At 48.4% G+C, this 65125-nt stretch overlaps 5 protein-coding genes across 5 annotated transcripts in view; all 5 read left to right on the top strand.

The window, feature by feature from the left end:
• LOC137756792 (uncharacterized protein CXorf49 homolog) overlaps positions 1-3529 on the top strand; it is a 3659-nt gene extending 130 nt beyond the window's left edge. The window contains exons 1-5 of the mRNA XM_068533320.1: positions 1-1127; positions 1839-1995; positions 2525-2601; positions 2855-2900; positions 3489-3529. The exon at positions 1-1127 is cut by the window's left edge and continues 130 nt beyond it. Of these exons, the coding sequence (XP_068389421.1) occupies positions 1-1127; positions 1839-1995; positions 2525-2601; positions 2855-2900; positions 3489-3529 (1448 nt within the window). The remainder of the gene's footprint in view (positions 1128-1838; positions 1996-2524; positions 2602-2854; positions 2901-3488) is intronic.
• A 12341-nt stretch (positions 3530-15870) lies between these two features.
• LOC137756794 (uncharacterized protein CXorf49 homolog) lies at positions 15871-19536 on the top strand. Its single transcript, XM_068533323.1, has 5 exons — positions 15871-17130; positions 17846-18002; positions 18532-18608; positions 18862-18907; positions 19496-19536. Exons 1-5 carry the CDS (start codon positions 15871-15873, stop codon positions 19534-19536), a joined length of 1581 nt encoding a protein of 526 aa, XP_068389424.1.
• Positions 19537-31875: 12339 nt separating this feature from the next.
• LOC137756500 (uncharacterized protein CXorf49 homolog) lies at positions 31876-35526 on the top strand. Its single transcript, XM_068532742.1, has 5 exons — positions 31876-33132; positions 33836-33992; positions 34522-34598; positions 34852-34897; positions 35486-35526. The coding sequence occupies exons 1-5, from the start codon at positions 31876-31878 to the stop codon at positions 35524-35526; spliced, it is 1578 nt and encodes a 525-aa protein (XP_068388843.1).
• Positions 35527-47876: 12350 nt separating this feature from the next.
• LOC137756789 (uncharacterized protein CXorf49 homolog) lies at positions 47877-51552 on the top strand. Its single transcript, XM_068533318.1, has 5 exons — positions 47877-49136; positions 49862-50018; positions 50548-50624; positions 50878-50923; positions 51512-51552. Exons 1-5 carry the CDS (start codon positions 47877-47879, stop codon positions 51550-51552), a joined length of 1581 nt encoding a protein of 526 aa, XP_068389419.1.
• Positions 51553-63890: 12338 nt separating this feature from the next.
• LOC137756791 (uncharacterized protein CXorf49 homolog) overlaps positions 63891-65125 on the top strand; it is a 3643-nt gene continuing 2408 nt past the window's right edge. The window contains exon 1 of the mRNA XM_068533319.1: positions 63891-65125. This exon is cut by the window's right edge and continues 22 nt beyond it. Within this exon, the coding sequence (XP_068389420.1) occupies positions 63891-65125 (1235 nt within the window).

Here is a 65125-nt window from a genome sequence, read left to right as displayed (position 1 = left end):
GGGAGCCGCGGAGCGGCGAGGGCGGGGGCGGCTTCCCGGACCCCGAGGGCTTCCAGTCGGAGCGGGAGATGCTGGAAGCGGGAGGGCCGGTGCCGTGCGGCCCCGAAGGCCGACCTGGCTCCCCGGCTGACGACACGAGGGACCTCGTGCACCTGGACGAGGAGTCTGCGGCGGCCATCTTGCTGCAGCTGGCCGGGTGGGACGTGCTGGGCGTCCGCAGACACCCGTCCCTGGAGAGCTGCGCCGCCTTCGAAGTGTCCGCCGTGTGGGCCGGCCTCGAGGCGGGTCCCGGCGGTCGAGGAGCGCCCGACCAGAGCTGTGGGGAAGCGCCGCCGGCTCCGGCCCGCCCTCTCCACCTCGGTGGGCCCGAAGCGGGCCGGGCCTGGGGGAACCCTAAGAGAGGCCCTAAGCGTAGGTTGAACGTGGCTGCGGATCGCCAGCGGCTCCCCGAGGAAGGCCTGGCCTGGCTGCTGTCCGACCCCGAGTCCTCAGATGAGTTCAGTGAGACACAGCTGATGACGGTGAGCACTTACCCCAGAGGAGGAGGCCAGGCCGAGCCCAGCACACCCGAGGATCCCGGGGACACTCCCAGACACTCGAATTTCCAAGTCAGGGAGAATTTCCTTCACGTGCCAGGCTCTTCCCTGTCCTCGGCTCCGCGAGGACTCACTTCGGTTGTGGAAACGCAGGACGTGGGAGAGCAGGGCATCTCTTCCCCTAAGAAAATGCGGAGCGTGCTCTGGGGGAAGGGGGGCAGCAGGTCCAGCTACCCGGGAGCTGCTGCTGCTGCTGCTGCTGCAGGTGGCCTGCCGCGGGTCACTCCTAGGAAGAAGGGGGCCCAGGAGAAGAAATCCCTCAGGGGAGCCTCCAAACTTGCCCTGGGGACAACCTTCCCTTCCGGGGGAGAGCGAATCTCGGCAACTGCCCTGGAACCGGCCACCTTGCCCCCAATCTCTGGTATTCCGCTGCTTGGGAGATCCAAGAGGTATACCTTGGTCCCTTTGGGAACCGAACAGTCCAAGCACACCGGCGCTGGGAAGAAATCCGTGGCCAGGCGGGCAAGGGAGTCTGAGGCGGTGGCGGGAGAAGATAAGGACCCAAATAGAGACCCAGCCGCAAAGGGCCAAGTGAGTAGGCCATGCTCCTCCTCTCTCCCCACTCTTCCCCCACCCCCGCTCCAACCGCCCCCAGGACACACGTCTTCACCCATGCTGCCTCTGTCCATCCCTCAGGGGTCGTCATTGGGTGCCCCTCGGTCACTGGGTCATTAGGATGCCAGATCGGGCTCCTTTTACTAGGGACAAACATTAAGGTAGCACTTCGGGTGTGCTGGGCCCGGTTCTCCACCCTTGGCCTGTTTCCAGCCTCCTCTGCGAGACTGGGGCTGGGACGGAAGGGAGGGCTGGTAGCTGAATTGGGTCGGGGGATCCCTTAAAAGCTTCCCCGAAAAGCCTCAGTATTTAGACTCACCAGCTTCCTGAATCCTACTTCCTAGCTGTTCCCCAGACCTTCCTTGCAGGGGACCTGGGCTTTCTCAGTGCCCCACTGTTGTCCCTAGATCAGCTCTGCCTGCTGGCCTGGGGCTGACTGAGGGAGAAAGTGCTAATGAGATCAGCCTTTCAATTCCCTTCCCAATTCCCTGCCTCACCCCGGCCCCGAATCACACAACTCACTCTCTCTCTCTCTCTCTCTCTCTCTCTCTCTCTCTCTCTCTCTCTCTCTCTGTCTCACAGACACACACACATACACACACACACACACACACACACACACACACACACAGACACACACACAGACACACATCCTTAGTCCAAATCGGTGAGAAATTCTTGTTTCAGCTGCCAGGTTACAGGCCAGGCACATCTTTTCCACGCATGCATCGTGGAAAAGCCAGCAGTGGCGACCTCAACACCAGAGGCCCCCAAGATCCAGGAAACTCAGAGCCCTTGGCCCTGAACCCAGGAGAAGTCATGCCCAGGGGGCCTGTCCCCTCAGGTGAGTGTCGTGGGTTTGATATGAGGGGAGGGGAGAGGGGTTGAGGACAGAAACCTCTGGCTCTGTCTCTGCTGGGGGCACAGCCTTGCTCCCAGGCAGCTTCTCCCACAGGAGACGGGGTGCTGGCAGGGCTGGCCTTGAGCCGCCACATCCTCTGTGTGGGGTTTGTGCGGCCGGGGTGATCGGTGGCAGTGCCCCAAACAGCTCCTCCAGGTGTAGACTTGCAGGGGAACAGCCTTTTCTGTTAAGTCCTGTTCGCCCACATTGCTCTCCCACGTGCTGGCTGTGGCTGCAGCTCTGGGAGGGTCGAATCCAGAGCCACAGTCTTTGGGGACCGCGGTGGCGAAATGGCTGCCCCCGGGGAACAGGGGAGGCAGGCCCAGAGAGAAGGTTCGGGCTGCTGGGCAGAGCAGGGGCGGCTTGTTGCCAGCGGAGGGTGGTGCTGCCTCACCTCACGTTAGACCCCGCTTGGCCCTTTCCACCTCACTGGGAGCCTGGGAAGCTGGATTGTGTGTCCTTTCCCTCTCAGGTGACCGGGAGCCACTTGACCATCCCCCAAGACCGGAAAGGCAGCAGCAGCCACTGGGAACGCCGGGCTGTCCTTGGGTAATGCTTCCTCTGGCTCCTGGAAATGCAGGCCCAAACTCGAGGGCGGGATCTGGGTCCAAGTTCAACTGACATGTGTGGGGCCCCCATCGCGTACCCCACGGAGGGAGCCCACCTCCTTTCCACTGAGGAGCCCTTGCCAGTCTAGCCACCCGGCTTTGGGATGGAGGGCCCTGGAGAGAGGAGAAGGTGGAGGAGAGAGGAGGCCAGAGTATACTGATCATTTCTCTTCCTCCTGTGTCTGCTGGCCTAGTGTCTCGTGCTACAGAGAGAAATAGACGACCTTAAGGAGCAACTTGGTATGAGGAACCAGGGACAGAGAGCGGTGTCTTAGTGCGGAACCCAGGTGGGCACCTGGGGTGGGGGTGGGCTGCAGGTGCAGTCGGCCTCGCAGGGACCAACATCCCTGTGGGGAGGAGAACCTAGCAGGCCTGGCCCTGGAGCCGGCTGTGCATGTACAGCTGGGCGTGTGTACAAGTAGCAAAGTACTGTCTGGACTGCATGCACACTTTGCCAACCAGACCAGTCCTAGGGAATCTCCTTCTGATAGGACTTTTAGAGATGCCTCGTTGATTTTTTCCTTGAACTGCTGCTTGGTGTGGCTTCTAAGGTTCTTGTTGGATTGTTTGTTTGTTTGTTTGTGTGACGAGTTCTGACTGGTTGTGGCACGGCCCACAGCATGAGAGCTGCTGGCACATTTTGTTTCCCTTTAGGAACCGGTTCCACATTCAATTTGGGTGGTGGGGAGTGATCAGGCCCAGAGCTCTTTGCATCGGGTCTGGAGGGGGTTTCAGGTTGCAGGGCTAGGCGGTTCCTCACGGGGATAGGGGGACGGGCTTCTATATCCCTCTGTCTGGAGCGCCTGCTAATGCCTGTCCCTGTTGCAGCCGCCATGCAGTACCTGGCTGACAAGTTCCAGACCCTTTGAAGTGAGTGTTACACACACCGTACCCCTTCCCACAGTCCTGGCTGTTGAGCAGGGCTGGGGGCTGGCCCTGGCTTGAGGCTCTTCCCTGACTCCGCTGTTTCACAGGTTGAGCCCAGCGTCTTCCTGCAAGAGGAGCAGCTGGTACCTTTGGGGCCCGGGAGCTGTGGCCAAGCTCGTTCCCTCCTGTTCTGCCTCAGCTAGGGCTTCCTCTCCCCCTTGTTTTGCCCCCGCCCCGCCCCAGTTTCACAGCAGTTTCCAATTAAAGTACCTCTCATATTCTGTGTTCTGTGTTCTGCCTTCTCTCTGGAGGGGTAGGGGTAGGGGTAGGGGGCCGGGGCGGGGCGCTGCTCCACGTCAGAGCCTTTTCCAGAACAGTATCTCTGGCATCCTGTGGTGGGGACTCTGGGCCAGCCTCTGCTACCATCCCTGCAGTCAAGCCAGCGGAGTGTCCCAGGTCTGGGTCCTGTGTGTGCTCTGCCAGGCCACATTGGCACGTCCTCCCTTTCCCCCGAAGGCCCTCTTCTAGTTCTCTCCAAACCCCCCCCCCCTCCTTTGGGGTCTGGCGGTTCCCATTCATCTCTGCCATTCCCCCTCCCCATCAGCAGGAACTCATGACCCCCTTCCAGAGCTCCAATCTGGAAGCTTTCACATCCTCCCTGCCCTAGCCAGCTGACCACCCTCCTCCAGCCTGGTCGTCTCTATACCCTTGAGTGGAAATTGGCCCGTCAGGTTCTATGGCAAGTGTGGTTAGTAGGTCTGTGTTCTTGCATGGTCCCCGTCAAATACTCTTCCACCCGCCCCATGACACAGATTTTCCTGGAAATGATATTTCCGTGTCCCAGCTCAATCTCCCAGACTGCCTCTTTAGGACACACGAGATTGAGTCTGAACTCCATGTTCGATTTCCCCCTCACTGGAGGTTGGGGAGCACTTCCTTCCCTCAGCCGGGACCCAGGGCTGTACCAGCCTGAGACTCAGAGGGACAGATTTGTGTTTGAGTGAGGCGAGGGTGGTTCTGCCTGACACCCTTCCCGAAAGACCGGTGTTTTACTACACAAAAGGGGGTATGATGGTAGATAGGACATTCCAGGTTGGTGACTGTGTGTCCCTGTGTGTGAATAAAAGTAATCAGGGACAATCTCCCTTGAGGGAGAAAGGTGTGATTCAGGGCGTAAAGGGAGTAGAGGCTGGTCCAGGTTCTGTAAGGCATTGAATGAGCAAAAGCAAGGGTCGGATCTGTTTTGTTCAAGGGTTGTTGTTAAATTCCCAAAACATAGGAGGGGGATGATGCAGAAGTCACCAAACCCCACGACAGGGTGTCGGGATGCTCAAAATGTTGGATTCGCTGGAGGAGGCTCTCGATCCTACTCTGTGATCCTATGATGTCTGACAACTACTGTGGGTGTGGATGGAATGAGATTGGGAAGGGTGGCTCCTCAGAGTAGCTCATCTTAGAATCAGGGGACCCATATATGAGACCACCCAACATGAGCTACCTGGGACGGGGGCAGGATGGGCGCAGTGAGGATGGGAAGTAAGGAGTGACTGCACCTGGACAATGGGGAGCACTTGGGTCCACCCTTCCCCCATATTCTCACCCTGACTCGCTTCCAGAGTTCATGGCATGAGCTCAGGTGGACAGACCACATGTGGGATGGGACAGTCACAGACCTCAGGGTCAGAAAAGAACGTTCGTGGGACTTAATCCTTCCACTCAAACCCCTCCCTGGAGAAGGTGGGCTTGACTGCTTAGTTTACAGCTTTGACCCTGAGCCTGATCCACTGGTTATTGCTTGGCGGTGTAGCACATCTCGCTGCTGTCTGCGTAACTAAGTTTGGCAGAGACCTTCCAGCTGAGGTTTCTGCTCACCGAGACGTGCAGGCAACTTGTGCCCGGGGAGAAGTCCAGCACCAGCACCAGCACCGCCTGTCGGCAGAGGGGGTCTCGGGGCTGTGGTCACCAGTGTGAGGAAATAGAGAAGCTTGTTGAAAGGGAGGTGACATGGGAGGGCGTGACCTCAACCCTTGGTGATGCATTTTCCCTGCCTCCCTTCCCTCCACTGAGCACACAATCTCTCTGTTCCGTGTTCTGACCAACTACCACAGAAAAATGTTGCTGGGAACATGTATATCACAGGCTGTGGCTTGGCCCTGAGCTCTCCAGTTCCAGAGGGAAATAGTGGCAGGTCATACATCTGGCCCCCGTGTGTAGGAGGAGGTCAGAACCCCACCCTCATTCAGTTCACCCCATTTGCCTTTCCCCTCAAGCCCCTTCTCCAGCCTGGGAGACAGTGGCGGCTGGCCTGGAGAGCCCTAGACCCCATCCTGCCTGCTTCTGCTCCCTGCCCAATTACTGGGAAGATGCCCCCTCCCCACCCCACCCGCTCCGCACCAGCACCAGCCCAACCACAGGCCAACTGCTCTCTCTGACTCTTGGGGGGAACTGATACAAACAAAGAAGGTAGGTGTAGGTGAGCTCTGGAGAGGGAGCTGGGTGTGGTGGGCAGAGTAATCATGCCCAAAGATGTCCAAATCCTAATCCCTGCTCTGGGACTCTCCAGAGTCCTTGCTTTGAGCCCAAGATCTTAAAACTGGAAGGAAAAATAAAAGCTATTTCCTCTACGTTCCGGCAAGTCCGCTGCCTGGTACTTCTTCCGGAGACACGCTGGTACCTGTAGTGTACAAGAACACATGCACAAGGGTGTTGGTGATGGGAAAAACTGGGAACACTCCAAATTCCCATCAGTAAGGAAATGGATGAATGCAACGTGGCTTAGCATCCAGTAGCATAAAGCGTGGCAGTCCAAAGGAATGCATCAGGCCATTCTCACAGCTTTCGAAAGCATCCGCCTGACTTCAAGCTGCAAGTTGCAGAACGATGGCATCGGATCCACATTAGTCAATGTTTTTAAATCCCAAATTAATCCTATCTAATGTTTGATAACCTTTGGGTGTATGTTTCAAGGTCTGAAAGACGGTTTTCACTAGATGTTAAAATGGTGGGATAGCTCCTAACAGGACCCAATAGGTTTATGGAACAAATTTATGGCCTTGGATCTCCCCAGATTGGTTAGGATGGTGTACAATTGGTTTCCTTTAGGCTCAATGTCACCTACAGGTAGCCTTGAAAACAGCTGCTGTCATTCTGCTTTCCATGTTGGCATGTTGGGTTCAATCGGTTTTCCAATGGTATGATTATTTGGCTGCAATATTTATTCCTTCACTTGGAATAGAAGATATCATTACTCATATAGAGGCTTTAACAAAATTCACCCAGCAATCCTTAAATGATAGTAACCAAGCCATGTGTTTGCTCAGTTCAGAAATTTCCATGATGAGAAAAGCAGTCCTACAGAATTGCATGGCCCTCAATATTCTAACACCTCTCAAGGGGGAGCTTACGCTATAATACATAGTGAATGTTGTGTTTTTATACCTGATGAGTCTTGTAATGCAACCCCCCCTTATGGTGCGTCTGAAAAATCAGATTTCCACTCTGAATGATCCTCTTCCCAGTTTAAGGGAAATGCTAGGAAAATGGTTTGGTTCAAGAGGATATTGGCTTAAATCTTTACTAATGATATTGTTCCTCCTATTGCCAACTTTGATTACAGTTTGTGTAACTTATAAAGTTTTAGTTTCTTGTTTTTTGCACTGTGTATCACCTGCTCCTACTAAGATAATGATATCTAAACAACTGGGAACTATTGATCACATCTATAGTTCTCTATAAAATAATGGACATGCACAATGCACATGCAAGGTAAAATTGGTGCAAGTCCTATTGGACAACTTGGAATTGACCCTTATTCCTTGCCAGACATCTTACTAGTACCACCCCCTAAAAGGAAAGAAAGAACCGGGCTATTAGGACCCAGCATCGAGGGACATGATGGACCCAAGGCAGGTAAAGAACAACCCTAACATTTAGGGACCAAATACTTGATCACCTAATGCTTTCTATTGAAAGATTAATGATCAAAAGTGGAATTAATGAAATAAAATTATTTTCAGGCAGGACAAGAAAAATTTTAAACATAAAATTCTCTCTGCCCATTTGAGCCACTACCCCCTCCCCTTTAGTGTGATTTGTGCATCACATTATACATTAACTAGATCCCCTTAAAAGATACAGGAATGCCCACACGCCAAAAAAAAAAAGAAAAAAAAAAAAAAAAAGAAAGAAAGGAAGAAAAGAAATTTCCTCCTGGAACCAGCAAGGCAACTCCTTAAGAGTAACTTTCCTTTCTCAATCCTGTAATGGGTCATTAATACCCACTACTCGCCTTGTTGGACTATGTAAACTATTAATATGCTACTTTGTCTCAAAAACTTATATAACGGTTTTACCTCCAATGGGTGGAACAGTCCTCAGAGTTTTCTGAAGATTGTCTCCTATGTTATAGTCCTCAGGTTGGCTCAAAGAAAAATGTCCATTTTTCTTAGATTGACTATTGATTAATTTTTTTGGACAACACAATGAAACCAAAAGATAACACATCACAAACCTTAGGCAGACTGACCAAGAAAAAAAAAAGAGATTCCTAAGGAATCACTAAAATCAGGACTGAAAAAGGAGACATCACCATTGAGCCTATTGAATTTTAAAAATTATAAGAAAATAGTATGAAAAAATTTATACCAACAAATTAGACACATATATGCAATGAAAAAATTTGTAGAGAGACACAAACTTCAAAACAGACTCAATAATAGACAGTCAATTAAATTAATAATTAAAAATCTTCCCACAATGATGCTCCTGTCCAGATGGCATCACTGCTGAATGCTATCAAACATTTCAGATGGAAATAATAGCAACACTCCAGAAATTCTTCCAGAAAACAGAAGAGGAATGAACACTTTCAAAATAGCTCTAGTAGGCCAATATTACTGTAGTGTGAGCCTCTGACAGTTTTTTTTTTTTTTAATTGTAATGCAAGTGCCTGACATTAAGCTTCTGATTGCTGAGGCACCACTTCAAAGACAGCTATATCAAAAAGAACAAATTGCCAGCTACACGACTAGGTAAAGAGCCAGGCCACCACACCCCTGAAGTTTCCTTTGTTTTAGAGATCTCTGATTGACTTAGATAACTGACCCTTTGGCTGCCTGTTTTTCCCTTCTTGTACTTTAATTCCCATTCTGTTTTAAATTCATCAATAAAGAGTGAATCTGAGAAACCCTAGGCCCCTCACTCTTGACCCCGATAAAAACATAACCCCAGGTCCCAGCTCTCTTTCTCCACCCACAACCTTTCTGTGTGGTCCAAGGCATGCCATGTACCCTCCAGGACTTGTGAGTAATAAACTTCCTCCTTTCAAAGTTTCCTAAAGGTTATTGCTGAGGTGCATCTTGCAATTATAATAAGAACCACAAGGGCTAGTTCAACCACAACATTGGTTCTGAAAGGGGAAATATCTGTGGGGGCTCGCCTTGGAGTCCAGGTGAGTGCCTCCAGGTATTTCTAGCTGACAGTATCACTATCGATTGGCTGAGACCAGCACAATTACCCTGATGCCCAAAACACACAAAGACATCCAAAATAAAGAAAATTGCATACCAATCTTTCTCATGAATATAGATGAAATAACCCTCAAGAAAATATTAACAAACTGAATTCAGAAACATATAAAAAGGATTATATACCATAACCAAGTGGGATTTATTCTAGAAATACAAGGTTGGTTTAACATCTAAAAATCAGTTTATGTAATACACTATTTTAAAAGAAGAAAGCACTGAAACATTATCATATTAACTGACACAGAAACAGCATGTGACAAAATTCGACCACCTTTCATGATAAAAACAATAAAAAACTAGGAATAGAAAGAAATTTCTTCAGCATGATAAAGAATATCTATGAAAAACCTACAGCTAACATCATATTTAGTAGTGAAAGACTGCATACTTTTCCCCTAAAGTCAGCAACAAAGACATGCTCACTACTTTTATTCATTATTGCACTGGAAGTTTGAGCCAGTTCAAACAGGGAAGAAGAAGACCTAAAAGTCATCCAGATAGGAAATAAAAAAGGAAATTTTTTTATTCTCAGATGACATGATTTCATATGCAGAAAATCCTAAGGAATCCACAAGAATGGTTCTAATGGTAGAACTAATAAGGAAGTTCAACAGATCACAGAATACAAGATTAATACATAAAACAAATTTTATTGCTATATACATGTAGCAAATAATCCAAAAATGAAATTAAGGAACACTTAATTCTAGTTACAATAGCATCAAAAAGAATAAAATGCTTAGGCATATATTTAACAAACCAAATGTAATACTTATGCACTGAGAAACACAAATTGATGTTTGTTGAGAGAAATTCAAGATGATCTAAATAAATGGAAAGGCATTGCATGTTCATGGTTGTAAGACTCACTATTTATATGGTAATTCTCCCCAAATTGATATATAGGTTCAATTCAATCTCTATCGAAATTTCAGCAGGCTTTCTTTGTAAAAATTCACAGGCTGATCCAAAAATTCATATGGAAATGAAAAACAAAACAAAACAAAACAAAACAGAATATCCAAAACTACTTTGAAAAAGAACAAACCTGGAAGACGTCCACTTTCTGATTTCAAAACTATAAACTATTACTATAATACTACTATAGTATACTATACTACTATAGTATTAGTAGTATTATAGTAGTAATAGTTTACTATAATAGTAAACTACTTCCTATAAAAATACAGATAATCAAGTTAGTGTAGTACTGGCATAGAGATAGATCAATGGAACAGAATTGAGAGTTCAGAAATAACGAACTCTCCTTATATTTATGGTCAATGATTTTCAATTCAATGGGGAAAGGATAGTCTTTTCAACACGTGGTGCTGGTACAACTGGATATCATGCAAAAATACGAACTTAGAACCTTACTTCACAGCACACACAAAACTTAATGCAAAACGGATCAGAGACTTAAAAGTAAAACCTACAACTATAAATCTGTTAAAAGAAACCCTAGGAGAAAAATCTTTGTAAACATGAGTTAGGCAATGATTTCTTAGATATAACACCAAAAGCATGATCCATAAAAGAAAAACTTGATAAATTGGACTTCATCAAAATTTAAAACATTTATGCTTCAGAAGGCACTATTCAGAAAATGAAAAGACAAGGTACAGACTGGGAGAAAATATTTGAAAGTCACAGATCTAACAAAGAACTTGTATCCAGAATAAAGAATAAGAATAATAAATAAATAAGAAAATGACCCCATTAAAAAATTGGGTAAAAGATTTGTATAGACATTTCACCAAAGAAGGTACAGAAGTGGTTAATAAGCATATGAAAGGATGTTCAGAACCACTGGTCAGTAGGGAAATATAAATCAAAACCATAATGAGATACCATGTTGCAAAAACAATAGGATGGCTATAATCCAAAATACAGATAATAACAAATATTTGGATTTGGAGAAATTTGAATCCTCATACACTTCTGGTGATAATGTAAAATAGTTGAATCTCTTTGGAAAATATTCTGGTATTTTCTTAAAAAGTTAAACATAGAGTTACCATATGATCCAGAATGTCCATTCCTAGGGATCTACCTAAGAGAACTGAAAACATATGTTCACAAAAAAACTCATGAACTCAAGATGTATATGAATATTCGTAACAGCATTTAGTTTGGGAATATTATCCATAATATTCCCAAACTAAACATAACCCAAATGCCCATAAACATAAACTGAAGAATGTATAAATAAAATGTGGTATAGCCATACCATGGAATATTATTTGGCAATAAAAATAACTGAAGTACTGATACATGCTACAACATGAGCGAACCTCAAAAACATTATACTAAGTGAAAGAAGCCAGACAAAACGTACTATATATTGCGTGATTCCATTTATACAAAATTTCCTAACTAGGCAAATCATAGAGACAGAAAGTAGTTTATTACTTGCCTATAGGGCTGGGGTGGGTTGGGGGGTAGGGGGTGATGGCTAAGGGATACAGGGCATCTTCTTGGGCTAACAAAAATATCCTAAAATTGATTGTGATAGATGCACAACTGGGAATATATGAAAAGCCACTGAATAAGGCATTTTGTTTTTTAATTTATTTTTATTGCAAAAACACATAATATGAAACCGACCTTATCAACAAATTTTTTAGTGTACAATGTTGTCAACTATATGAACATTGTAGTAATCAGATCTCCAGAATTCTTCATCTTGCATGACTGCAAATCTATACTCATTGAACAACAACTCCCCATTTCCCCCTCCCCCAAGCCCTGGGCAACCAGGATTCTACTTCCTGCTTCTAAGAGTTTGACTACTTTAGATACCGCATATAAGTGGAAACATGCAGTATTTGTCCTTTGTGAGTGGCTTACTTCACTTAGTATAATATCCTCAAAGTTCATCCATACTACAGCATATAGCAAGATTTCCTTCTTTTTAAAGGCTGAATAATATTCTGTTATATGTATACATTATATATACTACCTTTTATCCATTCACCTGTTGATAGATATTTAGGTTGTTTTCATCTCTTGGCTATTGTGAATAATGGTGCAATGAACATGGGAGTGCAATAATCTATGCAAGACCCTGATTTCAATTAGTTTGTAATGTAAATGTAAATATACGGAAGTGGGAATGCTGGATCATATGGGAGTTCTATTTTTATTTTTTTAGGAACTTCCATACTGTTTTCCATGGTGGGTGCACCATTTTACACTCCCCCCAGCAATGCACAAGGGATTCATTTTCTTCACTTCCTTGCCAACACTTGCTATTTTAAGTTTTTGTTTTTTGTTTTTTTTTTTTAATACTGGCCATCTTAACAGTTTTGAGGTGATAACTCATTGTGGTTTTGAATTGCATTTCTCTGATGACTAGTGATGTTGAGCATTTTTCATATACCTGTAGGCCATTTATGTGTCTTCTTTGGAGAAATATCTAATCAATTCCTTTGCCCATTTTTAAATTGTGTTGTCTGTTTCTTTGTTTTTGAAAGCATAAGCCACAGACTGGGAAACAATATTTGCAAAGCACGCATGGTAAAGAACTTGTATCCGAAAGAGATAAAGAACATTCGATATTCAGTAATAAGAAATCAAACAACCCAATAAATAATGAGCAAAAAAGAAATCGAACTGACGTTGTGCTTACTGGATGGCCAGTAAGCTATTGAGAAGATGTTTGACCTCATTAGTCATTAGGGAAATAACTAAAGCCACAATGAAATACCACAACATAGCTATAAGCATGGCTGAAATAAAAACAAAATACAGACAATACCAAGTGCTAGAGAGACTGAGGAACAGCTAGAACTCCCCTGCATTGTTGGTGAGAATGCAAAAAATGGTACAGACGCTCTGGAAACAGTTAAAAATACACTAACGATTCAATCCAGCAAGTTAACTCCTAGATATTTACCCAAGAGAAATGAAAACTTACATTCGCAAAAAATCTGTATGCAAATGTTTATAGCAGTTTTCTTAGATGCTTGGGTGACTGCACACTGGCGCTGGACACAGACATGTCTAGGACTACTGGCCACAGGTTCTGAGCTGACATTGATCCCGGAAGCCCAAAGTGTCATGATGGGGCCCTGTTAGAGTGGGGCTTATGAGGTTCTGGCAGTAAAAGGAGTTGGGGATAGATATCAGTTCACGGTGAGCTGACTGGGTCCCTGGACCAACATAGGGGTCATTTCTCCAGTCCCCAAGCTGATAATTCTAAGTGATACACTTGGCAGTTGGAGCAATGACCTGCACGTTGGGTCATTGGTCTGTGGAGTAAGAGCTATCACCTTGGGAAGGCCAAGAGGAACCTCTGACACTGGCTCCCACCCCAGGCCAAGAGAGTAAGTCAAAACCAGTATTGGATCCTGGTGAGTGTAGGGGGGTAGAGCAGAGATTAGTGACATCATTGGAGACGTATGGGATGCAGGGGAAGAGCAGGTAGGAGAGCCACAGGGACGAAGAGAGTGGAGAAGGTGAGAAGAAGTTCTGGGAGTCTCTCTATGGGGGAGGGAGGAAGGGAGTGGAAATGGTGAGAGGGAAGACGGAGGCTTCCACTGGATCCACTGGTAATGTTTCATAGGATGCTGGTGGATGCAGGGGATTTTGCTATATCCTTCCTTATTCATTTTAACATATTTGAAATAGCACACCATGACTTAAAAAGTCACCGGGAGAAGTGGAAGAGGGCGGTATCCACAAACAGGCAGGCACCATCGGGGGCAGGCTCGAGGAGGAGGATTGCAGATTTACAGTGCACCCAATCTCCCCTGCTCTGTAACTTCTCCAGCATGGCCAGCTTCTCAGGTGCAGACCCAGAAAACTGGGCCTTTGAGTTCCACAGACAAGAGGGGTTCAGACATCCCAGGACTCTCCAGGAGGTCAGCCAGAGCAGGATGCAGGAGAGAGAGGTGACTGAAGGCAGAGGAGAATGAAAGGGAAAGAGCAGAAGGAAGGTATGGGAGGAATGGAGGGGTGTCAGAGTAGGAGTTGGGTGGCAGACAAGGGAAATTCTAACATCCATGGGCCATATAGAAACCAAGAGAGGGACCACTCCCCAGACATCAGTACTGCTCAGCTCAGGGAAGCTGAGAACTGACAGTTCCAAGAAAAATTGAGAGACACCTGGCTATCCACACCCACCGCCATCACAACTGGTAGGCCTTGGTTGTGCGTCCTTCAAAACTTTAAAACATACTTGTACATATACTTGAATGAATTCTCATATATTACATAGGGTTGACTGGTGTGTGTGTGTGTGCCCACGCACGCAAGTGCTTTAATTTACAAATGTGAATCCAAAGCCATCGTTCTGCAACTTACAGTTTGAAGTCAGGCGGATGCTTTCGAAAGCTGTGAGAATGGCCTGATGCATTCCTTTGGACTGCCACGCTTTATGCTACTGGATGCTAAGCCACGTTGCATTCATCCATTTCCTTACTGATGGGAATTTGGAGTGTTCCCAGTTTTTCCCATCACCAACACCCTTGTGCCTGTGTTCTTGCACACTACAGGTACCAGCGTGTCTCCGGAAGAAGTACCAGGCAGCGGACTTGCTGGAACATAGAGGAAATAGCTTTTATTTTTCCTTCCAGTTTTAAGATCTTGGGCTCAAAGCAAGGACTCTGGAGTCAGATTGATTGGTTTCAATCCTGCCCGCTGATCCCCACGAGCCGAATGACCTTGGGCCAGTGGCTGAACCTCTCAGTGCCTGTTTCCTCACCGGTAAGAGGCCAGTAATAGTTGGTACTATAGTTCTAGGCGTGTCACGCGGATGCATTACTATTTATGCCCAGCGCTTAGAAGAGTGCCAGGCACAGAGTCCGTGCTGGCACTAAGTTGCTTTCAATGGGTTCTGCCAGATTACCTCCCAAATGGATCTCTTGCACCACCGCCACAGGGGTTTGCTCCTAACCTCTCCCACCCTCGGAATGGTTAAGCTCTTTGAAGGTTGTCAACCTAGTGTGTGAAACCCGATTCGTGGTTTTAGCTCACATCTCCAGGATCAGCGGTGGGGAGCATCTCTTGGGGTGTAACTGGCCACTGCGATTTCCTCTTCTTTGAATTTGCCGCAGAGCGGGGGAAGGGCTGAGGGAGCGAGGCCAACCCCAGTCGTCTGTCCGCCAAACCCGCCTGCCAGTAACGTTTGCTGAGCCACATTTGATGGAGCAGTTGAGACAGAGACCTTACAGAACGAAAATACGATCCCTTTGCTCTCTGGCCGACCCCTGATCACTGACTGCGGGACTCCTGTGCCCATTCTCCTGTTGGGTCGTAAGGCTTGCGGTGGAAGGGAGGCTGGCAAATGCTTTCGGCGCGTGCTAGGCGTCCAGCGCCTCCATCTTGACGTTTCATCCTCACCACCCGTGGAGCCCAGCGCCCTCACTCCCCGACCCCCTGTGTAGATGGGAGACGGAGGCTCGGAGCTGTGACTCTAACTGGAAAGGGGAGGCGGGACAGGAGGAGGCGGGCCGAGAGGCTTGACAGAGGGAGGCACTCCCACCATCCCCTTCGCCAGCCCACTGCCCGGACCGCCCACAGGCTTGGGGGCAAACCAGAGGCCCTCGACCCCATTGGTTAGGCCTCGAGGCGGCAGGCGAACAAGGCGCCCGCTGGTTGGCGGGGCCCGGACCAATGAGGAGGCCGCGGCGCGGGTGTGGGAGGCGCGCTGGAAGCCGCGCGTCGTCTCGTCTGAGGCGAGCTCGTGCGGCGCGTGAGGGGGCTGCCGCTGCCCTCTGAGCGCCGCCCGCCTCACCCGCGGTGACCGCGACCGCGACCGCGACTCGGGCCATCGACCGTCGCCCCGGTTCCGGCGCCGCCAGGGTCGCGACATGAGCTCCCCCGATGAGGCGTCTGTGTGGGTGTGGGGAACGGGTTTCGGCCCAGAGGGCGGGGAGCGGGCCGGCGTCGGCCCGGCCGGCCCCGCAGTCCCGTGGGGACCCGACCCAGGCCCCGAGCCCGGGGAGCCGCGGAGCGGCGAGGGCGGGGGCGGCTTCCCGGACCCCGAGGGCTTCCAGTCGGAGCGGGAGATGCTGGAAGCGGGAGGGCCGGTGCCGTGCGGCCCCGAAGGCCGACCTGGCTCCCCGGCTGACGACACGAGGGACCTCGTGCACCTGGACGAGGAGTCTGCGGCGGCCATCTTGCTGCAGCTGGCCGGGTGGGACGTGCTGGGCGTCCGCAGACACCCGTCCCTGGAGAGCTGCGCCGCCTTCGAAGTGTCCGCCGTGTGGGCCGGCCTCGAGGCGGGTCCCGGCGGTCGAGGAGCGCCCGACCAGAGCTGTGGGGAAGCGCCGCCGGCTCCGGCCCGCCCTCTCCACCTCGGTGGGCCCGAAGCGGGCCGGGCCTGGGGGAACCCTAAGAGAGGCCCTAAGCGTAGGTTGAACGTGGCTGCGGATCGCCAGCGGCTCCCCGAGGAAGGCCTGGCCTGGCTGCTGTCCGACCCCGAGTCCTCAGATGAGTTCAGTGAGACACAGCTGATGACGGTGAGCACTTACCCCAGAGGAGGAGGCCAGGCCGAGCCCAGCACACCCGAGGATCCCGGGGACACTCCCAGACACTCGAATTTCCAAGTCAGGGAGAATTTCCTTCACGTGCCAGGCTCTTCCCTGTCCTCGGCTCCGCGAGGACTCACTTCGGTTGTGGAAACGCAGGACGTGGGAGAGCAGGGCATCTCTTCCCCTAAGAAAATGCGGAGCGTGCTCTGGGGGAAGGGGGGCAGCAGGTCCAGCTACCCGGGAGCTGCTGCTGCTGCTGCTGCTGCTGCAGGTGGCCTGCCGCGGGTCACTCCTAGGAAGAAGGGGGCCCAGGAGAAGAAATCCCTCAGGGGAGCCTCCAAACTTGCCCTGGGGACAACCTTCCCTTCCGGGGGAGAGCGAATCTCGGCAACTGCCCTGGAACCGGCCACCTTGCCCCCAATCTCTGGTATTCCGCTGCTTGGGAGAGCCAAGAGGTATACCTTGGTCCCTTTGGGAACCGAACAGTCCAAGCACACCGGCGCTGGGAAGAAATCCGTGGCCAGGCGGGCAAGGGAGTCTGAGGCGGTGGCGGGAGAAGATAAGGACCCAAATAGAGACCCAGCCGCAAAGGGCCAAGTGAGTAGGCCATGCTCCTCCTCTCTCCCCACTCTTCCCCCACCCCCGCTCCAACCGCCCCCAGGACACACGTCTTCACCCATGCTGCCTCTGTCCATCCCTCAGGGGTCGTCATTGGGTGCCCCTCGGTCACTGGGTCATTAGGATGCCAGATCGGGCTCCTTTTACTAGGGACAAACATTAAGGTAGCACTTCGGGTGTGCTGGGCCCGGTTCTCCACCCTTGGCCTGTTTCCAGCCTCCTCTGCGAGACTGGGGCTGGGACGGAAGGGAGGGCTGGTAGCTGAATTGGGTCGGGGGATCCCTTAAAAGCTTCCCCGAAAAGCCTCAGTATTTAGACTCACCAGCTTCCTGAATCCTACTTCCTAGCTGTTCCCCAGACCTTCCTTGCAGGGGACCTGGGCTTTCTCAGTGCCCCACTGTTGTCCCTAGATCAGCTCTGCCTGCTGGCCTGGGGCTGACTGAGGGAGAAAGTGCTAATGAGATCAGCCTTTCAATTCCCTTCCCAATTCCCTGCCTCACCCCGGCCCCGAATCACACAACTCACTCTCTCTCTCTCTCTCTCTCTCTCTCTCTCTCTCTCTCTCTCTCTCTCTCTCTCTGTCTCACAGACACACACACATACACACACACACACACACACACACACACACACACACAGACACACACACAGACACACATCCTTAGTCCAAATCGGTGAGAAATTCTTGTTTCAGCTGCCAGGTTACAGGCCAGGCACATCTTTTCCACGCATGCATCGTGGAAAAGCCAGCAGTGGCGACCTCAACACCAGAGGCCCCCAAGATCCAGGAAACTCAGAGCCCTTGGCCCTGAACCCAGGAGAAGTCATGCCCAGGGGGCCTGTCCCCTCAGGTGAGTGTCGTGGGTTTGATATGAGGGGAGGGGAGAGGGGTTGAGGACAGAAACCTCTGGCTCTGTCTCTGCTGGGGGCACAGCCTTGCTCCCAGGCAGCTTCTCCCACAGGAGACGGGGTGCTGGCAGGGCTGGCCTTGAGCCGCCACATCCTCTGTGTGGGGTTTGTGCGGCCGGGGTGATCGGTGGCAGTGCCCCAAACAGCTCCTCCAGGTGTAGACTTGCAGGGGAACAGCCTTTTCTGTTAAGTCCTGTTCGCCCACATTGCTCTCCCACGTGCTGGCTGTGGCTGCAGCTCTGGGAGGGTCGAATCCAGAGCCACAGTCTTTGGGGACCGCGGTGGCGAAATGGCTGCCCCCGGGGAACAGGGGAGGCAGGCCCAGAGAGAAGGTTCGGGCTGCTGGGCAGAGCAGGGGCGGCTTGTTGCCAGCGGAGGGTGGTGCTGCCTCACCTCACGTTAGACCCCGCTTGGCCCTTTCCACCTCACTGGGAGCCTGGGAAGCTGGATTGTGTGTCCTTTCCCTCTCAGGTGACCGGGAGCCACTTGACCATCCCCCAAGACCGGAAAGGCAGCAGCAGCCACTGGGAACGCCGGGCTGTCCTTGGGTAATGCTTCCTCTGGCTCCTGGAAATGCAGGCCCAAACTCGAGGGCGGGATCTGGGTCCAAGTTCAACTGACATGTGTGGGGCCCCCATCGCGTACCCCACGGAGGGAGCCCACCTCCTTTCCACTGAGGAGCCCTTGCCAGTCTAGCCACCCGGCTTTGGGATGGAGGGCCCTGGAGAGAGGAGAAGGTGGAGGAGAGAGGAGGCCAGAGTATACTGATCATTTCTCTTCCTCCTGTGTCTGCTGGCCTAGTGTCTCGTGCTACAGAGAGAAATAGACGACCTTAAGGAGCAACTTGGTATGAGGAACCAGGGACAGAGAGCGGTGTCTTAGTGCGGAACCCAGGTGGGCACCTGGGGTGGGGGTGGGCTGCAGGTGCAGTCGGCCTCGCAGGGACCAACATCCCTGTGGGGAGGAGAACCTAGCAGGCCTGGCCCTGGAGCCGGCTGTGCATGTACAGCTGGGCGTGTGTACAAGTAGCAAAGTACTGTCTGGACTGCATGCACACTTTGCCAACCAGACCAGTCCTAGGGAATCTCCTTCTGATAGGACTTTTAGAGATGCCTCGTTGATTTTTTCCTTGAACTGCTGCTTGGTGTGGCTTCTAAGGTTCTTGTTGGATTGTTTGTTTGTTTGTTTGTGTGACGAGTTCTGACTGGTTGTGGCACGGCCCACAGCATGAGAGCTGCTGGCACATTTTGTTTCCCTTTAGGAACCGGTTCCACATTCAATTTGGGTGGTGGGGAGTGATCAGGCCCAGAGCTCTTTGCATCGGGTCTGGAGGGGGTTTCAGGTTGCAGGGCTAGGCGGTTCCTCACGGGGATAGGGGGACGGGCTTCTATATCCCTCTGTCTGGAGCGCCTGCTAATGCCTGTCCCTGTTGCAGCCGCCATGCAGTACCTGGCTGACAAGTTCCAGACCCTTTGAAGTGAGTGTTACACACACCGTACCCCTTCCCACAGTCCTGGCTGTTGAGCAGGGCTGGGGGCTGGCCCTGGCTTGAGGCTCTTCCCTGACTCCGCTGTTTCACAGGTTGAGCCCAGCGTCTTCCTGCAAGAGGAGCAGCTGGTACCTTTGGGGCCCGGGAGCTGTGGCCAAGCTCGTTCCCTCCTGTTCTGCCTCAGCTAGGGCTTCCTCTCCCCCTTGTTTTGCCCCCGCCCCGCCCCAGTTTCACAGCAGTTTCCAATTAAAGTACCTCTCATATTCTGTGTTCTGTGTTCTGCCTTCTCTCTGGAGGGGTAGGGGTAGGGGTAGGGGGCCGGGGCGGGGCGCTGCTCCACGTCAGAGCCTTTTCCAGAACAGTATCTCTGGCATCCTGTGGTGGGGACTCTGGGCCAGCCTCTGCTACCATCCCTGCAGTCAAGCCAGCGGAGTGTCCCAGGTCTGGGTCCTGTGTGTGCTCTGCCAGGCCACATTGGCACGTCCTCCCTTTCCCCCGAAGGCCCTCTTCTAGTTCTCTCCAAACCCCCCCCCCCCTCCTTTGGGGTCTGGCGGTTCCCATTCATCTCTGCCATTCCCCCTCCCCATCAGCAGGAACTCATGACCCCCTTCCAGAGCTCCAATCTGGAAGCTTTCACATCCTCCCTGCCCTAGCCAGCTGACCACCCTCCTCCAGCCTGGTCGTCTCTATACCCTTGAGTGGAAATTGGCCCGTCAGGTTCTATGGCAAGTGTGGTTAGTAGGTCTGTGTTCTTGCATGGTCCCCGTCAAATACTCTTCCACCCGCCCCATGACACAGATTTTCCTGGAAATGATATTTCCGTGTCCCAGCTCAATCTCCCAGACTGCCTCTTTAGGACACACGAGATTGAGTCTGAACTCCATGTTCGATTTCCCCCTCACTGGAGGTTGGGGAGCACTTCCTTCCCTCAGCCGGGACCCAGGGCTGTACCAGCCTGAGACTCAGAGGGACAGATTTGTGTTTGAGTGAGGCGAGGGTGGTTCTGCCTGACACCCTTCCCGAAAGACCGGTGTTTTACTACACAAAAGGGGGTATGATGGTAGATAGGACATTCCAGGTTGGTGACTGTGTGTCCCTGTGTGTGAATAAAAGTAATCAGGGACAATCTCCCTTGAGGGAGAAAGGTGTGATTCAGGGCGTAAAGGGAGTAGAGGCTGGTCCAGGTTCTGTAAGGCATTGAATGAGCAAAAGCAAGGGTCGGATCTGTTTTGTTCAAGGGTTGTTGTTAAATTCCCAAAACATAGGAGGGGGATGATGCAGAAGTCACCAAACCCCACGACAGGGTGTCGGGATGCTCAAAATGTTGGATTCGCTGGAGGAGGCTCTCGATCCTACTCTGTGATCCTATGATGTCTGACAACTACTGTGGGTGTGGATGGAATGAGATTGGGAAGGGTGGCTCCTCAGAGTAGCTCATCTTAGAATCAGGGGACCCATATATGAGACCACCCAACATGAGCTACCTGGGACGGGGGCAGGATGGGCGCAGTGAGGATGGGAAGTAAGGAGTGACTGCACCTGGACAATGGGGAGCACTTGGGTCCACCCTTCCCCCATATTCTCACCCTGACTCGCTTCCAGAGTTCATGGCATGAGCTCAGGTGGACAGACCACATGTGGGATGGGACAGTCACAGACCTCAGGGTCAGAAAAGAACGTTCGTGGGACTTAATCCTTCCACTCAAACCCCTCCCTGGAGAAGGTGGGCTTGACTGCTTAGTTTACAGCTTTGACCCTGAGCCTGATCCACTGGTTATTGCTTGGCGGTGTAGCACATCTCGCTGCTGTCTGCGTAACTAAGTTTGGCAGAGACCTTCCAGCTGAGGTTTCTGCTCACCGAGACGTGCAGGCAACTTGTGCCCGGGGAGAAGTCCAGCACCAGCACCAGCACCGCCTGTCGGCAGAGGGGGTCTCGGGGCTGTGGTCACCAGTGTGAGGAAATAGAGAAGCTTGTTGAAAGGGAGGTGACATGGGAGGGCGTGACCTCAACCCTTGGTGATGCATTTTCCCTGCCTCCCTTCCCTCCACTGAGCACACAATCTCTCTGTTCCGTGTTCTGACCAACTACCACAGAAAAATGTTGCTGGGAACATGTATATCACAGGCTGTGGCTTGGCCCTGAGCTCTCCAGTTCCAGAGGGAAATAGTGGCAGGTCATACATCTGGCCCCCGTGTGTAGGAGGAGGTCAGAACCCCACCCTCATTCAGTTCACCCCATTTGCCTTTCCCCTCAAGCCCCTTCTCCAGCCTGGGAGACAGTGGCGGCTGGCCTGGAGAGCCCTAGACCCCATCCTGCCTGCTTCTGCTCCCTGCCCAATTACTGGGAAGATGCCCCCTCCCCACCCCACCCGCTCCGCACCAGCACCAGCCCAACCACAGGCCAACTGCTCTCTCTGACTCTTGGGGGGAACTGATACAAACAAAGAAGGTAGGTGTAGGTGAGCTCTGGAGAGGGAGCTGGGTGTGGTGGGCAGAGTAATCATGCCCAAAGATGTCCAAATCCTAATCCCTGCTCTGGGACTCTCCAGAGTCCTTGCTTTGAGCCCAAGATCTTAAAACTGGAAGGAAAAATAAAAGCTATTTCCTCTACGTTCCGGCAAGTCCGCTGCCTGGTACTTCTTCCGGAGACACGCTGGTACCTGTAGTGTACAAGAACACATGCACAAGGGTGTTGGTGATGGGAAAAACTGGGAACACTCCAAATTCCCATCAGTAAGGAAATGGATGAATGCAACGTGGCTTAGCATCCAGTAGCATAAAGCGTGGCAGTCCAAAGGAATGCATCAGGCCATTCTCACAGCTTTCGAAAGCATCCGCCTGACTTCAAGCTGCAAGTTGCAGAACGATGGCATCGGATCCACATTAGTCAATGTTTTTAAATCCCAAATTAATCCTATCTAATGTTTGATAACCTTTGGGTGTATGTTTCAAGGTCTGAAAGACGGTTTTCACTAGATGTTAAAATGGTGGGATAGCTCCTAACAGGACCCAATAGGTTTATGGAACAAATTTATGGCCTTGGATCTCCCCAGATTGGTTAGGATGGTGTACAATTGGTTTCCTTTAGGCTCAATGTCACCTACAGGTAGCCTTGAAAACAGCTGCTGTCATTCTGCTTTCCATGTTGGCATGTTGGGTTCAATCGGTTTTCCAATGGTATGATTATTTGGCTGCAATATTTATTCCTTCACTTGGAATAGAAGATATCATTACTCATATAGAGGCTTTAACAAAATTCACCCAGCAATCCTTAAATGATAGTAACCAAGCCATGTGTTTGCTCAGTTCAGAAATTTCCATGATGAGAAAAGCAGTCCTACAGAATTGCATGGCCCTCAATATTCTAACACCTCTCAAGGGGGAGCTTACGCTATAATACATAGTGAATGTTGTGTTTTTATACCTGATGAGTCTTGTAATGCAACCCCCCCTTATGGTGCGTCTGAAAAATCAGATTTCCACTCTGAATGATCCTCTTCCCAGTTTAAGGGAAATGCTAGGAAAATGGTTTGGTTCAAGAGGATATTGGCTTAAATCTTTACTAATGATATTGTTCCTCCTATTGCCAACTTTGATTACAGTTTGTGTAACTTATAAAGTTTTAGTTTCTTGTTTTTTGCACTGTGTATCACCTGCTCCTACTAAGATAATGATATCTAAACAACTGGGAACTATTGATCACATCTATAGTTCTCTATAAAATAATGGACATGCACAATGCACATGCAAGGTAAAATTGGTGCAAGTCCTATTGGACAACTTGGAATTGACCGTTATTCCTTGCCAGACATCTTACTAGTACCACCCCCTAAAAGGAAAGAAAGAACCGGGCTATTAGGACCCAGCATCGAGGGACATGATGGACCCAAGGCAGGTAAAGAACAACCCTAACATTTAGGGACCAAATACTTGATCACCTAATGCTTTCTATTGAAAGATTAATGATCAAAAGTGGAATTAATGAAATAAAATTATTTTCAGGCAGGACAAGAAAAATTTTAAACATAAAATTCTCTCTGCCCATTTGAGCCACTACCCCCTCCCCTTTAGTGTGATTTGTGCATCACATTATACATTAACTAGATCCCCTTAAAAGATACAGGAATGCCCACACGCCAAAAAAAAAAAGAAAAAAAAAAAAAAAAAGAAAGAAAGGAAGAAAAGAAATTTCCTCCTGGAACCAGCAAGGCAACTCCTTAAGAGTAACTTTCCTTTCTCAATCCTGTAATGGGTCATTAATACCCACTACTCGCCTTGTTGGACTATGTAAACTATTAATATGCTACTTTGTCTCAAAAACTTATATAACGGTTTTACCTCCAATGGGTGGAACAGTCCTCAGAGTTTTCTGAAGATTGTCTCCTATGTTATAGTCCTCAGGTTGGCTCAAAGAAAAATGTCCATTTTTCTTAGATTGACTATTGATTAATTTTTTTGGACAACACAATGAAACCAAAAGATAACACATCACAAACCTTAGGCAGACTGACCAAGAAAAAAAAAAGAGATTCCTAAGGAATCACTAAAATCAGGACTGAAAAAGGAGACATCACCATTGAGCCTATTGAATTTTAAAAATTATAAGAAAATAGTATGAAAAAATTTATACCAACAAATTAGACACATATATGCAATGAAAAAATTTGTAGAGAGACACAAACTTCAAAACAGACTCAATAATAGACAGTCAATTAAATTAATAATTAAAAATCTTCCCACAATGATGCTCCTGTCCAGATGGCATCACTGCTGAATGCTATCAAACATTTCAGATGGAAATAATAGCAACACTCCAGAAATTCTTCCAGAAAACAGAAGAGGAATGAACACTTTCAAAATAGCTCTAGTAGGCCAATATTACTGTAGTGTGAGCCTCTGACAGTTTTTTTTTTTTTAATTGTAATGCAAGTGCCTGACATTAAGCTTCTGATTGCTGAGGCACCACTTCAAAGACAGCTATATCAAAAAGAACAAATTGCCAGCTACACGACTAGGTAAAGAGCCAGGCCACCACACCCCTGAAGTTTCCTTTGTTTTAGAGATCTCTGATTGACTTAGATAACTGACCCTTTGGCTGCCTGTTTTTCCCTTCTTGTACTTTAATTCCCATTCTGTTTTAAATTCATCAATAAAGAGTGAATCTGAGAAACCCTAGGCCCCTCACTCTTGACCCCGATAAAAACATAACCCCAGGTCCCAGCTCTCTTTCTCCACCCACAACCTTTCTGTGTGGTCCAAGGCATGCCATGTACCCTCCAGGACTTGTGAGTAATAAACTTCCTCCTTTCAAAGTTTCCTAAAGGTTATTGCTGAGGTGCATCTTGCAATTATAATAAGAACCACAAGGGCTAGTTCAACCACAACATTGGTTCTGAAAGGGGAAATATCTGTGGGGGCTCGCCTTGGAGTCCAGGTGAGTGCCTCCAGGTATTTCTAGCTGACAGTATCACTATCGATTGGCTGAGACCAGCACAATTACCCTGATGCCCAAAACACACAAAGACATCCAAAATAAAGAAAATTGCATACCAATCTTTCTCATGAATATAGATGAAATAACCCTCAAGAAAATATTAACAAACTGAATTCAGAAACATATAAAAAGGATTATATACCATAACCAAGTGGGATTTATTCTAGAAATACAAGGTTGGTTTAACATCTAAAAATCAGTTTATGTAATACACTATTTTAAAAGAAGAAAGCACTGAAACATTATCATATTAACTGACACAGAAACAGCATGTGACAAAATTCGACCACCTTTCATGATAAAAACAATAAAAAACTAGGAATAGAAAGAAATTTCTTCAGCATGATAAAGAATATCTATGAAAAACCTACAGCTAACATCATATTTAGTAGTGAAAGACTGCATACTTTTCCCCTAAAGTCAGCAACAAAGACATGCTCACTACTTTTATTCATTATTGCACTGGAAGTTTGAGCCAGTTCAAACAGGGAAGAAGAAGACCTAAAAGTCATCCAGATAGGAAATAAAAAAGGAAATTTTTTTATTCTCAGATGACATGATTTCATATGCAGAAAATCCTAAGGAATCCACAAGAATGGTTCTAATGGTAGAACTAATAAGGAAGTTCAACAGATCACAGAATACAAGATTAATACATAAAACAAATTTTATTGCTATATACATGTAGCAAATAATCCAAAAATGAAATTAAGGAACACTTAATTCTAGTTACAATAGCATCAAAAAGAATAAAATGCTTAGGCATATATTTAACAAACCAAATGTAATACTTATGCACTGAGAAACACAAATTGATGTTTGTTGAGAGAAATTCAAGATGATCTAAATAAATGGAAAGGCATTGCATGTTCATGGTTGTAAGACTCACTATTTATATGGTAATTCTCCCCAAATTGATATATAGGTTCAATTCAATCTCTATCGAAATTTCAGCAGGCTTTCTTTGTAAAAATTCACAGGCTGATCCAAAAATTCATATGGAAATGAAAAACAAAACAAAACAAAACAAAACAGAATATCCAAAACTACTTTGAAAAAGAACAAACCTGGAAGACGTCCACTTTCTGATTTCAAAACTATAAACTATTACTATAATACTACTATAGTATACTATACTACTATAGTATTAGTAGTATTATAGTAATAGTTTACTATAATAGTAAACTACTTCCTATAAAAATACAGATAATCAAGTTAGTGTAGTACTGGCATAGAGATAGATCAATGGAACAGAATTGAGAGTTCAGAAATAACGAACTCTCCTTATATTTATGGTCAATGATTTTCAATTCAATGGGGAAAGGATAGTCTTTTCAACACGTGGTGCTGGTACAACTGGATATCATGCAAAAATACGAACTTAGAACCTTACTTCACAGCACACACAAAACTTAATGCAAAACGGATCAGAGACTTAAAAGTAAAACCTACAACTATAAATCTGTTAAAAGAAACCCTAGGAGAAAAATCTTTGTAAACATGAGTTAGGCAATGATTTCTTAGATATAACACCAAAAGCATGATCCATAAAAGAAAAACTTGATAAATTGGACTTCATCAAAATTTAAAACATTTATGCTTCAGAAGGCACTATTCAGAAAATGAAAAGACAAGGTACAGACTGGGAGAAAATATTTGAAAGTCACAGATCTAACAAAGAACTTGTATCCAGAATAAAGAATAAGAATAATAAATAAATAAGAAAATGACCCCATTAAAAAATTGGGTAAAAGATTTGTATAGACATTTCACCAAAGAAGGTACAGAAGTGGTTAATAAGCATATGAAAGGATGTTCAGAACCACTGGTCAGTAGGGAAATATAAATCAAAACCATAATGAGATACCATGTTGCAAAAACAATAGGATGGCTATAATCCAAAATACAGATAATAACAAATATTTGGATTTGGAGAAATTTGAATCCTCATACACTTCTGGTGATAATGTAAAATAGTTGAATCTCTTTGGAAAATATTCTGGTATTTTCTTAAAAAGTTAAACATAGAGTTACCATATGATCCAGAATGTCCATTCCTAGGGATCTACCTAAGAGAACTGAAAACATATGTTCACAAAAAAACTCATGAACTCAAGATGTATATGAATATTCGTAACAGCATTTAGTTTGGGAATATTATCCATAATATTCCCAAACTAAACATAACCCAAATGCCCATAAACATAAACTGAAGAATGTATAAATAAAATGTGGTATAGCCATACCATGGAATATTATTTGGCAATAAAAATAACTGAAGTACTGATACATGCTACAACATGAGCGAACCTCAAAAACATTATACTAAGTGAAAGAAGCCAGACAAAACGTACTATATATTGCGTGATTCCATTTATACAAAATTTCCTAACTAGGCAAATCATAGAGACAGAAAGTAGTTTATTACTTGCCTATAGGGCTGGGGTGGGTTGGGGGGTAGGGGGTGATGGCTAAGGGATACAGGGCATCTTCTTGGGCTAACAAAAATATCCTAAAATTGATTGTGATAGATGCACAACTGGGAATATATGAAAAGCCACTGAATAAGGCATTTTGTTTTTTAATTTATTTTTATTGCAAAAACACATAATATGAAACCGACCTTATCAACAAATTTTTTAGTGTACAATGTTGTCAACTATATGAACATTGTAGTAATCAGATCTCCAGAATTCTTCATCTTGCATGACTGCAAATCTATACTCATTGAACAACAACTCCCCATTTCCCCCTCCCCCAAGCCCTGGGCAACCAGGATTCTACTTCCTGCTTCTAAGAGTTTGACTACTTTAGATACCGCATATAAGTGGAAACATGCAGTATTTGTCCTTTGTGAGTGGCTTACTTCACTTAGTATAATATCCTCAAAGTTCATCCATACTACAGCATATAGCAAGATTTCCTTCTTTTTAAAGGCTGAATAATATTCTGTTATATGTATACATTATATATACTACCTTTTATCCATTCACCTGTTGATAGATATTTAGGTTGTTTTCATCTCTTGGCTATTGTGAATAATGGTGCAATGAACATGGGAGTGCAATAATCTATGCAAGACCCTGATTTCAATTAGTTTGTAATGTAAATGTAAATATACGGAAGTGGGAATGCTGGATCATATGGGAGTTCTATTTTTATTTTTTTAGGAACTTCCATACTGTTTTCCATGGTGGGTGCACCATTTTACACTCCCCCCAGCAATGCACAAGGGATTCATTTTCTTCACTTCCTTGCCAACACTTGCTATTTTAAGTTTTTGTTTTTTGTTTTTTGTTTTTTAATACTGGCCATCTTAACAGTTTTGAGGTGATAACTCATTGTGGTTTTGAATTGCATTTCTCTGATGACTAGTGATGTTGAGCATTTTTCATATACCTGTAGGCCATTTATGTGTCTTCTTTGGAGAAATATCTAATCAATTCCTTTGCCCATTTTTAAATTGTGTTGTCTGTTTCTTTGTTTTTGAAAGCATAAGCCACAGACTGGGAAACAATATTTGCAAAGCACGCATGGTAAAGAACTTGTATCCGAAAGAGATAAAGAACATTCGATATTCAGTAATAAGAAATCAAACAACCCAATAAATAATGAGCAAAAAAGAAATCGAACTGACGTTGTGCTTACTGGATGGCCAGTAAGCTATTGAGAAGATGTTTGACCTCATTAGTCATTAGGGAAATAACTAAAGCCACAATGAAATACCACAACATAGCTATAAGCATGGCTGAAATAAAAACAAAATACAGACAATACCAAGTGCTAGAGAGACTGAGGAACAGCTAGAACTCCCCTGCATTGTTGGTGAGAATGCAAAAAATGGTACAGACGCTCTGGAAACAGTTAAAAATACACTAACGATTCAATCCAGCAAGTTAACTCCTAGATATTTACCCAAGAGAAATGAAAACTTACATTCGCAAAAAATCTGTATGCAAATGTTTATAGCAGTTTTCTTAGATGCTTGGGTGACTGCACACTGGCGCTGGACACAGACATGTCTAGGACTACTGGCCACAGGTTCTGAGCTGACATTGATCCCGGAAGCCCAAAGTGTCATGATGGGGCCCTGTTAGAGTGGGGCTTATGAGGTTCTGGCAGTAAAAGGAGTTGGGGATAGATATCAGTTCACGGTGAGCTGACTGGGTCCCTGGACCAACATAGGGGTCATTTCTCCAGTCCCCAAGCTGATAATTCTAAGTGATACACTTGGCAGTTGGAGCAATGACCTGCACGTTGGGTCATTGGTCTGTGGAGTAAGAGCTATCACCTTGGGAAGGCCAAGAGGAACCTCTGACACTGGCTCCCACCCCAGGCCAAGAGAGTAAGTCAAAACCAGTATTGGATCCTGGTGAGTGTAGGGGGGTAGAGCAGAGATTAGTGACATCATTGGAGACGTATGGGATGCAGGGGAAGAGCAGGTAGGAGAGCCACAGGGACGAAGAGAGTGGAGAAGGTGAGAAGAAGTTCTGGGAGTCTCTCTATGGGGGAGGGAGGAAGGGAGTGGAAATGGTGAGAGGGAAGACGGAGGCTTCCACTGGATCCACTGGTAATGTTTCATAGGATGCTGGTGGATGCAGGGGATTTTGCTATATCCTTCCTTATTCATTTTAACATATTTGAAATAGCACACCATGACTTAAAAAGTCACCGGGAGAAGTGGAAGAGGGCGGTATCCACAAACAGGCAGGCACCATCGGGGGCAGGCTCGAGGAGGAGGATTGCAGATTTACAGTGCACCCAATCTCCCCTGCTCTGTAACTTCTCCAGCATGGCCAGCTTCTCAGGTGCAGACCCAGAAAACTGGGCCTTTGAGTTCCACAGACAAGAGGGGTTCAGACATCCCAGGACTCTCCAGGAGGTCAGCCAGAGCAGGATGCAGGAGAGAGAGGTGACTGAAGGCAGAGGAGAATGAAAGGGAAAGAGCAGAAGGAAGGTATGGGAGGAATGGAGGGGTGTCAGAGTAGGAGTTGGGTGGCAGACAAGGGAAATTCTAACATCCATGGGCCATATAGAAACCAAGAGAGGGACCACTCCCCAGACATCAGTACTGCTCAGCTCAGGGAAGCTGAGAACTGACAGTTCCAAGAAAAATTGAGAGACACCTGGCTATCCACACCCACCGCCATCACAACTGGTAGGCCTTGGTTGTGCGTCCTTCAAAACTTTAAAACATACTTGTACATATACTTGAATGAATTCTCATATATTACATAGGGTTGACTGGTGTGTGTGTGTGTGCCCACGCACGCAAGTGCTTTAATTTACAAATGTGAATCCAAAGCCATCGTTCTGCAACTTACAGTTTGAAGTCAGGCGGATGCTTTCGAAAGCTGTGAGAATGGCCTGATGCATTCCTTTGGACTGCCACGCTTTATGCTACTGGATGCTAAGCCACGTTGCATTCATCCATTTCCTTACTGATGGGAATTTGGAGTGTTCCCAGTTTTTCCCATCACCAACACCCTTGTGCCTGTGTTCTTGCACACTACAGGTACCAGCGTGTCTCCGGAAGAAGTACCAGGCAGCGGACTTGCTGGAACATAGAGGAAATAGCTTTTATTTTTCCTTCCAGTTTTAAGATCTTGGGCTCAAAGCAAGGACTCTGGAGTCAGATTGATTGGTTTCAATCCTGCCCGCTGATCCCCACGAGCCGAATGACCTTGGGCCAGTGGCTGAACCTCTCAGTGCCTGTTTCCTCACCGGTAAGAGGCCAGTAATAGTTGGTGCTATAGTTCTAGGCGTGTCACGCGGATGCATTACTATTTATGCCCAGCGCTTAGAAGAGTGCCAGGCACAGAGTCCGTGCTGGCACTAAGTTGCTTTCAATGGGTTCTGCCAGATTACCTCCCAAATGGATCTCTTGCACCACCGCCACAGGGGTTTGCTCCTAACCTCTCCCACCCTCGGAATGGTTAAGCTCTTTGAAGGTTGTCAACCTAGTGTGTGAAACCCGATTCGTGGTTTTAGCTCACATCTCCAGGATCAGCGGTGGGGAGCATCTCTTGGGGTGTAACTGGCCACTGCGATTTCCTCTTCTTTGAATTTGCCGCAGAGCGGGGGAAGGGCTGAGGGAGCGAGGCCAACCCCAGTCGTCTGTCCGCCAAACCCGCCTGCCAGTAACGTTTGCTGAGCCACATTTGATGGAGCAGTTGAGACAGAGACCTTACAGAACGAAAATACGATCCCTTTGCTCTCTGGCCGACCCCTGATCACTGACTGCGGGACTCCTGTGCCCATTCTCCTGTTGGGTCGTAAGGCTTGCGGTGGAAGGGAGGCTGGCAAATGCTTTCGGCGCGTGCTAGGCGTCCAGCGCCTCCATCTTGACGTTTCATCCTCACCACCCGTGGAGCCCAGCGCCCTCACTCCCCGACCCCCTGTGTAGATGGGAGACGGAGGCTCGGAGCTGTGACTCTAACTGGAAAGGGGAGGCGGGACAGGAGGAGGCGGGCCGAGAGGCTTGACAGAGGGAGGCACTCCCACCATCCCCTTCGCCAGCCCACTGCCCGGACCGCCCACAGGCTTGGGGGCAAACCAGAGGCCCTCGACCCCATTGGTTAGGCCTCGAGGCGGCAGGCGAACAAGGCGCCCGCTGGTTGGCGGGGCCCGGACCAATGAGGAGGCCGCGGCGCGGGTGTGGGAGGCGCGCTGGAAGCCGCGCGTCGTCTCGTCTGAGGCGAGCTCGTGCGGCGCGTGAGGGGGCTGCCGCTGCCCTCTGAGCGCCGCCCGCCTCACCCGCGGTGACCGCGACCGCGACCGCGACTCGGGCCATCGACCGTCGCCCCGGTTCCGGCGCCGCCAGGGTCGCGACATGAGCTCCCCCGATGAGGCGTCTGTGTGGGTGTGGGGAACGGGTTTCGGCCCAGAGGGCGGGGAGCGGGCCGGCGTCGGCCCGGCCGGCCCCGCAGTCCCGTGGGGACCCGACCCAGGCCCCGAGCCCGGGGAGCCGCGGAGCGGCGAGGGCGGGGGCGGCTTCCCGGACCCCGAGGGCTTCCAGTCGGAGCGGGAGATGCTGGAAGCGGGAGGGCCGGTGCCGTGCGGCCCCGAAGGCCGACCTGGCTCCCCGGCTGACGACACGAGGGACCTCGTGCACCTGGACGAGGAGTCTGCGGCGGCCATCTTGCTGCAGCTGGCCGGGTGGGACGTGCTGGGCGTCCGCAGACACCCGTCCCTGGAGAGCTGCGCCGCCTTCGAAGTGTCCGCCGTGTGGGCCGGCCTCGAGGCGGGTCCCGGCGGTCGAGGAGCGCCCGACCAGAGCTGTGGGGAAGCGCCGCCGGCTCCGGCCCGCCCTCTCCACCTCGGTGGGCCCGAAGCGGGCCGGGCCTGGGGGAACCCTAAGAGAGGCCCTAAGCGTAGGTTGAACGTGGCTGCGGATCGCCAGCGGCTCCCCGAGGAAGGCCTGGCCTGGCTGCTGTCCGACCCCGAGTCCTCAGATGAGTTCAGTGAGACACAGCTGATGACGGTGAGCACTTACCCCAGAGGAGGAGGCCAGGCCGAGCCCAGCACACCCGAGGATCCCGGGGACACTCCCAGACACTCGAATTTCCAAGTCAGGGAGAATTTCCTTCACGTGCCAGGCTCTTCCCTGTCCTCGGCTCCGCGAGGACTCACTTCGGTTGTGGAAACGCAGGACGTGGGAGAGCAGGGCATCTCTTCCCCTAAGAAAATGCGGAGCGTGCTCTGGGGGAAGGGGGGCAGCAGGTCCAGCTACCCGGGAGCTGCTGCTGCTGCTGCTGCTGCAGGTGGCCTGCCGCGGGTCACTCCTAGGAAGAAGGGGGCCCAGGAGAAGAAATCCCTCAGGGGAGCCTCCAAACTTGCCCTGGGGACAACCTTCCCTTCCGGGGGAGAGCGAATCTCGGCAACTGCCCTGGAACCGGCCACCTTGCCCCCAATCTCTGGTATTCCGCTGCTTGGGAGATCCAAGAGGTATACCTTGGTCCCTTTGGGAACCGAACAGTCCAAGCACACCGGCGCTGGGAAGAAATCCGTGGCCAGGCGGGCAAGGGAGTCTGAGGCGGTGGCGGGAGAAGATAAGGACCCAAATAGAGACCCAGCCGCAAAGGGCCAAGTGAGTAGGCCATGCTCCTCCTCTCTCCCCACTCTTCCCCCACCCCCGCTCCAACCGCCCCCAGGACACACGTCTTCACCCATGCTGCCTCTGTCCATCCCTCAGGGGTCGTCATTGGGTGCCCCTCGGTCACTGGGTCATTAGGATGCCAGATCGGGCTCCTTTTACTAGGGACAAACATTAAGGTAGCACTTCGGGTGTGCTGGGCCCGGTTCTCCACCCTTGGCCTGTTTCCAGCCTCCTCTGCGAGACTGGGGCTGGGACGGAAGGGAGGGCTGGTAGCTGAATTGGGTCGGGGGATCCCTTAAAAGCTTCCCCGAAAAGCCTCAGTATTTAGACTCACCAGCTTCCTGAATCCTACTTCCTAGCTGTTCCCCAGACCTTCCTTGCAGGGGACCTGGGCTTTCTCAGTGCCCCACTGTTGTCCCTAGATCAGCTCTGCCTGCTGGCCTGGGGCTGACTGAGGGAGAAAGTGCTAATGAGATCAGCCTTTCAATTCCCTTCCCAATTCCCTGCCTCACCCCGGCCCCGAATCACACAACTCACTCTCTCTCTCTCTCTCTCTCTCTCTCTCTCTCTCTCTCTCTCTCTCTCTCTGTCTCACAGACACACACACATACACACACACACACACACACACACACACAGACACACACACAGACACACATCCTTAGTCCAAATCGGTGAGAAATTCTTGTTTCAGCTGCCAGGTTACAGGCCAGGCACATCTTTTCCACGCATGCATCGTGGAAAAGCCAGCAGTGGCGACCTCAACACCAGAGGCCCCCAAGATCCAGGAAACTCAGAGCCCTTGGCCCTGAACCCAGGAGAAGTCATGCCCAGGGGGCCTGTCCCCTCAGGTGAGTGTCGTGGGTTTGATATGAGGGGAGGGGAGAGGGGTTGAGGACAGAAACCTCTGGCTCTGTCTCTGCTGGGGGCACAGCCTTGCTCCCAGGCAGCTTCTCCCACAGGAGACGGGGTGCTGGCAGGGCTGGCCTTGAGCCGCCACATCCTCTGTGTGGGGTTTGTGCGGCCGGGGTGATCGGTGGCAGTGCCCCAAACAGCTCCTCCAGGTGTAGACTTGCAGGGGAACAGCCTTTTCTGTTAAGTCCTGTTCGCCCACATTGCTCTCCCACGTGCTGGCTGTGGCTGCAGCTCTGGGAGGGTCGAATCCAGAGCCACAGTCTTTGGGGACCGCGGTGGCGAAATGGCTGCCCCCGGGGAACAGGGGAGGCAGGCCCAGAGAGAAGGTTCGGGCTGCTGGGCAGAGCAGGGGCGGCTTGTTGCCAGCGGAGGGTGGTGCTGCCTCACCTCACGTTAGACCCCGCTTGGCCCTTTCCACCTCACTGGGAGCCTGGGAAGCTGGATTGTGTGTCCTTTCCCTCTCAGGTGACCGGGAGCCACTTGACCATCCCCCAAGACCGGAAAGGCAGCAGCAGCCACTGGGAACGCCGGGCTGTCCTTGGGTAATGCTTCCTCTGGCTCCTGGAAATGCAGGCCCAAACTCGAGGGCGGGATCTGGGTCCAAGTTCAACTGACATGTGTGGGGCCCCCATCGCGTACCCCACGGAGGGAGCCCACCTCCTTTCCACTGAGGAGCCCTTGCCAGTCTAGCCACCCGGCTTTGGGATGGAGGGCCCTGGAGAGAGGAGAAGGTGGAGGAGAGAGGAGGCCAGAGTATACTGATCATTTCTCTTCCTCCTGTGTCTGCTGGCCTAGTGTCTCGTGCTACAGAGAGAAATAGACGACCTTAAGGAGCAACTTGGTATGAGGAACCAGGGACAGAGAGCGGTGTCTTAGTGCGGAACCCAGGTGGGCACCTGGGGTGGGGGTGGGCTGCAGGTGCAGTCGGCCTCGCAGGGACCAACATCCCTGTGGGGAGGAGAACCTAGCAGGCCTGGCCCTGGAGCCGGCTGTGCATGTACAGCTGGGCGTGTGTACAAGTAGCAAAGTACTGTCTGGACTGCATGCACACTTTGCCAACCAGACCAGTCCTAGGGAATCTCCTTCTGATAGGACTTTTAGAGATGCCTCGTTGATTTTTTCCTTGAACTGCTGCTTGGTGTGGCTTCTAAGGTTCTTGTTGGATTGTTTGTTTGTTTGTTTGTGTGACGAGTTCTGACTGGTTGTGGCACGGCCCACAGCATGAGAGCTGCTGGCACATTTTGTTTCCCTTTAGGAACCGGTTCCACATTCAATTTGGGTGGTGGGGAGTGATCAGGCCCAGAGCTCTTTGCATCGGGTCTGGAGGGGGTTTCAGGTTGCAGGGCTAGGCGGTTCCTCACGGGGATAGGGGGACGGGCTTCTATATCCCTCTGTCTGGAGCGCCTGCTAATGCCTGTCCCTGTTGCAGCCGCCATGCAGTACCTGGCTGACAAGTTCCAGACCCTTTGAAGTGAGTGTTACACACACCGTACCCCTTCCCACAGTCCTGGCTGTTGAGCAGGGCTGGGGGCTGGCCCTGGCTTGAGGCTCTTCCCTGACTCCGCTGTTTCACAGGTTGAGCCCAGCGTCTTCCTGCAAGAGGAGCAGCTGGTACCTTTGGGGCCCGGGAGCTGTGGCCAAGCTCGTTCCCTCCTGTTCTGCCTCAGCTAGGGCTTCCTCTCCCCCTTGTTTTGCCCCCGCCCCGCCCCAGTTTCACAGCAGTTTCCAATTAAAGTACCTCTCATATTCTGTGTTCTGTGTTCTGCCTTCTCTCTGGAGGGGTAGGGGTAGGGGTAGGGGGCCGGGGGGCCGGGGCGGGGCGCTGCTCCACGTCAGAGCCTTTTCCAGAACAGTATCTCTGGCATCCTGTGGTGGGGACTCTGGGCCAGCCTCTGCTACCATCCCTGCAGTCAAGCCAGCGGAGTGTCCCAGGTCTGGGTCCTGTGTGTGCTCTGCCAGGCCACATTGGCACGTCCTCCCTTTCCCCCGAAGGCCCTCTTCTAGTTCTCTCCAAACCCCCCCCCCCTCCTTTGGGGTCTGGCGGTTCCCATTCATCTCTGCCATTCCCCCTCCCCATCAGCAGGAACTCATGACCCCCTTCCAGAGCTCCAATCTGGAAGCTTTCACATCCTCCCTGCCCTAGCCAGCTGACCACCCTCCTCCAGCCTGGTCGTCTCTATACCCTTGAGTGGAAATTGGCCCGTCAGGTTCTATGGCAAGTGTGGTTAGTAGGTCTGTGTTCTTGCATGGTCCCCGTCAAATACTCTTCCACCCGCCCCATGACACAGATTTTCCTGGAAATGATATTTCCGTGTCCCAGCTCAATCTCCCAGACTGCCTCTTTAGGACACACGAGATTGAGTCTGAACTCCATGTTCGATTTCCCCCTCACTGGAGGTTGGGGAGCACTTCCTTCCCTCAGCCGGGACCCAGGGCTGTACCAGCCTGAGACTCAGAGGGACAGATTTGTGTTTGAGTGAGGCGAGGGTGGTTCTGCCTGACACCCTTCCCGAAAGACCGGTGTTTTACTACACAAAAGGGGGTATGATGGTAGATAGGACATTCCAGGTTGGTGACTGTGTGTCCCTGTGTGTGAATAAAAGTAATCAGGGACAATCTCCCTTGAGGGAGAAAGGTGTGATTCAGGGCGTAAAGGGAGTAGAGGCTGGTCCAGGTTCTGTAAGGCATTGAATGAGCAAAAGCAAGGGTCGGATCTGTTTTGTTCAAGGGTTGTTGTTAAATTCCCAAAACATAGGAGGGGGATGATGCAGAAGTCACCAAACCCCACGACAGGGTGTCGGGATGCTCAAAATGTTGGATTCGCTGGAGGAGGCTCTCGATCCTACTCTGTGATCCTATGATGTCTGACAACTACTGTGGGTGTGGATGGAATGAGATTGGGAAGGGTGGCTCCTCAGAGTAGCTCATCTTAGAATCAGGGGACCCATATATGAGACCACCCAACATGAGCTACCTGGGACGGGGGCAGGATGGGCGCAGTGAGGATGGGAAGTAAGGAGTGACTGCACCTGGACAATGGGGAGCACTTGGGTCCACCCTTCCCCCATATTCTCACCCTGACTCGCTTCCAGAGTTCATGGCATGAGCTCAGGTGGACAGACCACATGTGGGATGGGACAGTCACAGACCTCAGGGTCAGAAAAGAACGTTCGTGGGACTTAATCCTTCCACTCAAACCCCTCCCTGGAGAAGGTGGGCTTGACTGCTTAGTTTACAGCTTTGACCCTGAGCCTGATCCACTGGTTATTGCTTGGCGGTGTAGCACATCTCGCTGCTGTCTGCGTAACTAAGTTTGGCAGAGACCTTCCAGCTGAGGTTTCTGCTCACCGAGACGTGCAGGCAACTTGTGCCCGGGGAGAAGTCCAGCACCAGCACCAGCACCGCCTGTCGGCAGAGGGGGTCTCGGGGCTGTGGTCACCAGTGTGAGGAAATAGAGAAGCTTGTTGAAAGGGAGGTGACATGGGAGGGCGTGACCTCAACCCTTGGTGATGCATTTTCCCTGCCTCCCTTCCCTCCACTGAGCACACAATCTCTCTGTTCCGTGTTCTGACCAACTACCACAGAAAAATGTTGCTGGGAACATGTATATCACAGGCTGTGGCTTGGCCCTGAGCTCTCCAGTTCCAGAGGGAAATAGTGGCAGGTCATACATCTGGCCCCCGTGTGTAGGAGGAGGTCAGAACCCCACCCTCATTCAGTTCACCCCATTTGCCTTTCCCCTCAAGCCCCTTCTCCAGCCTGGGAGACAGTGGCGGCTGGCCTGGAGAGCCCTAGACCCCATCCTGCCTGCTTCTGCTCCCTGCCCAATTACTGGGAAGATGCCCCCTCCCCACCCCACCCGCTCCGCACCAGCACCAGCCCAACCACAGGCCAACTGCTCTCTCTGACTCTTGGGGGGAACTGATACAAACAAAGAAGGTAGGTGTAGGTGAGCTCTGGAGAGGGAGCTGGGTGTGGTGGGCAGAGTAATCATGCCCAAAGATGTCCAAATCCTAATCCCTGCTCTGGGACTCTCCAGAGTCCTTGCTTTGAGCCCAAGATCTTAAAACTGGAAGGAAAAATAAAAGCTATTTCCTCTACGTTCCGGCAAGTCCGCTGCCTGGTACTTCTTCCGGAGACACGCTGGTACCTGTAGTGTACAAGAACACATGCACAAGGGTGTTGGTGATGGGAAAAACTGGGAACACTCCAAATTCCCATCAGTAAGGAAATGGATGAATGCAACGTGGCTTAGCATCCAGTAGCATAAAGCGTGGCAGTCCAAAGGAATGCATCAGGCCATTCTCACAGCTTTCGAAAGCATCCGCCTGACTTCAAGCTGCAAGTTGCAGAACGATGGCATCGGATCCACATTAGTCAATGTTTTTAAATCCCAAATTAATCCTATCTAATGTTTGATAACCTTTGGGTGTATGTTTCAAGGTCTGAAAGACGGTTTTCACTAGATGTTAAAATGGTGGGATAGCTCCTAACAGGACCCAATAGGTTTATGGAACAAATTTATGGCCTTGGATCTCCCCAGATTGGTTAGGATGGTGTACAATTGGTTTCCTTTAGGCTCAATGTCACCTACAGGTAGCCTTGAAAACAGCTGCTGTCATTCTGCTTTCCATGTTGGCATGTTGGGTTCAATCGGTTTTCCAATGGTATGATTATTTGGCTGCAATATTTATTCCTTCACTTGGAATAGAAGATATCATTACTCATATAGAGGCTTTAACAAAATTCACCCAGCAATCCTTAAATGATAGTAACCAAGCCATGTGTTTGCTCAGTTCAGAAATTTCCATGATGAGAAAAGCAGTCCTACAGAATTGCATGGCCCTCAATATTCTAACACCTCTCAAGGGGGAGCTTACGCTATAATACATAGTGAATGTTGTGTTTTTATACCTGATGAGTCTTGTAATGCAACCCCCCCTTATGGTGCGTCTGAAAAATCAGATTTCCACTCTGAATGATCCTCTTCCCAGTTTAAGGGAAATGCTAGGAAAATGGTTTGGTTCAAGAGGATATTGGCTTAAATCTTTACTAATGATATTGTTCCTCCTATTGCCAACTTTGATTACAGTTTGTGTAACTTATAAAGTTTTAGTTTCTTGTTTTTTGCACTGTGTATCACCTGCTCCTACTAAGATAATGATATCTAAACAACTGGGAACTATTGATCACATCTATAGTTCTCTATAAAATAATGGACATGCACAATGCACATGCAAGGTAAAATTGGTGCAAGTCCTATTGGACAACTTGGAATTGACCCTTATTCCTTGCCAGACATCTTACTAGTACCACCCCCTAAAAGGAAAGAAAGAACCGGGCTATTAGGACCCAGCATCGAGGGACATGATGGACCCAAGGCAGGTAAAGAACAACCCTAACATTTAGGGACCAAATACTTGATCACCTAATGCTTTCTATTGAAAGATTAATGATCAAAAGTGGAATTAATGAAATAAAATTATTTTCAGGCAGGACAAGAAAAATTTTAAACATAAAATTCTCTCTGCCCATTTGAGCCACTACCCCCTCCCCTTTAGTGTGATTTGTGCATCACATTATACATTAACTAGATCCCCTTAAAAGATACAGGAATGCCCACACGCCAAAAAAAAAAAGAAAAAAAAAAAAAAAAAGAAAGAAAGGAAGAAAAGAAATTTCCTCCTGGAACCAGCAAGGCAACTCCTTAAGAGTAACTTTCCTTTCTCAATCCTGTAATGGGTCATTAATACCCACTACTCGCCTTGTTGGACTATGTAAACTATTAATATGCTACTTTGTCTCAAAAACTTATATAACGGTTTTACCTCCAATGGGTGGAACAGTCCTCAGAGTTTTCTGAAGATTGTCTCCTATGTTATAGTCCTCAGGTTGGCTCAAAGAAAAATGTCCATTTTTCTTAGATTGACTATTGATTAATTTTTTTGGACAACACAATGAAACCAAAAGATAACACATCACAAACCTTAGGCAGACTGACCAAGAAAAAAAAAAGAGATTCCTAAGGAATCACTAAAATCAGGACTGAAAAAGGAGACATCACCATTGAGCCTATTGAATTTTAAAAATTATAAGAAAATAGTATGAAAAAATTTATACCAACAAATTAGACACATATATGCAATGAAAAAATTTGTAGAGAGACACAAACTTCAAAACAGACTCAATAATAGACAGTCAATTAAATTAATAATTAAAAATCTTCCCACAATGATGCTCCTGTCCAGATGGCATCACTGCTGAATGCTATCAAACATTTCAGATGGAAATAATAGCAACACTCCAGAAATTCTTCCAGAAAACAGAAGAGGAATGAACACTTTCAAAATAGCTCTAGTAGGCCAATATTACTGTAGTGTGAGCCTCTGACAGTTTTTTTTTTTTTTAATTGTAATGCAAGTGCCTGACATTAAGCTTCTGATTGCTGAGGCACCACTTCAAAGACAGCTATATCAAAAAGAACAAATTGCCAGCTACACGACTAGGTAAAGAGCCAGGCCACCACACCCCTGAAGTTTCCTTTGTTTTAGAGATCTCTGATTGACTTAGATAACTGACCCTTTGGCTGCCTGTTTTTCCCTTCTTGTACTTTAATTCCCATTCTGTTTTAAATTCATCAATAAAGAGTGAATCTGAGAAACCCTAGGCCCCTCACTCTTGACCCCGATAAAAACATAACCCCAGGTCCCAGCTCTCTTTCTCCACCCACAACCTTTCTGTGTGGTCCAAGGCATGCCATGTACCCTCCAGGACTTGTGAGTAATAAACTTCCTCCTTTCAAAGTTTCCTAAAGGTTATTGCTGAGGTGCATCTTGCAATTATAATAAGAACCACAAGGGCTAGTTCAACCACAACATTGGTTCTGAAAGGGGAAATATCTGTGGGGGCTCGCCTTGGAGTCCAGGTGAGTGCCTCCAGGTATTTCTAGCTGACAGTATCACTATCGATTGGCTGAGACCAGCACAATTACCCTGATGCCCAAAACACACAAAGACATCCAAAATAAAGAAAATTGCATACCAATCTTTCTCATGAATATAGATGAAATAACCCTCAAGAAAATATTAACAAACTGAATTCAGAAACATATAAAAAGGATTATATACCATAACCAAGTGGGATTTATTCTAGAAATACAAGGTTGGTTTAACATCTAAAAATCAGTTTATGTAATACACTATTTTAAAAGAAGAAAGCACTGAAACATTATCATATTAACTGACACAGAAACAGCATGTGACAAAATTCGACCACCTTTCATGATAAAAACAATAAAAAACTAGGAATAGAAAGAAATTTCTTCAGCATGATAAAGAATATCTATGAAAAACCTACAGCTAACATCATATTTAGTAGTGAAAGACTGCATACTTTTCCCCTAAAGTCAGCAACAAAGACATGCTCACTACTTTTATTCATTATTGCACTGGAAGTTTGAGCCAGTTCAAACAGGGAAGAAGAAGACCTAAAAGTCATCCAGATAGGAAATAAAAAAGGAAATTTTTTTATTCTCAGATGACATGATTTCATATGCAGAAAATCCTAAGGAATCCACAAGAATGGTTCTAATGGTAGAACTAATAAGGAAGTTCAACAGATCACAGAATACAAGATTAATACATAAAACAAATTTTATTGCTATATACATGTAGCAAATAATCCAAAAATGAAATTAAGGAACACTTAATTCTAGTTACAATAGCATCAAAAAGAATAAAATGCTTAGGCATATATTTAACAAACCAAATGTAATACTTATGCACTGAGAAACACAAATTGATGTTTGTTGAGAGAAATTCAAGATGATCTAAATAAATGGAAAGGCATTGCATGTTCATGGTTGTAAGACTCACTATTTATATGGTAATTCTCCCCAAATTGATATATAGGTTCAATTCAATCTCTATCGAAATTTCAGCAGGCTTTCTTTGTAAAAATTCACAGGCTGATCCAAAAATTCATATGGAAATGAAAAACAAAACAAAACAAAACAAAACAGAATATCCAAAACTACTTTGAAAAAGAACAAACCTGGAAGACGTCCACTTTCTGATTTCAAAACTATAAACTATTACTATAATACTACTATAGTATACTATACTACTATAGTATTAGTAGTATTATAGTAGTAATAGTTTACTATAATAGTAAACTACTTCCTATAAAAATACAGATAATCAAGTTAGTGTAGTACTGGCATAGAGATAGATCAATGGAACAGAATTGAGAGTTCAGAAATAACGAACTCTCCTTATATTTATGGTCAATGATTTTCAATTCAATGGGGAAAGGATAGTCTTTTCAACACGTGGTGCTGGTACAACTGGATATCATGCAAAAATACGAACTTAGAACCTTACTTCACAGCACACACAAAACTTAATGCAAAACGGATCAGAGACTTAAAAGTAAAACCTACAACTATAAATCTGTTAAAAGAAACCCTAGGAGAAAAATCTTTGTAAACATGAGTTAGGCAATGATTTCTTAGATATAACACCAAAAGCATGATCCATAAAAGAAAAACTTGATAAATTGGACTTCATCAAAATTTAAAACATTTATGCTTCAGAAGGCACTATTCAGAAAATGAAAAGACAAGGTACAGACTGGGAGAAAATATTTGAAAGTCACAGATCTAACAAAGAACTTGTATCCAGAATAAAGAATAAGAATAATAAATAAATAAGAAAATGACCCCATTAAAAAATTGGGTAAAAGATTTGTATAGACATTTCACCAAAGAAGGTACAGAAGTGGTTAATAAGCATATGAAAGGATGTTCAGAACCACTGGTCAGTAGGGAAATATAAATCAAAACCATAATGAGATACCATGTTGCAAAAACAATAGGATGGCTATAATCCAAAATACAGATAATAACAAATATTTGGATTTGGAGAAATTTGAATCCTCATACACTTCTGGTGATAATGTAAAATAGTTGAATCTCTTTGGAAAATATTCTGGTATTTTCTTAAAAAGTTAAACATAGAGTTACCATATGATCCAGAATGTCCATTCCTAGGGATCTACCTAAGAGAACTGAAAACATATGTTCACAAAAAAACTCATGAACTCAAGATGTATATGAATATTCGTAACAGCATTTAGTTTGGGAATATTATCCATAATATTCCCAAACTAAACATAACCCAAATGCCCATAAACATAAACTGAAGAATGTATAAATAAAATGTGGTATAGCCATACCATGGAATATTATTTGGCAATAAAAATAACTGAAGTACTGATACATGCTACAACATGAGCGAACCTCAAAAACATTATACTAAGTGAAAGAAGCCAGACAAAACGTACTATATATTGCGTGATTCCATTTATACAAAATTTCCTAACTAGGCAAATCATAGAGACAGAAAGTAGTTTATTACTTGCCTATAGGGCTGGGGTGGGTTGGGGGGTAGGGGGTGATGGCTAAGGGATACAGGGCATCTTCTTGGGCTAACAAAAATATCCTAAAATTGATTGTGATAGATGCACAACTGGGAATATATGAAAAGCCACTGAATAAGGCATTTTGTTTTTTAATTTATTTTTATTGCAAAAACACATAATATGAAACCGACCTTATCAACAAATTTTTTAGTGTACAATGTTGTCAACTATATGAACATTGTAGTAATCAGATCTCCAGAATTCTTCATCTTGCATGACTGCAAATCTATACTCATTGAACAACAACTCCCCATTTCCCCCTCCCCCAAGCCCTGGGCAACCAGGATTCTACTTCCTGCTTCTAAGAGTTTGACTACTTTAGATACCGCATATAAGTGGAAACATGCAGTATTTGTCCTTTGTGAGTGGCTTACTTCACTTAGTATAATATCCTCAAAGTTCATCCATACTACAGCATATAGCAAGATTTCCTTCTTTTTAAAGGCTGAATAATATTCTGTTATATGTATACATTATATATACTACCTTTTATCCATTCACCTGTTGATAGATATTTAGGTTGTTTTCATCTCTTGGCTATTGTGAATAATGGTGCAATGAACATGGGAGTGCAATAATCTATGCAAGACCCTGATTTCAATTAGTTTGTAATGTAAATGTAAATATACGGAAGTGGGAATGCTGGATCATATGGGAGTTCTATTTTTATTTTTTTAGGAACTTCCATACTGTTTTCCATGGTGGGTGCACCATTTTACACTCCCCCCAGCAATGCACAAGGGATTCATTTTCTTCACTTCCTTGCCAACACTTGCTATTTTAAGTTTTTGTTTTTTGTTTTTTTTTTTTTAATACTGGCCATCTTAACAGTTTTGAGGTGATAACTCATTGTGGTTTTGAATTGCATTTCTCTGATGACTAGTGATGTTGAGCATTTTTCATATACCTGTAGGCCATTTATGTGTCTTCTTTGGAGAAATATCTAATCAATTCCTTTGCCCATTTTTAAATTGTGTTGTCTGTTTCTTTGTTTTTGAAAGCATAAGCCACAGACTGGGAAACAATATTTGCAAAGCACGCATGGTAAAGAACTTGTATCCGAAAGAGATAAAGAACATTCGATATTCAGTAATAAGAAATCAAACAACCCAATAAATAATGAGCAAAAAAGAAATCGAACTGACGTTGTGCTTACTGGATGGCCAGTAAGCTATTGAGAAGATGTTTGACCTCATTAGTCATTAGGGAAATAACTAAAGCCACAATGAAATACCACAACATAGCTATAAGCATGGCTGAAATAAAAACAAAATACAGACAATACCAAGTGCTAGAGAGACTGAGGAACAGCTAGAACTCCCCTGCATTGTTGGTGAGAATGCAAAAAATGGTACAGACGCTCTGGAAACAGTTAAAAATACACTAACGATTCAATCCAGCAAGTTAACTCCTAGATATTTACCCAAGAGAAATGAAAACTTACATTCGCAAAAAATCTGTATGCAAATGTTTATAGCAGTTTTCTTAGATGCTTGGGTGACTGCACACTGGCGCTGGACACAGACATGTCTAGGACTACTGGCCACAGGTTCTGAGCTGACATTGATCCCGGAAGCCCAAAGTGTCATGATGGGGCCCTGTTAGAGTGGGGCTTATGAGGTTCTGGCAGTAAAAGGAGTTGGGGATAGATATCAGTTCACGGTGAGCTGACTGGGTCCCTGGACCAACATAGGGGTCATTTCTCCAGTCCCCAAGCTGATAATTCTAAGTGATACACTTGGCAGTTGGAGCAATGACCTGCACGTTGGGTCATTGGTCTGTGGAGTAAGAGCTATCACCTTGGGAAGGCCAAGAGGAACCTCTGACACTGGCTCCCACCCCAGGCCAAGAGAGTAAGTCAAAACCAGTATTGGATCCTGGTGAGTGTAGGGGGGTAGAGCAGAGATTAGTGACATCATTGGAGACGTATGGGATGCAGGGGAAGAGCAGGTAGGAGAGCCACAGGGACGAAGAGAGTGGAGAAGGTGAGAAGAAGTTCTGGGAGTCTCTCTATGGGGGAGGGAGGAAGGGAGTGGAAATGGTGAGAGGGAAGACGGAGGCTTCCACTGGATCCACTGGTAATGTTTCATAGGATGCTGGTGGATGCAGGGGATTTTGCTATATCCTTCCTTATTCATTTTAACATATTTGAAATAGCACACCATGACTTAAAAAGTCACCGGGAGAAGTGGAAGAGGGCGGTATCCACAAACAGGCAGGCACCATCGGGGGCAGGCTCGAGGAGGAGGATTGCAGATTTACAGTGCACCCAATCTCCCCTGCTCTGTAACTTCTCCAGCATGGCCAGCTTCTCAGGTGCAGACCCAGAAAACTGGGCCTTTGAGTTCCACAGACAAGAGGGGTTCAGACATCCCAGGACTCTCCAGGAGGTCAGCCAGAGCAGGATGCAGGAGAGAGAGGTGACTGAAGGCAGAGGAGAATGAAAGGGAAAGAGCAGAAGGAAGGTATGGGAGGAATGGAGGGGTGTCAGAGTAGGAGTTGGGTGGCAGACAAGGGAAATTCTAACATCCATGGGCCATATAGAAACCAAGAGAGGGACCACTCCCCAGACATCAGTACTGCTCAGCTCAGGGAAGCTGAGAACTGACAGTTCCAAGAAAAATTGAGAGACACCTGGCTATCCACACCCACCGCCATCACAACTGGTAGGCCTTGGTTGTGCGTCCTTCAAAACTTTAAAACATACTTGTACATATACTTGAATGAATTCTCATATATTACATAGGGTTGACTGGTGTGTGTGTGTGTGCCCACGCACGCAAGTGCTTTAATTTACAAATGTGAATCCAAAGCCATCGTTCTGCAACTTACAGTTTGAAGTCAGGCGGATGCTTTCGAAAGCTGTGAGAATGGCCTGATGCATTCCTTTGGACTGCCACGCTTTATGCTACTGGATGCTAAGCCACGTTGCATTCATCCATTTCCTTACTGATGGGAATTTGGAGTGTTCCCAGTTTTTCCCATCACCAACACCCTTGTGCCTGTGTTCTTGCACACTACAGGTACCAGCGTGTCTCCGGAAGAAGTACCAGGCAGCGGACTTGCTGGAACATAGAGGAAATAGCTTTTATTTTTCCTTCCAGTTTTAAGATCTTGGGCTCAAAGCAAGGACTCTGGAGTCAGATTGATTGGTTTCAATCCTGCCCGCTGATCCCCACGAGCCGAATGACCTTGGGCCAGTGGCTGAACCTCTCAGTGCCTGTTTCCTCACCGGTAAGAGGCCAGTAATAGTTGGTGCTATAGTTCTAGGCGTGTCACGCGGATGCATTACTATTTATGCCCAGCGCTTAGAAGAGTGCCAGGCACAGAGTCCGTGCTGGCACTAAGTTGCTTTCAATGGGTTCTGCCAGATTACCTCCCAAATGGATCTCTTGCACCACCGCCACAGGGGTTTGCTCCTAACCTCTCCCACCCTCGGAATGGTTAAGCTCTTTGAAGGTTGTCAACCTAGTGTGTGAAACCCGATTCGTGGTTTTAGCTCACATCTCCAGGATCAGCGGTGGGGAGCATCTCTTGGGGTGTAACTGGCCACTGCGATTTCCTCTTCTTTGAATTTGCCGCAGAGCGGGGGAAGGGCTGAGGGAGCGAGGCCAACCCCAGTCGTCTGTCCGCCAAACCCGCCTGCCAGTAACGTTTGCTGAGCCACATTTGATGGAGCAGTTGAGACAGAGACCTTACAGAACGAAAATACGATCCCTTTGCTCTCTGGCCGACCCCTGATCACTGACTGCGGGACTCCTGTGCCCATTCTCCTGTTGGGTCGTAAGGCTTGCGGTGGAAGGGAGGCTGGCAAATGCTTTCGGCGCGTGCTAGGCGTCCAGCGCCTCCATCTTGACGTTTCATCCTCACCACCCGTGGAGCCCAGCGCCCTCACTCCCCGACCCCCTGTGTAGATGGGAGACGGAGGCTCGGAGCTGTGACTCTAACTGGAAAGGGGAGGCGGGACAGGAGGAGGCGGGCCGAGAGGCTTGACAGAGGGAGGCACTCCCACCATCCCCTTCGCCAGCCCACTGCCCGGACCGCCCACAGGCTTGGGGGCAAACCAGAGGCCCTCGACCCCATTGGTTAGGCCTCGAGGCGGCAGGCGAACAAGGCGCCCGCTGGTTGGCGGGGCCCGGACCAATGAGGAGGCCGCGGCGCGGGTGTGGGAGGCGCGCTGGAAGCCGCGCGTCGTCTCGTCTGAGGCGAGCTCGTGCGGCGCGTGAGGGGGCTGCCGCTGCCCTCTGAGCGCCGCCCGCCTCACCCGCGGTGACCGCGACCGCGACCGCGACTCGGGCCATCGACCGTCGCCCCGGTTCCGGCGCCGCCAGGGTCGCGACATGAGCTCCCCCGATGAGGCGTCTGTGTGGGTGTGGGGAACGGGTTTCGGCCCAGAGGGCGGGGAGCGGGCCGGCGTCGGCCCGGCCGGCCCCGCAGTCCCGTGGGGACCCGACCCAGGCCCCGAGCCCGGGGAGCCGCGGAGCGGCGAGGGCGGGGGCGGCTTCCCGGACCCCGAGGGCTTCCAGTCGGAGCGGGAGATGCTGGAAGCGGGAGGGCCGGTGCCGTGCGGCCCCGAAGGCCGACCTGGCTCCCCGGCTGACGACACGAGGGACCTCGTGCACCTGGACGAGGAGTCTGCGGCGGCCATCTTGCTGCAGCTGGCCGGGTGGGACGTGCTGGGCGTCCGCAGACACCCGTCCCTGGAGAGCTGCGCCGCCTTCGAAGTGTCCGCCGTGTGGGCCGGCCTCGAGGCGGGTCCCGGCGGTCGAGGAGCGCCCGACCAGAGCTGTGGGGAAGCGCCGCCGGCTCCGGCCCGCCCTCTCCACCTCGGTGGGCCCGAAGCGGGCCGGGCCTGGGGGAACCCTAAGAGAGGCCCTAAGCGTAGGTTGAACGTGGCTGCGGATCGCCAGCGGCTCCCCGAGGAAGGCCTGGCCTGGCTGCTGTCCGACCCCGAGTCCTCAGATGAGTTCAGTGAGACACAGCTGATGACGGTGAGCACTTACCCCAGAGGAGGAGGCCAGGCCGAGCCCAGCACACCCGAGGATCCCGGGGACACTCCCAGACACTCGAATTTCCAAGTCAGGGAGAATTTCCTTCACGTGCCAGGCTCTTCCCTGTCCTCGGCTCCGCGAGGACTCACTTCGGTTGTGGAAACGCAGGACGTGGGAGAGCAGGGCATCTCTTCCCCTAAGAAAATGCGGAGCGTGCTCTGGGGGAACGGGGGCAGCAGGTCCAGCTACCCGGGAGCTGCTGCTGCTGCTGCTGCTGCTGCAGGTGGCCTGCCGCGGGTCACTCCTAGGAAGAAGGGGGCCCAGGAGAAGAAATCCCTCAGGGGAGCCTCCAAACTTGCCCTGGGGACAACCTTCCCTTCCGGGGGAGAGCGAATCTCGGCAACTGCCCTGGAACCGGCCACCTTGCCCCCAATCTCTGGTATTCCGCTGCTTGGGAGATCCAAGAGGTATACCTTGGTCCCTTTGGGAACCGAACAGTCCAAGCACACCGGCGCTGGGAAGAAATCCGTGGCCAGGCGGGCAAGGGAGTCTGAGGCGGTGGCGGGAGAAGATAAGGACCCAAATAGAGACCCAGCCGCAAAGGGCCAAGTGAGTAGGCCATGCTCCTCCTCTCTCCCCACTCTTCCCCCACCCCCGCTCCAACCGCCCCCAGGACACACGTCTTCACCCATGCTGCCTCTGTCCATCCCTCAGGGGTCGTCATTGGGTGCCCCTCGGTCACTGGGTCATTAGGATGCCAGATCGGGCTCCTTTTACTAGGGACAAACATTAAGGTAGCACTTCGGGTGTGCTGGGCCCGGTTCTCCACCCTTGGCCTGTTTCCAGCCTCCTCTGCGAGACTGGGGCTGGGACGGAAGGGAGGGCTGGTAGCTGAATTGGGTCGGGGGATCCCTTAAAAGCTTCCCCGAAAAGCCTCAGTATTTAGACTCACCAGCTTCCTGAATCCTACTTCCTAGCTGTTCCCCAGACCTTCCTTGCAGGGGACCTGGGCTTTCTCAGTGCCCCACTGTTGTCCCTAGATCAGCTCTGCCTGCTGGCCTGGGGCTGACTGAGGGAGAAAGTGCTAATGAGATCAGCCTTTCAATTCCCTTCCCAATTCCCTGCCTCACCCCGGCCCCGAATCACACAACTCACTCTCTCTCTCTCTCTCTCTGTCTCACAGACACACACACATACACACACACACACACACACACACACACACACACACACACACACACACACACACACACACACACACACACACACACACACACACACACACACACACACACACATCCTTAGTCCAAATCGGTGAGAAATTCTTGTTTCAGCTGCCAGGTTACAGGCCAGGCACATCTTTTCCACGCATGCATCGTGGAAAAGCCAGCAGTGGCGACCTCAACACCAGAGGCCCCCAAGATCCAGGAAACTCAGAGCCCTTGGCCCTGAACCCAGGAGAAGTCATGCCCAGGGGGCCTGTCCCCTCAGGTGAGTGTCGTGGGTTTGATATGAGGGGAGGGGAGAGGGGTTGAGGACAGAAACCTCTGGCTCTGTCTCTGCTGGGGGCACAGCCTTGCTCCCAGGCAGCTTCTCCCACAGGAGACGGGGTGCTGGCAGGGCTGGCCTTGAGCCGCCACATCCTCTGTGTGGGGTTTGTGCGGCCGGGGTGATCGGTGGCAGTGCCCCAAACAGCTCCTCCAGGTGTAGACTTGCAGGGGAACAGCCTTTTCTGTTAAGTCCTGTTCGCCCACATTGCTCTCCCACGTGCTGGCTGTGGCTGCAGCTCTGGGAGGGTCGAATCCAGAGCCACAGTCTTTGGGGACCGCGGTGGCGAAATGGCTGCCCCCGGGGAACAGGGGAGGCAGGCCCAGAGAGAAGGTTCGGGCTGCTGGGCAGAGCAGGGGCGGCTTGTTGCCAGCGGAGGGTGGTGCTGCCTCACCTCACGTTAGACCCCGCTTGGCCCTTTCCACCTCACTGGGAGCCTGGGAAGCTGGATTGTGTGTCCTTTCCCTCTCAGGTGACCGGGAGCCACTTGACCATCCCCCAAGACCGGAAAGGCAGCAGCAGCCACTGGGAACGCCGGGCTGTCCTTGGGTAATGCTTCCTCTGGCTCCTGGAAATGCAGGCCCAAACTCGAGGGCGGGATCTGGGTCCAAGTTCAACTGACATGTGTGGGGCCCCCATCGCGTACCCCACGGAGGGAGCCCACCTCCTTTCCACTGAGGAGCCCTTGCCAGTCTAGCCACCCGGCTTTGGGATGGAGGGCCCTGGAGAGAGGAGAAGGTGGAGGAGAGAGGAGGCCAGAGTATACTGATCATTTCTCTTCCTCCTGTGTCTGCTGGCCTAGTGTCTCGTGCTACAGAGAGAAATAGACGACCTTAAGGAGCAACTTGGTATGAGGAACCAGGGACAGAGAGCGGTGTCTTAGTGCGGAACCCAGGTGGGCACCTGGGGTGGGGGTGGGCTGCAGGTGCAGTCGGCCTCGCAGGGACCAACATCCCTGTGGGGAGGAGAACCTAGCAGGCCTGGCCCTGGAGCCGGCTGTGCATGTACAGCTGGGCGTGTGTACAAGTAGCAAAGTACTGTCTGGACTGCATGCACACTTTGCCAACCAGACCAGTCCTAGGGAATCTCCTTCTGATAGGACTTTTAGAGATGCCTCGTTGATTTTTTCCTTGAACTGCTGCTTGGTGTGGCTTCTAAGGTTCTTGTTGGATTGTTTGTTTGTTTGTTTGTGTGACGAGTTCTGACTGGTTGTGGCACGGCCCACAGCATGAGAGCTGCTGGCACATTTTGTTTCCCTTTAGGAACCGGTTCCACATTCAATTTGGGTGGTGGGGAGTGATCAGGCCCAGAGCTCTTTGCATCGGGTCTGGAGGGGGTTTCAGGTTGCAGGGCTAGGCGGTTCCTCACGGGGATAGGGGGACGGGCTTCTATATCCCTCTGTCTGGAGCGCCTGCTAATGCCTGTCCCTGTTGCAGCCGCCATGCAGTACCTGGCTGACAAGTTCCAGACCCTTTGAAGTGAGTGTTACACACACCGTACCCCTTCCCACAGTCCTGGCTGTTGAGCAGGGCTGGGGGCTGGCCCTGGCTTGAGGCTCTTCCCTGACTCCGCTGTTTCACAGGTTGAGCCCAGCGTCTTCCTGCAAGAGGAGCAGCTGGTACCTTTGGGGCCCGGGAGCTGTGGCCAAGCTCGTTCCCTCCTGTTCTGCCTCAGCTAGGGCTTCCTCTCCCCCTTGTTTTGCCCCCGCCCCGCCCCAGTTTCACAGCAGTTTCCAATTAAAGTACCTCTCATATTCTGTGTTCTGTGTTCTGCCTTCTCTCTGGAGGGGTAGGGGTAGGGGTAGGGGGCCGGGGCGGGGCGCTGCTCCACGTCAGAGCCTTTTCCAGAACAGTATCTCTGGCATCCTGTGGTGGGGACTCTGGGCCAGCCTCTGCTACCATCCCTGCAGTCAAGCCAGCGGAGTGTCCCAGGTCTGGGTCCTGTGTGTGCTCTGCCAGGCCACATTGGCACGTCCTCCCTTTCCCCCGAAGGCCCTCTTCTAGTTCTCTCCAAACCCCCCCCCCCCTCCTTTGGGGTCTGGCGGTTCCCATTCATCTCTGCCATTCCCCCTCCCCATCAGCAGGAACTCATGACCCCCTTCCAGAGCTCCAATCTGGAAGCTTTCACATCCTCCCTGCCCTAGCCAGCTGACCACCCTCCTCCAGCCTGGTCGTCTCTATACCCTTGAGTGGAAATTGGCCCGTCAGGTTCTATGGCAAGTGTGGTTAGTAGGTCTGTGTTCTTGCATGGTCCCCGTCAAATACTCTTCCACCCGCCCCATGACACAGATTTTCCTGGAAATGATATTTCCGTGTCCCAGCTCAATCTCCCAGACTGCCTCTTTAGGACACACGAGATTGAGTCTGAACTCCATGTTCGATTTCCCCCTCACTGGAGGTTGGGGAGCACTTCCTTCCCTCAGCCGGGACCCAGGGCTGTACCAGCCTGAGACTCAGAGGGACAGATTTGTGTTTGAGTGAGGCGAGGGTGGTTCTGCCTGACACCCTTCCCGAAAGACCGGTGTTTTACTACACAAAAGGGGGTATGATGGTAGATAGGACATTCCAGGTTGGTGACTGTGTGTCCCTGTGTGTGAATAAAAGTAATCAGGGACAATCTCCCTTGAGGGAGAAAGGTGTGATTCAGGGCGTAAAGGGAGTAGAGGCTGGTCCAGGTTCTGTAAGGCATTGAATGAGCAAAAGCAAGGGTCGGATCTGTTTTGTTCAAGGGTTGTTGTTAAATTCCCAAAACATAGGAGGGGGATGATGCAGAAGTCACCAAACCCCACGACAGGGTGTCGGGATGCTCAAAATGTTGGATTCGCTGGAGGAGGCTCTCGATCCTACTCTGTGATCCTATGATGTCTGACAACTACTGTGGGTGTGGATGGAATGAGATTGGGAAGGGTGGCTCCTCAGAGTAGCTCATCTTAGAATCAGGGGACCCATATATGAGACCACCCAACATGAGCTACCTGGGACGGGGGCAGGATGGGCGCAGTGAGGATGGGAAGTAAGGAGTGACTGCACCTGGACAATGGGGAGCACTTGGGTCCACCCTTCCCCCATATTCTCACCCTGACTCGCTTCCAGAGTTCATGGCATGAGCTCAGGTGGACAGACCACATGTGGGATGGGACAGTCACAGACCTCAGGGTCAGAAAAGAACGTTCGTGGGACTTAATCCTTCCACTCAAACCCCTCCCTGGAGAAGGTGGGCTTGACTGCTTAGTTTACAGCTTTGACCCTGAGCCTGATCCACTGGTTATTGCTTGGCGGTGTAGCACATCTCGCTGCTGTCTGCGTAACTAAGTTTGGCAGAGACCTTCCAGCTGAGGTTTCTGCTCACCGAGACGTGCAGGCAACTTGTGCCCGGGGAGAAGTCCAGCACCAGCACCAGCACCGCCTGTCGGCAGAGGGGGTCTCGGGGCTGTGGTCACCAGTGTGAGGAAATAGAGAAGCTTGTTGAAAGGGAGGTGACATGGGAGGGCGTGACCTCAACCCTTGGTGATGCATTTTCCCTGCCTCCCTTCCCTCCACTGAGCACACAATCTCTCTGTTCCGTGTTCTGACCAACTACCACAGAAAAATGTTGCTGGGAACATGTATATCACAGGCTGTGGCTTGGCCCTGAGCTCTCCAGTTCCAGAGGGAAATAGTGGCAGGTCATACATCTGGCCCCCGTGTGTAGGAGGAGGTCAGAACCCCACCCTCATTCAGTTCACCCCATTTGCCTTTCCCCTCAAGCCCCTTCTCCAGCCTGGGAGACAGTGGCGGCTGGCCTGGAGAGCCCTAGACCCCATCCTGCCTGCTTCTGCTCCCTGCCCAATTACTGGGAAGATGCCCCCTCCCCACCCCACCCGCTCCGCACCAGCACCAGCCCAACCACAGGCCAACTGCTCTCTCTGACTCTTGGGGGGAACTGATACAAACAAAGAAGGTAGGTGTAGGTGAGCTCTGGAGAGGGAGCTGGGTGTGGTGGGCAGAGTAATCATGCCCAAAGATGTCCAAATCCTAATCCCTGCTCTGGGACTCCAGAGTCCTTGCTTTGAGCCCAAGATCTTAAAACTGGAAGGAAAAATAAAAGCTATTTCCTCTACGTTCCGGCAAGTCCGCTGCCTGGTACTTCTTCCGGAGACACGCTGGTACCTGTAGTGTGCAAGAACACAGGCACAAGGGTGTTGGTGATGGGAAAAACTGGGAACACTCCAAATTCCCATCAGTAAGGAAATGGATGAATGCAACGTGGCTTAGCATCCAGTAGCATAAAGCGTGGCAGTCCAAAGGAATGCATCAGGCCATTCTCACAGCTTTCGAAAGCATCCGCCTGACTTCAAGCTGCAAGTTGCAGAACGATGGCATCGGATCCACATTAGTCAATGTTTTTAAATCCCAAATTAATCCTATCTAATGTTTGATAACCTTTGGGTGTATGTTTCAAGGTCTGAAAGACGGTTTTCACTAGATGTTAAAATGGTGGGATAGCTCCTAACAGGACCCAATAGGTTTATGGAACAAATTTATGGCCTTGGATCTCCCCAGATTGGTTAGGATGGTGTACAATTGGTTTCCTTTAGGCTCAATGTCACCTACAGGTAGCCTTGAAAACAGCTGCTGTCATTCTGCTTTCCATGTTGGCATGTTGGGTTCAATCGGTTTTCCAATGGTATGATTATTTGGCTGCAATATTTATTCCTTCACTTGGAATAGAAGATATCATTACTCATATAGAGGCTTTAACAAAATTCACCCAGCAATCCTTAAATGATAGTAACCAAGCCATGTGTTTGCTCAGTTCAGAAATTTCCATGATGAGAAAAGCAGTCCTACAGAATTGCATGGCCCTCAATATTCTAACACCTCTCAAGGGGGAGCTTACGCTATAATACATAGTGAATGTTGTGTTTTTATACCTGATGAGTCTTGTAATGCAACCCCCCCTTATGGTGCGTCTGAAAAATCAGATTTCCACTCTGAATGATCCTCTTCCCAGTTTAAGGGAAATGCTAGGAAAATGGTTTGGTTCAAGAGGATATTGGCTTAAATCTTTACTAATGATATTGTTCCTCCTATTGCCAACTTTGATTACAGTTTGTGTAACTTATAAAGTTTTAGTTTCTTGTTTTTTGCACTGTGTATCACCTGCTCCTACTAAGATAATGATATCTAAACAACTGGGAACTATTGATCACATCTATAGTTCTCTATAAAATAATGGACATGCACAATGCACATGCAAGGTAAAATTGGTGCAAGTCCTATTGGACAACTTGGAATTGACCCTTATTCCTTGCCAGACATCTTACTAGTACCACCCCCTAAAAGGAAAGAAAGAACCGGGCTATTAGGACCCAGCATCGAGGGACATGATGGACCCAAGGCAGGTAAAGAACAACCCTAACATTTAGGGACCAAATACTTGATCACCTAATGCTTTCTATTGAAAGATTAATGATCAAAAGTGGAATTAATGAAATAAAATTATTTTCAGGCAGGACAAGAAAAATTTTAAACATAAAATTCTCTCTGCCCATTTGAGCCACTACCCCCTCCCCTTTAGTGTGATTTGTGCATCACATTATACATTAACTAGATCCCCTTAAAAGATACAGGAATGCCCACACGCCAAAAAAAAAAAGAAAAAAAAAAAAAAAAAGAAAGAAAGGAAGAAAAGAAATTTCCTCCTGGAACCAGCAAGGTAACTCCTTAAGAGTAACTTTCCTTTCTCAATCCTGTAATGGGTCATTAATACCCACTACTCGCCTTGTTGGACTATGTAAACTATTAATATGCTACTTTGTCTCAAAAACTTATATAACGGTTTTACCTCCAATGGGTGGAACAGTCCTCAGAGTTTTCTGAAGATTGTCTCCTATGTTATAGTCCTCAGGTTGGCTCAAAGAAAAATGTCCATTTTTCTTAGATTGACTATTGATTAATTTTTTTGGACAACACAATGAAACCAAAAGATAACACATCACAAACCTTAGGCAGACTGACCAAGAAAAAAAAAAGAGATTCCTAAGGAATCACTAAAATCAGGACTGAAAAAGGAGACATCACCATTGAGCCTATTGAATTTTAAAAATTATAAGAAAATAGTATGAAAAAATTTATACCAACAAATTAGACACATATATGCAATGAAAAAATTTGTAGAGAGACACAAACTTCAAAACAGACTCAATAATAGACAGTCAATTAAATTAATAATTAAAAATCTTCCCACAATGATGCTCCTGTCCAGATGGCATCACTGCTGAATGCTATCAAACATTTCAGATGGAAATAATAGCAACACTCCAGAAATTCTTCCAGAAAACAGAAGAGGAATGAACACTTTCAAAATAGCTCTAGTAGGCCAATATTACTGTAGTGTGAGCCTCTGACAGTTTTTTTTTTTTTTAATTGTAATGCAAGTGCCTGACATTAAGCTTCTGATTGCTGAGGCACCACTTCAAAGACAGCTATATCAAAAAGAACAAATTGCCAGCTACACGACTAGGTAAAGAGCCAGGCCACCACACCCCTGAAGTTTCCTTTGTTTTAGAGATCTCTGATTGACTTAGATAACTGACCCTTTGGCTGCCTGTTTTTCCCTTCTTGTACTTTAATTCCCATTCTGTTTTAAATTCATCAATAAAGAGTGAATCTGAGAAACCCTAGGCCCCTCACTCTTGACCCCGATAAAAACATAACCCCAGGTCCCAGCTCTCTTTCTCCACCCACAACCTTTCTGTGTGGTCCAAGGCATGCCATGTACCCTCCAGGACTTGTGAGTAATAAACTTCCTCCTTTCAAAGTTTCCTAAAGGTTATTGCTGAGGTGCATCTTGCAATTATAATAAGAACCACAAGGGCTAGTTCAACCACAACATTGGTTCTGAAAGGGGAAATATCTGTGGGGGCTCGCCTTGGAGTCCAGGTGAGTGCCTCCAGGTATTTCTAGCTGACAGTATCACTATCGATTGGCTGAGACCAGCACAATTACCCTGATGCCCAAAACACACAAAGACATCCAAAATAAAGAAAATTGCATACCAATCTTTCTCATGAATATAGATGAAATAACCCTCAAGAAAATATTAACAAACTGAATTCAGAAACATATAAAAAGGATTATATACCATAACCAAGTGGGATTTATTCTAGAAATACAAGGTTGGTTTAACATCTAAAAATCAGTTTATGTAATACACTATTTTAAAAGAAGAAAGCACTGAAACATTATCATATTAACTGACACAGAAACAGCATGTGACAAAATTCGACCACCTTTCATGATAAAAACAATAAAAAACTAGGAATAGAAAGAAATTTCTTCAGCATGATAAAGAATATCTATGAAAAACCTACAGCTAACATCATATTTAGTAGTGAAAGACTGCATACTTTTCCCCTAAAGTCAGCAACAAAGACATGCTCACTACTTTTATTCATTATTGCACTGGAAGTTTGAGCCAGTTCAAACAGGGAAGAAGAAGACCTAAAAGTCATCCAGATAGGAAATAAAAAAGGAAATTTTTTTATTCTCAGATGACATGATTTCATATGCAGAAAATCCTAAGGAATCCACAAGAATGGTTCTAATGGTAGAACTAATAAGGAAGTTCAACAGATCACAGAATACAAGATTAATACATAAAACAAATTTTATTGCTATATACATGTAGCAAATAATCCAAAAATGAAATTAAGGAACACTTAATTCTAGTTACAATAGCATCAAAAAGAATAAAATGCTTAGGCATATATTTAACAAACCAAATGTAATACTTATGCACTGAGAAACACAAATTGATGTTTGTTGAGAGAAATTCAAGATGATCTAAATAAATGGAAAGGCATTGCATGTTCATGGTTGTAAGACTCACTATTTATATGGTAATTCTCCCCAAATTGATATATAGGTTCAATTCAATCTCTATCGAAATTTCAGCAGGCTTTCTTTGTAAAAATTCACAGGCTGATCCAAAAATTCATATGGAAATGAAAAACAAAACAAAACAAAACAAAACAGAATATCCAAAACTACTTTGAAAAAGAACAAACCTGGAAGACGTCCACTTTCTGATTTCAAAACTATAAACTATTACTATAATACTACTATAGTATACTATACTACTATAGTATTAGTAGTATTATAGTAATAGTTTACTATAATAGTAAACTACTTCCTATAAAAATACAGATAATCAAGTTAGTGTAGTACTGGCATAGAGATAGATCAATGGAACAGAATTGAGAGTTCAGAAATAACGAACTCTCCTTATATTTATGGTCAATGATTTTCAATTCAATGGGGAAAGGATAGTCTTTTCAACACGTGGTGCTGGTACAACTGGATATCATGCAAAAATACGAACTTAGAACCTTACTTCACAGCACACACAAAACTTAATGCAAAACGGATCAGAGACTTAAAAGTAAAACCTACAACTATAAATCTGTTAAAAGAAACCCTAGGAGAAAAATCTTTGTAAACATGAGTTAGGCAATGATTTCTTAGATATAACACCAAAAGCATGATCCATAAAAGAAAAACTTGATAAATTGGACTTCATCAAAATTTAAAACATTTATGCTTCAGAAGGCACTATTCAGAAAATGAAAAGACAAGGTACAGACTGGGAGAAAATATTTGAAAGTCACAGATCTAACAAAGAACTTGTATCCAGAATAAAGAATAAGAATAATAAATAAATAAGAAAATGACCCCATTAAAAAATTGGGTAAAAGATTTGTATAGACATTTCACCAAAGAAGGTACAGAAGTGGTTAATAAGCATATGAAAGGATGTTCAGAACCACTGGTCAGTAGGGAAATATAAATCAAAACCATAATGAGATACCATGTTGCAAAAACAATAGGATGGCTATAATCCAAAATACAGATAATAACAAATATTTGGATTTGGAGAAATTTGAATCCTCATACACTTCTGGTGATAATGTAAAATAGTTGAATCTCTTTGGAAAATATTCTGGTATTTTCTTAAAAAGTTAAACATAGAGTTACCATATGATCCAGAATGTCCATTCCTAGGGATCTACCTAAGAGAACTGAAAACATATGTTCACAAAAAAACTCATGAACTCAAGATGTATATGAATATTCGTAACAGCATTTAGTTTGGGAATATTATCCATAATATTCCCAAACTAAACATAACCCAAATGCCCATAAACATAAACTGAAGAATGTATAAATAAAATGTGGTATAGCCATACCATGGAATATTATTTGGCAATAAAAATAACTGAAGTACTGATACATGCTACAACATGAGCGAACCTCAAAAACATTATACTAAGTGAAAGAAGCCAGACAAAACGTACTATATATTGCGTGATTCCATTTATACAAAATTTCCTAACTAGGCAAATCATAGAGACAGAAAGTAGTTTATTACTTGCCTATAGGGCTGGGGTGGGTTGGGGGGTAGGGGGTGATGGCTAAGGGATACAGGGCATCTTCTTGGGCTAACAAAAATATCCTAAAATTGATTGTGATAGATGCACAACTGGGAATATATGAAAAGCCACTGAATAAGGCATTTTGTTTTTTAATTTATTTTTATTGCAAAAACACATAATATGAAACCGACCTTATCAACAAATTTTTTAGTGTACAATGTTGTCAACTATATGAACATTGTAGTAATCAGATCTCCAGAATTCTTCATCTTGCATGACTGCAAATCTATACTCATTGAACAACAACTCCCCATTTCCCCCTCCCCCAAGCCCTGGGCAACCAGGATTCTACTTCCTGCTTCTAAGAGTTTGACTACTTTAGATACCGCATATAAGTGGAAACATGCAGTATTTGTCCTTTGTGAGTGGCTTACTTCACTTAGTATAATATCCTCAAAGTTCATCCATACTACAGCATATAGCAAGATTTCCTTCTTTTTAAAGGCTGAATAATATTCTGTTATATGTATACATTATATATACTACCTTTTATCCATTCACCTGTTGATAGATATTTAGGTTGTTTTCATCTCTTGGCTATTGTGAATAATGGTGCAATGAACATGGGAGTGCAATAATCTATGCAAGACCCTGATTTCAATTAGTTTGTAATGTAAATGTAAATATACGGAAGTGGGAATGCTGGATCATATGGGAGTTCTATTTTTATTTTTTTAGGAACTTCCATACTGTTTTCCATGGTGGGTGCACCATTTTACACTCCCCCCAGCAATGCACAAGGGATTCATTTTCTTCACTTCCTTGCCAACACTTGCTATTTTAAGTTTTTGTTTTTTGTTTTTTTTTTTTTAATACTGGCCATCTTAACAGTTTTGAGGTGATAACTCATTGTGGTTTTGAATTGCATTTCTCTGATGACTAGTGATGTTGAGCATTTTTCATATACCTGTAGGCCATTTATGTGTCTTCTTTGGAGAAATATCTAATCAATTCCTTTGCCCATTTTTAAATTGTGTTGTCTGTTTCTTTGTTTTTGAAAGCATAAGCCACAGACTGGGAAACAATATTTGCAAAGCACGCATGGTAAAGAACTTGTATCCGAAAGAGATAAAGAACATTCGATATTCAGTAATAAGAAATCAAACAACCCAATAAATAATGAGCAAAAAAGAAATCGAACTGACGTTGTGCTTACTGGATGGCCAGTAAGCTATTGAGAAGATGTTTGACCTCATTAGTCATTAGGGAAATAACTAAAGCCACAATGAAATACCACAACATAGCTATAAGCATGGCTGAAATAAAAACAAAATACAGACAATACCAAGTGCTAGAGAGACTGAGGAACAGCTAGAACTCCCCTGCATTGTTGGTGAGAATGCAAAAAATGGTACAGACGCTCTGGAAACAGTTAAAAATACACTAACGATTCAATCCAGCAAGTTAACTCCTAGATATTTACCCAAGAGAAATGAAAACTTACATTCGCAAAAAATCTGTATGCAAATGTTTATAGCAGTTTTCTTAGATGCTTGGGTGACTGCACACTGGCGCTGGACACAGACATGTCTAGGACTACTGGCCACAGGTTCTGAGCTGACATTGATCCCGGAAGCCCAAAGTGTCATGATGGGGCCCTGTTAGAGTGGGGCTTATGAGGTTCTGGCAGTAAAAGGAGTTGGGGATAGATATCAGTTCACGGTGAGCTGACTGGGTCCCTGGACCAACATAGGGGTCATTTCTCCAGTCCCCAAGCTGATAATTCTAAGTGATACACTTGGCAGTTGGAGCAATGACCTGCACGTTGGGTCATTGGTCTGTGGAGTAAGAGCTATCACCTTGGGAAGGCCAAGAGGAACCTCTGACACTGGCTCCCACCCCAGGCCAAGAGAGTAAGTCAAAACCAGTATTGGATCCTGGTGAGTGTAGGGGGGTAGAGCAGAGATTAGTGACATCATTGGAGACGTATGGGATGCAGGGGAAGAGCAGGTAGGAGAGCCACAGGGACGAAGAGAGTGGAGAAGGTGAGAAGAAGTTCTGGGAGTCTCTCTATGGGGGAGGGAGGAAGGGAGTGGAAATGGTGAGAGGGAAGACGGAGGCTTCCACTGGATCCACTGGTAATGTTTCATAGGATGCTGGTGGATGCAGGGGATTTTGCTATATCCTTCCTTATTCATTTTAACATATTTGAAATAGCACACCATGACTTAAAAAGTCACCGGGAGAAGTGGAAGAGGGCGGTATCCACAAACAGGCAGGCACCATCGGGGGCAGGCTCGAGGAGGAGGATTGCAGATTTACAGTGCACCCAATCTCCCCTGCTCTGTAACTTCTCCAGCATGGCCAGCTTCTCAGGTGCAGACCCAGAAAACTGGGCCTTTGAGTTCCACAGACAAGAGGGGTTCAGACATCCCAGGACTCTCCAGGAGGTCAGCCAGAGCAGGATGCAGGAGAGAGAGGTGACTGAAGGCAGAGGAGAATGAAAGGGAAAGAGCAGAAGGAAGGTATGGGAGGAATGGAGGGGTGTCAGAGTAGGAGTTGGGTGGCAGACAAGGGAAATTCTAACATCCATGGGCCATATAGAAACCAAGAGAGGGACCACTCCCCAGACATCAGTACTGCTCAGCTCAGGGAAGCTGAGAACTGACAGTTCCAAGAAAAATTGAGAGACACCTGGCTATCCACACCCACCACCATCACAACTGGTAGGCCTTGGTTGTGCGTCCTTCAAAACTTTAAAACATACTTGTACATATACTTGAATGAATTCTCATATATTACATAGGGTTGACTGGTGTGTGTGTGTGTGCCCACGCACGCAAGTGCTTTAATTTACAAATGTGAATCCAAAGCCATCGTTCTGCAACTTACAGTTTGAAGTCAGGCGGATGCTTTCGAAAGCTGTGAGAATGGCCTGATGCATTCCTTTGGACTGCCACGCTTTATGCTACTGGATGCTAAGCCACGTTGCATTCATCCATTTCCTTACTGATGGGAATTTGGAGTGTTCCCAGTTTTTCCCATCACCAACACCCTTGTGCCTGTGTTCTTGCACACTACAGGTACCAGCGTGTCTCCGGAAGAAGTACCAGGCAGCGGACTTGCTGGAACATAGAGGAAATAGCTTTTATTTTTCCTTCCAGTTTTAAGATCTTGGGCTCAAAGCAAGGACTCTGGAGTCAGATTGATTGGTTTCAATCCTGCCCGCTGATCCCCACGAGCCGAATGACCTTGGGCCAGTGGCTGAACCTCTCAGTGCCTGTTTCCTCACCGGTAAGAGGCCAGTAATAGTTGGTGCTATAGTTCTAGGCGTGTCACGCGGATGCATTACTATTTATGCCCAGCGCTTAGAAGAGTGCCAGGCACAGAGTCCGTGCTGGCACTAAGTTGCTTTCAATGGGTTCTGCCAGATTACCTCCCAAATGGATCTCTTGCACCACCGCCACAGGGGTTTGCTCCTAACCTCTCCCACCCTCGGAATGGTTAAGCTCTTTGAAGGTTGTCAACCTAGTGTGTGAAACCCGATTCGTGGTTTTAGCTCACATCTCCAGGATCAGCGGTGGGGAGCATCTCTTGGGGTGTAACTGGCCACTGCGATTTCCTCTTCTTTGAATTTGCCGCAGAGCGGGGGAAGGGCTGAGGGAGCGAGGCCAACCCCAGTCGTCTGTCCGCCAAACCCGCCTGCCAGTAACGTTTGCTGAGCCACATTTGATGGAGCAGTTGAGACAGAGACCTTACAGAACGAAAATACGATCCCTTTGCTCTCTGGCCGACCCCTGATCACTGACTGCGGGACTCCTGTGCCCATTCTCCTGTTGGGTCGTAAGGCTTGCGGTGGAAGGGAGGCTGGCAAATGCTTTCGGCGCGTGCTAGGCGTCCAGCGCCTCCATCTTGACGTTTCATCCTCACCACCCGTGGAGCCCAGCGCCCTCACTCCCCGACCCCCTGTGTAGATGGGAGACGGAGGCTCGGAGCTGTGACTCTAACTGGAAAGGGGAGGCGGGACAGGAGGAGGCGGGCCGAGAGGCTTGACAGAGGGAGGCACTCCCACCATCCCCTTCGCCAGCCCACTGCCCGGACCGCCCACAGGCTTGGGGGCAAACCAGAGGCCCTCGACCCCATTGGTTAGGCCTCGAGGCGGCAGGCGAACAAGGCGCCCGCTGGTTGGCGGGGCCCGGACCAATGAGGAGGCCGCGGCGCGGGTGTGGGAGGCGCGCTGGAAGCCGCGCGTCGTCTCGTCTGAGGCGAGCTCGTGCGGCGCGTGAGGGGGCTGCCGCTGCCCTCTGAGCGCCGCCCGCCTCACCCGCGGTGACCGCGACCGCGACCGCGACTCGGGCCATCGACCGTCGCCCCGGTTCCGGCGCCGCCAGGGTCGCGACATGAGCTCCCCCGATGAGGCGTCTGTGTGGGTGTGGGGAACGGGTTTCGGCCCAGAGGGCGGGGAGCGGGCCGGCGTCGGCCCGGCCGGCCCCGCAGTCCCGTGGGGACCCGACCCAGGCCCCGAGCCCGGGGAGCCGCGGAGCGGCGAGGGCGGGGGCGGCTTCCCGGACCCCGAGGGCTTCCAGTCGGAGCGGGAGATGCTGGAAGCGGGAGGGCCGGTGCCGTGCGGCCCCGAAGGCCGACCTGGCTCCCCGGCTGACGACACGAGGGACCTCGTGCACCTGGACGAGGAGTCTGCGGCGGCCATCTTGCTGCAGCTGGCCGGGTGGGACGTGCTGGGCGTCCGCAGACACCCGTCCCTGGAGAGCTGCGCCGCCTTCGAAGTGTCCGCCGTGTGGGCCGGCCTCGAGGCGGGTCCCGGCGGTCGAGGAGCGCCCGACCAGAGCTGTGGGGAAGCGCCGCCGGCTCCGGCCCGCCCTCTCCACCTCGGTGGGCCCGAAGCGGGCCGGGCCTGGGGGAACCCTAAGAGAGGCCCTAAGCGTAGGTTGAACGTGGCTGCGGATCGCCAGCGGCTCCCCGAGGAAGGCCTGGCCTGGCTGCTGTCCGACCCCGAGTCCTCAGATGAGTTCAGTGAGACACAGCTGATGACGGTGAGCACTTACCCCAGAGGAGGAGGCCAGGCCGAGCCCAGCACACCCGAGGATCCCGGGGACACTCCCAGACACTCGAATTTCCAAGTCAGGGAGAATTTCCTTCACGTGCCAGGCTCTTCCCTGTCCTCGGCTCCGCGAGGACTCACTTCGGTTGTGGAAACGCAGGACGTGGGAGAGCAGGGCATCTCTTCCCCTAAGAAAATGCGGAGCGTGCTCTGGGGGAACGGGGGCAGCAGGTCCAGCTACCCGGGAGCTGCTGCTGCTGCTGCTGCTGCAGGTGGCCTGCCGCGGGTCACTCCTAGGAAGAAGGGGGCCCAGGAGAAGAAATCCCTCAGGGGAGCCTCCAAACTTGCCCTGGGGACAACCTTCCCTTCCGGGGGAGAGCGAATCTCGGCAACTGCCCTGGAACCGGCCACCTTGCCCCCAATCTCTGGTATTCCGCTGCTTGGGAGAGCCAAGAGGTATACCTTGGTCCCTTTGGGAACCGAACAGTCCAAGCACACCGGCGCTGGGAAGAAATCCGTGGCCAGGCGGGCAAGGGAGTCTGAGGCGGTGGCGGGAGAAGATAAGGACCCAAATAG

Source organism: Eschrichtius robustus, chromosome X, assembly GCF_028021215.1.
Source record: "Eschrichtius robustus isolate mEscRob2 chromosome X, mEscRob2.pri, whole genome shotgun sequence".
In the NCBI taxonomy this organism is placed as follows: domain Eukaryota; kingdom Metazoa; phylum Chordata; class Mammalia; order Artiodactyla; family Eschrichtiidae; genus Eschrichtius; species Eschrichtius robustus.
The sequence above is the reverse complement of the archived record's forward strand: the minus strand, read 5'-3'. Positions and strand labels throughout refer to the sequence as shown.

What these genes read in the sequence shown, in the direction of transcription:
- LOC137756794 (XM_068533323.1), top strand. Translation starts at nt 15,871, where the DNA reads ATGAGCTCCCCCGATGAGGCGTCTGTGTGGGTGTGGGGAACGGGTTTC. An exon ending in CAGGGGGCCTGTCCCCTCAG is followed by an intron (nt 18,003 to 18,531) that starts GTGAGTGTCGTG and finishes TTTCCCTCTCAG; the next exon opens with GTGACCGGGAGCCACTTGAC. An exon ending in CGACCTTAAGGAGCAACTTG is followed by an intron (nt 18,908 to 19,495) that starts GTATGAGGAACC and finishes TCCCTGTTGCAG; the next exon opens with CCGCCATGCAGTACCTGGCT.
- LOC137756500 (XM_068532742.1), top strand. Translation starts at nt 31,876, where the DNA reads ATGAGCTCCCCCGATGAGGCGTCTGTGTGGGTGTGGGGAACGGGTTTC. An exon ending in ACCCAGCCGCAAAGGGCCAA is followed by an intron (nt 33,133 to 33,835) that starts GTGAGTAGGCCA and finishes TTCTTGTTTCAG; the next exon opens with CTGCCAGGTTACAGGCCAGG. An exon ending in GAACGCCGGGCTGTCCTTGG is followed by an intron (nt 34,599 to 34,851) that starts GTAATGCTTCCT and finishes CTGCTGGCCTAG; the next exon opens with TGTCTCGTGCTACAGAGAGA.
- LOC137756789 (XM_068533318.1), top strand. Translation starts at nt 47,877, where the DNA reads ATGAGCTCCCCCGATGAGGCGTCTGTGTGGGTGTGGGGAACGGGTTTC. An exon ending in CAGGGGGCCTGTCCCCTCAG is followed by an intron (nt 50,019 to 50,547) that starts GTGAGTGTCGTG and finishes TTTCCCTCTCAG; the next exon opens with GTGACCGGGAGCCACTTGAC. An exon ending in CGACCTTAAGGAGCAACTTG is followed by an intron (nt 50,924 to 51,511) that starts GTATGAGGAACC and finishes TCCCTGTTGCAG; the next exon opens with CCGCCATGCAGTACCTGGCT.